This window comes from Nicotiana tabacum, chromosome 22 (genome assembly GCF_000715075.1).
Source record: "Nicotiana tabacum cultivar K326 chromosome 22, ASM71507v2, whole genome shotgun sequence".
Lineage (NCBI taxonomy): Eukaryota > Viridiplantae > Streptophyta > Magnoliopsida > Solanales > Solanaceae > Nicotiana > Nicotiana tabacum.
Genome location: NC_134101.1, coordinates 53,485,348 through 53,557,436, shown reverse-complemented (window position 1 = coordinate 53,557,436; position 72,089 = coordinate 53,485,348). Strand labels below are relative to the sequence as shown.

At 37.6% G+C, this 72,089-nt stretch overlaps 3 protein-coding genes across 4 annotated transcripts; 2 read left to right on the top strand and 1 right to left on the bottom strand.

Moving 5' to 3' along the window:
* The first annotated feature begins 29,054 nt into the window (after positions 1-29,054).
* On the top strand, positions 29,055-29,480 carry LOC107812831 (putative mitochondrial protein AtMg00240). The gene has a single exon (XM_016638001.2). It carries the CDS (start codon positions 29,055-29,057, stop codon positions 29,478-29,480), a length of 426 nt encoding a protein of 141 aa, XP_016493487.2.
* A 2,046-nt stretch (positions 29,481-31,526) lies between these two features.
* On the top strand, positions 31,527-38,731 carry LOC107812833 (lysine--tRNA ligase). 2 transcript variants are annotated; one of them, XR_012704814.1, is made up of 16 exons: positions 31,527-31,880; positions 32,249-32,420; positions 32,488-32,581; positions 33,215-33,300; positions 33,958-34,067; positions 34,136-34,198; positions 34,323-34,448; positions 34,549-34,831; positions 34,942-35,038; positions 35,118-35,274; positions 35,907-36,050; positions 36,142-36,210; positions 36,326-36,469; positions 37,061-37,116; positions 37,581-38,311; positions 38,518-38,731. XR_012704814.1 is itself a non-coding variant. In XM_016638003.2 (16 exons), exons 1-16 carry the CDS (start codon positions 31,713-31,715, stop codon positions 38,553-38,555), a joined length of 1,884 nt encoding a protein of 627 aa, XP_016493489.2. In that variant the 5' UTR covers positions 31,527-31,712; the 3' UTR covers positions 38,556-38,731. The 2 variants fall into 2 exon arrangements, 1 of the variants encoding a protein (XP_016493489.2); XM_016638003.2 differs by having other exon boundaries at positions 38,235-38,311.
* A 1,779-nt stretch (positions 38,732-40,510) lies between these two features.
* Positions 40,511-43,504, bottom strand: LOC107812832 (GDP-L-galactose phosphorylase 1-like). Its single transcript, NM_001325898.1, is given in 7 exon segments — positions 40,511-40,849; positions 40,992-41,240; positions 41,359-41,544; positions 41,633-41,875; positions 42,728-42,787; positions 42,918-43,027; positions 43,381-43,504. Coding segments are annotated over 7 exon segments (1,311 nt in total).
* Between the last annotated feature and the right edge of the window lie 28,585 nt (positions 43,505-72,089).

Here is a 72,089-nt window from a genome sequence, read left to right as displayed (position 1 = left end):
GTATTTCATCCCACGCTTCTCTTGGATTCGTTGATAATTGTATATTGATGTTTGTTGCGCCACGGTTTCTGCTGAATTTGGTTTTGAAATACACAGTTAGTGTTGTGTGGGTATACATCACTGTTGGGACATTACCGATTTGAAATTGATACTACGGCCAGTGAAAATAATTTTTGAGGCCACAACCTGCAGATTGAGCCTCCGGACTGGTCCCGAAATAAAGAGGCGGTGATGATAAATATCGGAAAAGAAAAGACGAAAACGCGGCGAGCCAACAACCTTTGGAAGACGACACCACCGTAGTCGCAACCAAGGCGGTTCCCATTCTCATATCTAGACCGATATAAAAAAAAACATATATGAGCCTCCTTAATATTTTAAAACTATTTTCAAAAACGTTTTTCCAAAAAGTATTCAAATCATTTCTTAAAACATTTTAAAACCACAAATTGTTTCAAAAACATATCGTTTAATTTATTTTATCTTATGTTATTTTAATAATAATTTTATTTCTCTTATCTTGCGAGGTACCATCCTAGAAGTTGCCTTCGGAATACGACACTCGAAGACGAAAGGACAAATTCCCGTCAAACTCCCCGCTTCGTACTTCCCATTTACTGATGTACTCAAATACAAGTATAGTATAACTCAGCTAGAATATCGCTTTACTTATCCTTTATATATTTATTTTCTCAATCGATCTCACCTAGAATATCATGTTTAGATAAAAAAAAATAAGTTTAGCCGTCTATATTCAATTAACAATAACTGACATCAAATACGTAGGCCTTAGACATGTTCTTGCAATTGGTTTGGCTAACTTGATTCGTGTTCACTTAGTTAATCCAACTAGTTAGCTTAACTCGAGTAAATTGAGCTTGTGAATAATTTAATAGTATTTAGTATAAATCTTAGTGTGTTTAATTATTATGAGATTTTCTCTCCACTCTTACCATATCTTATACTAATACACTTGAGTGAATAATTTATTTAGCTATTAATATGATTTAAAGTAATAGTCTAAAGTGAAGTTTTAATCATATAAATAATTTATTTATTTCTACACATATTCTTTCATTGAAAATAGCTCTTTTTTTACTTGTATATCCTTGACAAGTCTCCCTAGACACCATTTATTCAACTAACTCTTTAGGATAAAACCTTGGTCATTCTATTATCACATGTAAGATTTATGTGAATAATTTATTTCCCTTGCTCCCTTATTTGTGATAAATTTCCCTACTTTACTTGATTATTTCTTTCAGGTTAATTGATGACTATTTTTATTCAAAGATAATTTGTTACCTTTCATTATATGCATTCAATTAGGATTAATCTTGTATAGTTAAATCACTTAGCTTCAAATTATAAGTCAAGGTTTTCCTTATACTTTCTTTCGAATCTAATTCTTTCAATCGAACTCCAAAAAGATTTTTATTTATTAATTTGCTTTGTACATTCTATTATACCTATTTTGCCATAAATGAAATAGTCATGCTTCAAATATTCACTCACTATGTGGCAGTTACCTTGGCTACTTTGTGAAAAGAATTCTTTGTGAGGTAGTTAGTCATTTGAAAGGATTAGGCCTTATAGTCATTTGGACTTGGCCCAAAAGTGGTGTTTCAAGACCATGGCTCTAAAGATGGTCTCTAACTGCCTCATTGAATGACCATTTTTTCCTAATACAAATATTTCATTATTATATTGGTATGATAATTTTCTTATGTCATAGATATTTTGATGTATTCTCCTATTTCGTATTCATTCATTATATTAATTATTTATTCATCAAATCAATTATTTTATTGTACTAATTAACTATATAAAACTCTTCAAAGATAATTCTTTCCCACTTTTGGCCAATCACTTTAAAGTGAGTTTTTCTTTTCTTTTACATTTAGCCTATCAGTCAAATTAGTTTACTTTGGATATGAATCAAATTCTTCCAAGTGCATTCTTTAACTACAATTAATTTAGTTAATTTACAAATACTATATTTGCTACTATATTATTTTCTTTACCATTTACCAAGTCATCAAAAAATATAATTTTCACATACTTATTTCACGCCCTTTCTATATAATCTATTATTTTGACACCCATGTTTAGTCACTCTTCATTCGAACTACTTTTACTATATTCAAATTAATCATTCTTTTGACCCTTCCCTCTTTTATTTGATTGAATCCACTTGAACCACATTTGTGGATCTCCAGGGATGCGAAACACCTTCCCCTTGAGATAATTTGAACCCTTACCTAGAATCTCAATGGTTTTGCGGACCATAATTTAGTGGACATTATATAATATAAATACTAGATGGCGACTCTAAACCTTAAATAACCTTGTAAAGTACTATAAGTTCTACATTATTTTTACTTGTTCAAAATAGGGCGCAACAATCTGTGTCAGAGAACATGAACAATCACGAGAAGGCATGAGATGCCTTTGAATAATATTCTGGAGGTAGAGATTTTTGACGTGTGGGGCATAGATTTCATGGAACCATTACCATTGTCGAGAGGAAATAAGTACATCTTGCTAGCGGTGGACAACGTGTCTAAATGGGTGGAGGTTGTCGCATTGCCGACCAATGATGCTAAGGTGGTGGTCGCCTTTGTGAAAAAGAACATATTCTCGAGGTTTAGGACTCTACGTGCCTTGATTAGTGATGAAGGAACAAATTTCTGCAATCGGTTGTTGAATAACCTTCTAGATAAATATGAGGTCTGCCAAAGAGTCACCACTACATATCATTTGCAAACAAGTGGACAAACTGAAGTGTCCAACAGAGAGATAAAGCAAATACTAAATAAAATAGTGAGTGTGAATAGGAAAGGTTGAGTTGCAAAGTTAGATGATGCCTTGTGGGCATATAAAACTGCATGCAAAATGTCAATTGGGCATCTCTGTACAAGCTGGTGTATGGGAAGGCATATCACTTCTCGATCGAACTTGAACATAAGGCGTATTGGGCGATCAAGCAGTTGAATATGGACTTGAAAGTTGAGGACGAGAATAGGCTCTTACAGTTGAATGAGCTAGATGAGTTCAGGCTGCACGCACACTTATGAAAATGCGAAACTTTATAAAGAGAAAACCAAAAGATGGCATGACAGGTGTATCAAGCCCCGTCGCCTTTGAACCATGCCAAAAGGTACTATTGTTCAATTCTAGACTCAAGCTATTTCTTGGAAAGTTAAAATTGACATGGTCATGTTTATTTGAGGTGGTGAAAGTCACCCCATGTGGTGCAATCGAGGTGCATGCTTTAAATAGAGAAAGGAATTTTTTGGTGAACGAGCAAATGGTCAAGCACTATTAGGGAGGTGTCATTGATCGCCAAAAGTCCAAAGTGATACTCACTGATGAGTGATCAAGGCCATGCATCGTATCGTGACTCAAAATCAGGCGCTTGTTGTGAGGCAACCCAATTTTTCTTGCTTTCATAGATTATTTTTTTTTAGTTAGAGTATTATTTTATTTTTCTTTGTAGTCGGAGATCGTAGGTAGATATGGTGTGGAATGTGCAATAGATGTATAAAATATTCGGGGTATTTGGGGATTCATTAAAAAAAAAGTTGAACGAACCAGCGCCCAGGCCAATGCGTCTCGCTGCCTAGCGCGCTGGAACCAGATGAGAATTGCCCAGCCAGCGCTAAGCTAGCGCGATGCGCTGGGCTAGGTACCAAGTAATTTGTATTTTTTTAATTTTCATTTTTACTCTTTAATTAATCCATTGACCCTTTGACCCCGACGTGGATATCCATTTTTACTCTACTAATTACCCATACTCATTACCCAATTCCATTTAAAATAAAATAACCCTACTCCTCTTTTTCTTTTCACCCATCCGCCACTTCTCTTTCTCCCTACTCGTGTCTATCTCTCTCAAATCCTAATTTTCTCTCTTACTCTAATATTCACGCACAATAATATTTCTCTTGGCTTTTTTTTGTGGGGGGGGGGGGTTGTTGTGTTGCACACCCTATTGCCCCAAATTCCCATCCGAACCCCTAATCATATAACTCTCCTTAGTTCATTTTTTTCACTTGAGTTGTGTGGTGGCTAGTGTGTTGTACAAAATACAAAAAATGGTTAGTAAAAATTGGTTGTGATTGTATTGCACGAAGTGATAAAGTACAATTTCCTCCACTTTATTCAAATTTGGGAGGGTAAACATGTTACACAATTGTTCGATTAACTTGAACATACTAGATGCCCACCACATGCTCGATAAAATGCTTCAATGAATAATTTGTGCACTGGTAAAATCTGAGTGGCCGTATTTTTGTATGCGATTTTGGACTAAGTCTGGGGTGTTTTGGGGTGAGTTGAAATCGCCCGAAGCTTGTTTCCCATGATTGTCATGCCATTAGCACCCTACCCACAACCTTTTGTATGAATTGTATATGTTGTATCCTCTTGTTAGAATATGTTAGTGTATTGCATTACTTATAGTAGTTGGGGGTCGTGTGTTTCTAGCTTGCAATAATACTAAGTCTCATTGCCATAGTTAATTATTTGCTTTGTTATGGTATGATATTTGGAATATAATTATGTGGCATGTGGAGGTCTTGAGTACCCATTGCCTTTGTTGTGCAACACTTGTGCGCTTGTTAGACGACTACTGTGAGTCAATTGCATAGAATCTTCAGTTCTAAGTGTAGGGTCATATTAGACTTTCACTTTAACCTTAGGCGGATTTTTTGATTAATTATCATATTCAAGTTGATTGTTTTGTAGGTTACAATGGCTCACGATGGTACTAGCAAGGGAAAAGGTGCAGGGAAGTCCTCTACAACTGCTTCCCCGCATAAAAAGTGCAAGCAAGGTGAGGGGTCATCTAGGCAAGCCAAAGGAAAGCAAGTTGCTGAGGGGTCCGAAAATGCACCCTCGGGACCATGACCCAAGTTAAAATTGATTGCGAGGATGTTGTCTAGTGTTATCACAACTTTGAGCCGTATGGGAGATATGTCTCTGAGATGGGGATCAATGTGACCGCTTTGGACAGGAAATTCCGTGATGTGTTAGCAAGGTTGAAGAGTTTGAAGATGGATAAATTACTTGAGTGTCCTGAACATGCAAGCTTGAGCATGGTAAAGGAGTTGTACGCGAACTGGAACGAGTACAGGTACATATCATGGGTAAGACTTTGCCTAGGTTTCTGAGGTGGCTATTCATCACACTTTTTGTGGCGTGAATTCAAATTCTAAGTGGACAAGGGCCAAGGGTAATACCCCACAATGAGCTTCTCCGGGTTTATTTCAACAAGAATACCAAGGTGTGGCAGAATTTTGTGCAAGCTAGGTTGATGCCAGTGGAACATAACACGGGGGGACACTCGAGCTAGGAGTCGGGGTCGAATCCACTAGGAGATAAGATGGGAGTTAGGGGTATATATTTCAAATGAGTAATTAGATTATCTAAATTGTACTTCCACAACAGTGATTTGTTTTCTATTTCTACTGTTAATAATAATTGCAAGATAAAGAAAATAGACTAGAGATAATTATTTTTAGGATTTTCCAAATGGGTAAAAATCCTAAGGCTATGACCATAACCTAGGTGTTTGCCTAATGGAATAAAAATGTTAGTGCTTGTTTTGTTGATTGGGGTGTATTATAACTCTCAAATTTACATTACCCACTCAATACCACTCGGTCAGAGAATGGTTTTGCCCAATTTAGCTTTCTCAAGACCAAATGGGTATCACCCAAAACAGTTGATAAAAGCTCAAGTCGGGTTATTACTATCTCTAGGTTGAACTCTTTAATTGAGTTCATCAATCTCTCAATTGACCCAATTCCTTGTTAGCTAAGTTATCCTAGACTAGGTCTCTCTTTCTCAAGTAGAGACTAAGTCAAATAGGCATGAACTAATATTTGCAATCATTAATTCTACCATTAAAACACGAACTCAGCTAAATAATCAGCACCCAATCATAAATAAGCACTATATTAGATACCCATAAGGTTTACACACTAGGGTTGGGTCACAACCCTAGTAAAAGTTTAGCTACTCATAATGGGATTTGAAGAAAATAAGGAAGAAAAACTAATTAAATTCATAATGGAAGCTTAAAATTATTAAATCTAATGAAAATATACCAAAGCAAAGTAAAACTTCCTAAAGCAGTAAGAAAGACGGCTACAACAACTTCAGATGTTCAAAACATGACCTAATTTTATGAAACTCGTCTATTTATACAAGGGTGAAAATTTCGAACAAAAATATCCATCGAGAGGTTCTGCGGCAGCACAATTCTATATGCGGTCCGCAAATTTCTTCATCTGGTAGGAAGTAGAGTTCTTCGGGCGTGAAGCAATCTTTTGCGACCGCACATTTTTGGGTTGCGACCGCATGGCAAATCTTCTGCGGTCCGCAATTCACAGAGGCTCCTGGACTTGGTCTTTTTGCATACTCTCTTATCTTCAACTCTCAGCCTAGATTTGCGGCCACACGATTCATGTGCAGTTCGCACTTTGCGCACATTTCTGCTAAATTCTTCCTCTTGGTTTGCGGCCGCAGATGGAATTCTGTCGTCCACAATTTCTTCTACGGACCGCACATTTGTGCTTCTGCGCCCTTTATTATCTTATATTTTGGACTACTTCTTTTTGAGTCGGATTTCATCTCGGGAGGCCAACTTCCAGCATTGCTGCAATTTCGCAAAATTTCATTAGTTTTGGGAACACAATTCAATGTTTTTGGACTAAAACAAAAGCTAAAATGCGCTAATAAGTAGTCAAAATCCCCACTTATCAACTCCCCCCAAAGCCATGTGGGCTCTAAGGCTTATTATCTACTAAAACATAAAAAGAAGTTATTAAATCAACCAAAGAAACTACTAAATCAAAAATAGAACTAATAAAGAAACAAAAATAAAGAAGCTACTAAACAAAAACTACTTAAGATAGAATGAATGTACATAATGAGAGAAAGAGAGAGAATATATACATAATAAGAAAAGAGAGAATAATATCAAGTTATTACAGGTCAATTTGTCTTAGAATGTATCAAATATGATCAATAAACTTCATCCCCCCCCCAAATAAAGATAAGCATTGTCCCCAATGCTTAACAAAATAAGATTAAAAGATGGGAAAGAGTGAAGAAAACTCCTTATGGCTCCTTGGAAATCTCCGTGTCCATAGCAATATCACTGCCCTCAGTCTCATCCAACTGAATCTCATCATCCTCAACTCTAGGTGTGGCTGGGTTGGTGAACATCTGACCCACTGCCTCGGCAGTGTCGGCAGCAAGGTCTGGCTCCTCAGACTATCCAACTCATGCCACTAGTGTTGTTGGTGCTGTAGGATTTGGGCCTGAATGGTGTGGGTCAATCAGCATGTCAAATGGTAAATTTTCGGTTGCAGCAAGCCTGGTCACCTATCTCCGGAGCTTGTTCAATGACTTATTGCTGCCCTGGGACTTTATCATCTTCTTCACTTCTTTTCCCAGCTCTTCAATCACTGACCCGTGCTGCACCAAGGTCTCCATAATGGTGTTCTGGTTCTCTAGGATCTTCTTTAATGTCTCCTCAACTATCGGGGGAAACTGAGGTGCCTGAGCAGTAGATTGTGCTACAACAGTATTGGATAAGTTATACAGCTTTGGATATGCATTCTGAATCCAGTTGTTGAGGCTCGTCAATGTCTGGGAGACTCGTAGCGCAGAAAGTGGGGCAATAGGCATGGGCTTCGGCTTCAAAGCTGAAGTGGAAGTTGTAGCGGGAGCTGCAGAATAGAATGTGGATAATGGCGGATGCATAGCTGTGACACTGGAGGAAGACTCGGCCGAAGTGGATGGAACAACAACAACATCAATATCTACCATAGTTGGCTCATCAGACTGGCCAACAATGGTAGGAGGTTGAACTTTCTTCTTCGGGTTGTTTGCATCCATCAGTGAATTCCAAGTAAAAGGCTTATTCGGCCTTACCTTTGTGTTATAATACCTCGACTATACCCTTACATCTATGAGGTATTCTGTGATAGTGTTGGGATACGGATAGGACGAGTCATCTTTCCGAGCAATCACTGAGATATTGGCCAACATCACGGCCCCCATATTGATAGGATACCCAGCCATATAGAAGCAACCAAAAGTGCCCGAGGAATTGGAAGGTAAGTCTAATTATAGCTCGGGTCCAGTCTGCTGCAGATAAAGGTTTGCCACCCCTTCGTCTCGAAACTCAACATGCTCCTGTAGATAGAAACCCCAGCGGTAATCCATGGTGGTGGTAGACCTGGTGCTTCTAGAATCACTTCTAACCAAGGTCGAGCTGCATCTCCCATCTCAAGCTTCTCCAAATATTCCTTTGGCTCAACATATTCAAAACCCAAGTATGTGTTGAGTGTATACTAATCAAATCTCACTTTGAGGTTATGCACTTTGGCGACCTTTATCCCATTTTTTATATGTACCGCATTGGTGTAGAATTCACGAAAAAGGTACTATTTGTCATCCACGACATTCTGGGTGAACCACATCCACCCCTTGCGTTCCTTGAACTGTCTCAACACTGCTGGGTTGTACTTCTCAAGATCTTTCAACTGAAACTGTCGCTCAAGAGTAAGCGGCCTCACTGGATACCAAGTATGAAAGCTGGTGAAGGTAGCCAAGCTGACAAACCGGTCCTCCCATACCTCTTTCTTCTTTGACCTTTCGAGGCCGATAGTTGTAGCATCTCTCCCTCTGCCATCATCGGGGATATTCTGAATTGATGTATCTTGTGCCCCAGGGACAGGTGTAGTGGATGGCTCAAAAGCCTGACTAGCACTTTTTGAACCCGAGGAAGTGCTATGAGATGAAGGCGACTCGTCCCTGAGTTGACATCTCCCTGATAGCCTTGACTATATAGCCGGCTGCTCTTGAACAGAGACTGAGTTTCCCTCTGATGCTTCCCTAGACGGGACATAAGAGCTTGTCTCAGAGAGATATGCACCTCTACTTCTGTCGGTTGTAGCTTTCTTTGTTATTATCCTTTGTTGGCCGAGGGGTAAGACACTCTTGCCTCGACCCCTAGAAGGTTCACCCATCCCTTTGAAAGTGTCACCTCTACCTCTAGATCGAACCATTATCTGTATCAAGCAGAAGTGATTTTTAGTTGCAATTCAATGTTCAGTCAAACAAGGAGATATGAAAGTATACACCAAGAACACAATGGGGGTCACAGTTTAATCATGCTTGTAGGATAAAGATCTACGGTCCGCACAATTTTTTTGCGGCCGCAGATGAGGCCTTATTGACCGCAAAATTTTGTCTTGCGTCCGCAAAAGGTGAAGTGCGGTCCGCATAATTTCACTTGCAGCCACAACTCAAAAGTCCAAAATATGCCAACTCTATGATGATAGAGAGTTGGTTGTTATGCGGCCGTAACATGATTTTCTGCGATCCACACAATTAGACATGCGGTCGCACATTTGAGTCACAATTTTGTAGACTCTCTGATGATAGTAAAAGGGTTGTTCTATGGCTGCAATGGGAATTCTATGGTCCGCACATTTTACCTTGCGGCCGCAGACCCATTCCTCACTAATGTTTCCCTAGATCAACTTCTGTGGACCACACAATTTCAGGTGCGGCCGCAGAATTCGAAAGAACTACAAACGGTTCAGTATGTCTATCTAGGTTTTGAAATTTGTGGGTGCAAATTTTGGCATAGTAACAGCACAAAGGCATGAAAATTAATTGACTCAGTCCCCATAGAGCATGTACCAGTTAACCCACTACAGATAAACCCCTACATGAATGCACAACTGAATTTTATTGACAAATGACCTAAAATGACTAAAAATCTACAAATTAAAAGAAAATAAATTAACAAGAAATTGAAGTATACCAGATGAATGAGTGTGAGGAATGACTGATCAAAGATGTTGTATGTGTGTACAGAGAGATTCACCAAGAAACTTCAAGAGATTACTGTGTTTGTGCTCAAAGAGGGAAAAATGTAACAGTTGCCCTTGGCCCTCTATTTATACTACTTGGTTTTCTAAGTGGAGGAGGGGCGAGTGCGGCTGCACAATTTCATGTGCGGCTGCATAATTTCATGTGTGGTCCGCACTCTGTTACTTGGTGAGCTTAAGTCGGTATCTTATCTATGGTCCACAAAATTTTGTGTGTGACCCCAAATTCCATGTTGCGGTCGCAGATTTACTTTTGCGGCCGCAAATTGACCTTTTCTCTGACAGACTAAGATTCAGAGAGTTGACATTTTCCACCTCCCATTTGTGCGGTCTGCAATGCACTTTTGCTGCAGTAACTGTAAATGTGTGGTCCGCACAATTCAACTGCGGTCCGCAATTCTTGCAACACATAGCCAGATTTCTGTTCACAATTCTTGTAAGTCACACTCATCCCCGTAGCACACTTCAAATCAAGTAAGTACGAAAATAACACCTAACTACAAAAGAAGAAAAGAAACATGGGTTGTCTCCCAAGAAGCGCCTGATTTAACGTCGCGGCACGACACAGAATACCATTAGTTGAAATGAATGACTGCCACGATGTGGTTATCTCCAACTTTCCCTAAATAGTGTTTCACCCAGTGACCATTGACTCGGAATACTTCATTGGTTTTGTTCTTCAAGTCCAATGCACCAAAAGGTATCACAACCACAAATTCAAAAGGACCGCTCCATTTAGACTTTAGCTTCCCGGAAAACATACTCAACCTTGAGTTGAACAACAATACAAGATCGCCCACCTTGAACTGTTTGTTCCAAATGTATTTGTCATGAAGATATTTCATCTTTTCTTTGTACAAGGACGAACTTGCATCAACATGGTACTGGAACTCATCCAATTCATTCAAATGTGCAACCCTCAAGTTAGCGGCTATATCCCAATCAAGATTCAACTTCTTTAGAGCCCACATGGCTTTGTGCTCAAACTGATATGGCGACATTTCGATAGGTGTTTTGTAAGACATCTGATAAGCCCATAATGCATCATCAAGCTTCTTGGACCAATCCGTCTGGTTAGCATTCACTGTTTTGGACAAAATACTCTTTATCTCCCGGTTGGAGACTTCCACTTAACCGCAAGCTTGTGGATGATAGGGAGTCGTGACTTTATGAGTAACATCATACTTGCTAAGTAAAGTGTTGAAAGCCTTGTTGCAAAAATGAGGCACGTTGACATTCATCACATCTTTTCACTAGCTCACTAGCATCCTTGTAAATAATGGGCCAATAGAAACTGCACCTTAACACTCTGGATGTTGTTCTTGCTCCACCATGATGACCACTATATGGCGAAGAATGACAAGCCCAAAGAATTTCACCTTTCTTTTCTTTCGGTACACATTTTCTAATCACCCCATCCGTACAAATTCGGAAAATGTATGGTTCATCCCAATAATAATATTGACAATCCCGTTTGAGTTTCTTCCTTTGGTTTGAAGAGAACTCATCCAGGATGATTCCACACGCAAGGAAATTTGCTAGATCCACGAACTATGACACCTCTTTCATTGAAATAGCCAAGAGTTACTCATCGGGGAAGAAGTCATTGATTTTAGGCCATTATGTGACCTCCCTTCCTCCTCCTCCAAACGAGACAAGTGGTCCGCCACTTGGTTTTCACTCCCTTTTTTTTATCTTGGATGTCAATATCAAACTTTTGCAATAAAAGCACCCATCTCATCAAACGAGCTTTGGAATATTTCTTGTTCATAAGATAACGAAGTGTCGCATGATCCGTGTGAACAATGACCTTTGCACCCATCCAGTACGGGCAGAACTTCTCAATTGCAAACACAATGGCAAAGAACTCTTTATCCGTAACAGTGTAGTTGACTTGGGCACTATTCATGGTCTTACTAGCATAGTAGACCGGGTGAAAAATCTTGTTGATGCGTTGCCCCCAAACAACCCCAACCGTTACGTCACTTTCATCACACATGAGTTCAAAAGGCATACTCTAATTTGGAGCGGTGATGATGGGAGTAGTTGTCAACTTAAACTTTAACAATTCAAAAGCTCGCATGCAATCATAATAGAAGTTGAACTTAGCATGCTTATCAATAAGCTTTCACAACGAGTTCACCGCCTTAGAAAAATCTTTGATGAAATGCCGGTAAAACCTCGCGTGGCCTAAGAAACTCTGCACACCCTTCACCGAAGATGGAGGTGGAAGTTTAGAAATCATCTCAGTCTTTGCCTTGTCAACTTCAATTCCATTCTTTGAGATTTTATGGCCAAGTACAATGCTTTCCTCAACCATGAAATAACACTTCTCCCAATTGAGCACCAAATTTGTTTCTTCACATCTTGCCAAAACTTTATCTAAATTTGCAAGATAATCATCAAAAGAATCTCAACCACCGAGAGGTCATCCATGAAAACTACAAGGTAGTCCTCCACCATGTCCATGAAGATAGCCATCATACACCTTTCAAAAGTCATAGGTACATTGCATAAACCAAATGGCATCCGCTTGAATGCGAAAGTACTATAGGGACATGTAAAGGTTGTTTTCTCTTGATCCTCGAGAGCAATAAGAATTTGGTTGTACCCCGAATACCCATCAAGAAAGCAATATAAAGCACGACCGGCCAATCTATCAAGCATTTGATCTAAGATGGGAAGTGGAAAATGATCTTTCCTTGTGACTTTGTTGAGCTTGCGATAGTCTATACACACTCTCCAACCGGTCACCGTTCTTGTAGGAATCAACTCATTCTTGTTATTTGTGACCACCATCATACCCCGTTCTTCAGGATACATTGAACCGGAGAAGTACACGAACTATAGGAAATAGGGTACACAACCCCGACATCCAACTACTTGATAATATCCTTTTTAGCAACTTCATGCATAGCCTCATTGAGTCTCCTTTGATCTTCAATAGATGGTTTGGCGCCTTCCTCCAAGTTGATCTTATACATGCCAAATGTGGGGCTTATCCCCCGAATATCGCCAATGTCCACCCAATATCCTTCTTACTCTTTTTAGCACCGTCAATGAAGAATCTACCTGCATGTTAGTCAAACAAGAGGAGAGAATAACTGGTAAAGTAGAACAAGGGCCAAGAAATTCATACCGAAGATGTGGAGGCAATGGCTTCAACTCCAAGGTAGGCGGCTCTTCAATGGAAGGCTTTGTAGGAAGATTTTTCATATTTTCAAGATCCAAAGATAATTTCCGGGGTGCATAATTGTACGAACCCATTCCTTGCAAAGAGTTCACACATTCCATGAAGCCATCCATCTCGTCATCATCAAAGTTGAGCAAGACGGCCTCCAACATATCACTAACATTGATCATAGCACTTGTGTCATCAACAATAACATCGGTCACCAAGTCCACAAAAGAGCACACCTCATTGCTATTTGGTTGACGTATGGACTTACACACATGGAACACCATTTTTTATCACCAACCCGGAAAGTGAGTTCTCCGGCTTCAACATCACAAGAGCCTTACTTTTAGCAAGAAAAGGCCTTCCAAGAATAATCGGCACCTCATAATCAATTTCACAATCTAGAATGACAAAATATTCCAGAAGAAAGAATTTATCAACATGACCCAAGACATCGTCAATCACTCCCAAAGGTCTCTTCATAGTTCGATCGGCCATTTGCAATCTCATAGAGGTGGGTCTTGGTTGCCCAATTCCCAAGGTCTTGAAAACCGAATAGGGCATCAAATTGATGCTTGCCCCAAGATCACAAAGTGCTTTGGAAAACTTGGCACTTCCAATTGTACAAGGAATCGTGAAAGCACCGAGATTCTCTAACTTAGGAGCCATTGAATGCACAAATGCACTCACTTGATGAGTGACTTTGATAGTTTCAAAATTCATTAACCATTTCTTTGTCACGAGATCCTTCATAAACTTTGCATATCTGGGGATTTGTTCCAAAGCTTCAACAAATGGCACATTGATTGAGAAACTCTTCATCATTTGAATGAAATATTTGAATTGATTCTTGCCATTTTGCTTGGTAAGTCTTTGAGTGTATGGAGGCGGAGGCTTAGGCAATTGTGCCTTAGCATGTTGTACTACCGGCTCTGGTATGTTAATAATGTTATCCTTATACATGTTCACCTTCTCTTGAGTCTCTTCCACACCATCATCAATATCGATCCGAGCTTTATCATTTGATTATACCACATTGTTCAGGACCTCTTCTTCTTGCACCACTTGCTCATCATCCACAAGTTGTTTTTGACTTGAGGTGGGTACATTCCCACATCTTCCACTTCTTGTAGTAAAGGCCATGGCATGCCCGTGTTGTTTCCACCCTTTGGGTTTACTACCATGTCACTTGGTAGTGCCCCCTTAGGACGAGAATTTAGAGCTTGAGAGATTTTTCCCATTTGAACTTCTAAGTTGCGGATCAATGTGTTGTGGGAGGCAAGTTGGGCATCCGAATCGGCATTCTTTTCCATAATTTGCTTGAACATGTTTTCAGTACACCCCATCTCATTATTTAAAGAACTTGGACCATGGGAAGGATAAGGAGGCGGGTTGCCCGGTTGTTGATACATCGAGGGCCTTTAGAAAAACCCGACCCCGATTAACTTGATTATTGTTCCATCCGCTTTGATTGTTACCCCCCAATTTTCTTGATTGTTGTTGTTATGCCAATTCCCTTGATTGTTGCCACCACTCCAATTACCTTGATTGTTAGAATTTCAATTGCCTTGATTTGTTAGAATTTCAATTGCCTTGATTGTTATGAGGTCGCCATTGTTGTTGGTTCGAGCCTTGGAAGTTGTTTCGTTACCCTTGAAAGTTGTTCATATATTGCACCTCCTCTTCTTGTTCATTGTAAGAATCATCTTGATTAAAACCACTATCCTCTTGCACATAATTCTCCACTCGATGTTGGACTTGCGGACCCTTGGTCCTTCTTTTGTTCACTATCATGTTCACTCCCTTCATGGCATTGACTTGCTTAGGATTTTGCACTTGTTGAAGTTGAGCCTTTGCTAATTCATTCATGGTGGTAGTCAATTTGGCAATGGCTTGCCCATGGTCATGCAACTCTTTGTGAAGGTGGATCACTTTCGGATCACCTTGTGGAACATTAGCCCGGGATTGATATATCGATGATGTTTCCACCATTTTATCTAATATATCACATGCCTCTGCATAAGGCGTAGTCATGAAGTTCCCATCAGCAAGTTGATTCACTACATATTGGTTGGTTGTGTTAATCCCACGATATAAAGTTTGTTGAATCATATTCTCCATCATATCGTTGTTGGGACATTCCTTAACCATTTTTCTATACCGTTCACATATCTCATGTAGTGGTTCATTTGGCTCTTGCTTGAATGCCAAAATCTCACCTCGAAGTGTAGTCATGTGCCCCAGAGAGAAGAACTTAGAAATAAACTTTTCCGCCAACTCATCCCTAGTGTGAATGGATTGGTTTGGAAAATGTTCCAACAAATCTAAATCTTTTCCCCATAGAGAGGAGGGAAAAAGCCTTAGCCTCAATGCATCCTTGGAGACATTTGTTTGTTTGCTCCCCCAACAAGTGTCCACAAACCCCTTCAAATGTTTGTATGCATTTTGACTTGAAGCACCGGTGAAGAAACTTCATTGCTCTAGAAAAGTGAGCATCACATTGGTGATTTGAAAGTTGCACACCCTAATACGGGGAGGGACTGTTGCACCAGCATACCCTTCATTAGGTAACACCCGGTGTGAAGCCACTCGTGGTAGAGGTGGGGGTGGAATGGGGACATTGTCATGAGGCACACAACCTCTTATATTGGCTTAAGGTTCAAGAGAAACCTCATCAACTTGCTCATGCTCGACGTCCACATCCCCCAAAGCAATATTTCCGAGCTCATTGTTTGATATGGTTGTACCTACGATTTCTCAAACAAGTTAGTAACACAGAAGGAAAAGAAGATATTCCAAAAACACACCCAAATATATAGCTAACACAGTTTTTAACTCCCCAACAACGACGCCAAAAATTGATCACGTCCAAAGCACACCTCAATAGAGATATGAAACGGTCGTATGCAGTAATAAATACCCTACTAGGAGTCGGGGTCGAATCCACTATGAGCTAAGATGGGAGTTAGGGGGTATATATTTCAAATGAGCAATTAGATTATCTAAATTGCACTTCCATAATAGGGATTTGTTTTCTATTTCTACTATTAATAATCATTGCAAGATAAAGAAAATAGACTAGAGATAATTGTTTTTAGGTTTTTCCAAATGGGTAAAAGGCTTAGGGCTATGAACATAACCTAGGTGTTTGCCTAATGGGATAAAAAAGTTAATGCGTGTTTTGTTGATTGGGGTATATTATAGCTCTCAACTCTACATTACCCACCCAATACCTCTCAGTTAGGGAGTGGTTTTGCCTAATTTAGCTTTCTCAAGACCAAATGGGTATCAACCAAAACAGTTGATAAGAGCTCAAGTCGGGTTATTACTATCTCTAGGTTGAACCCTTTAATTGGGTTCATCAATCTCTTAATTGACCCAATTCATTGTTAGCTAAGTTATCCTAGACTAGGTCCCTCTTTCTCAAGTAGAGACTAAGTCAAATATGTATGAACTAATGTTTGCAACCATTAATTCTACAATTAAAGCATGAACTCATCTAAATAATCAACACCCAATCATAAACAAGTACTAAATTAGATACCCATAAGGTTTACACACTAGGGTTGGGTCACAACTCTAGTAAAAGTCTAGCTACTCATAATGGAATTTGAAGAAAGTAAGGAAGAAAAACTAATTAAACTCATAATGGAAGCTTAAAATGATTAAATCTAATATAAATACACAAAGCAAAGTAAGACTTCCTAAAGTAGTAATAAAAACGGCTACAACAACTTCAGATATTCAAAACTTGACCTAATTTTGTGAAACTCGTCTATTTATACAAGGGTGAAAATCTCAGACAAAAATACCCCTCGGGAGGTTCTGCGGCCGCACAATTCCATGTGCGGTCCGTAGATTTCTTCATCTAGCATGAAGTGGAGTTCTGCGGCCGCACAATTCTGAACTGCGGTCGTGAAGCAATCTTCTGTGGCCGCACATTTCTAGGTTACGGCCGCAAGGCAAATCTTTTGTGGTCCGCACAATTTGGATTGTGGCTGGAAGGCAACTCTTCTATGGCCGCACAATTCTTGTGTGGTCCGCAATTCACAAAGGCTCCTGGACTTGGTCTTTTTGCATACTATCTGATCTTTCACTCTTAGTCCAGCTTTGCAGCCGCACAATTCATAAGCGATCCGCACTTTGCGCACATTTCTACTAAATTCTTCCTCTTGGTTTGCGACCGCAAATGGAATTCTGCAGTCCACAATTTCTTTTGCGACCGCGTAATTCCTTCTACGGACCGCACATTTGTGTGTTTGCGCCCTTTATTGCCTTGTGCTTCGGACTACTCCTTTTTTAGTCGGATTTCATCTCGGGAGACCAACTTCCAATTCCTGCAATTTCACACAATTTTATTAGTTTTGGAAACGCAATTCAATGTTTTTTGACGAAAACAAAAGCTAAAAGGCGCTAATAAGTAGTCAAAATCCTCAATTATCATCCAGCGGCTCGGAATGAGCATGAGGAAAACTTTAACAGATATATCTATGGGTCGATGAATTTGATGATGAGCCGAATTTGAGTGACTGATAAGAAGTGGACGCAGTTGCGCACTGAGTTGTTTGGTGCTTCGAAAGAGATGTTCGGGATTGCGTCTGGTAGTCTCATTCACCCATTTGAAGATGACAACACAAACAAAGGATCATAATGAGGGTGATGTTGATACTGAGGTCACGGGCCCGATGGCTTTGGTACCGCTTGGTGCAGATGATAATGAGCCCGGAGCTTCAGCTGGTGGGCATTCCGATGATGTTGGTTCAAAGTATGACCCGGATGGGTCAGATTAGCATGGAGTTTTTCTTCTCACCCAACCTTTTTTTATTTCTTATATGCATCGAGGATTATGCATGACATAAGTGTGGGGTGGGAAATTACTTTCTGTGTAGTGTAATTATATAAACTTTGTCATCATTATTATTTTTTGGGTTAACTCGTAGTTAGTAGTACTTTGGCCTAGAGTAGTAGATAATTATTGAATGTAAAAAAATGAAAAGGAAAAAAAAAATCAGAAAAGCTCAGACTTTTCCTGACGGTGGATCTCTTGAACAACTTTCTTGAGCGATGAAGGTCCGATTAAAACACTAAAAAGATTTTATTTTATTTTTATTAGGATAGTTAGGGAATAATTTTCTTGGTTTTGTTTTGGGCACTAGTTCTTTTCCAAGGGGTGTAGCTTGAACTGTGTATTTCTGTTTATCTTCTTAGGAGTAGGATGGGAAGAAAACTGAGTTGCTTTAGATACATGTTGACTTGTTTGGTGCTAGTACATTTAGGTTATGGCATGCACTCTATCTTCCTGTTGTATTTGATTTGAATTGTGATGCCTAAGTGAAATGAATAGCCTATTCTGTGATGCCTTTTCTCAGTTGCGTGACTCGTATGTCATTTAGTGCATTATTGCTTAAAATTCTCAATTGGTGTGCTTGCGCTTGACTTGAGAGTTGAACAAACCCGTCTTGATTAAGTCATGTGCAATGTGTGTGTGATGATATTCTTGCTATCTTATTGTCACGACCCAAAATTTCACCCATCGTGATGGGGCCTATCTCGATACTAGGCAAGCCGTTAATGTCACTAAACCACAATTTCTTTTAAGTTTGGGAATATAATATTTAAATACAATACAAAATCTCCCAAATACAAATACGAACACTCCCCAAAACCTGGTGTCACTGAGTACATGAGCATCTAATATGAATACAAATCTGGGAAAGTATCGTCTACAATAGTCTAAGATCAAAAATTATAGTAATACAGAGATAGGGCAGGAGAGACAAGGTTTGCGAAATACGACAACTACCTCTGAATCTCCGAAGAATCAGCTGTACGGGAGAATCAACACCCGCTATGTCCGAGAATACCTGGATCTGTACACGAAGTGCAGGGTGTAGTATAAGTACAGCCAACTCAGCAAGTAACAATAATAAGTAAGGAACTGAGGATAGTAACGAGCTACACAGTTATGGTTCATTTCCAGTAATCCCAGCGAAGAACAGACATGCTATCAAATCTAGCAGTTTAATGTCAAATCAATTTTTATACAGTTCCTATTCATGTAATCCGTATATCAACAATCTTTCAGAGATTTCACAACAATGACAGATAGCAACTAAATGCAACAACAAATGGAATTAAAGTACAACCTCTCAGAATAACAATCACTCACTAGGCTCCCAACCCTCATCACTCAATGGGCTCCCAGCCCTCACTCAATGGGTACCCGCGCTCACTGGGGGTGTACAGACTCATGAGGGGCTCCTACAGCCCAAGCGCTATAAGCACGGACAACTCACGTGCCATAATATAAATATCTGGTTCTGCACAGCCAACTCACGTGTTGCACGACCAACTCACGTGCAATAATAATATAAGGATCCGCACGGCCAATTCACGTGCAATAATAATATCTGGATCCGCACGGCCAACTCACGTGCTATAATTATATCTGGATCCGCATGGCCAACTCACGTGCAATAGTATAATATATAGATCTGCACGGCCAACTCACGTGCAATAATATAATATATATAAAGCCAACATGGCCTGCTACGGCGTGTAGCCCGATCCCAAAAAATATCCTCACAATCAGTCCCTCGGCCTCACTCAGTCATAAACCTCTCAAGACACTCGGGCATTTTAGTAAAATAGGGCATTCGGCCCAAAACATTTATATGCATCAAAATTAGAGTCACAAAAACTGAGTTATGCGGTAAACAAGTATAAATATGACTGAGTATTTTCAATCGAAAACAATGAGAGAATAGTAAGAAAAAGCCCCTAAGGGTCCAAACAACACTGGCGCAAGGCCCAAACATGGCATTCAGCCCAATTTACAGAAATTATTTCTAAAATATATAAGTATCATATAATTTCCATAAAATATTCAACTTTATAGTTGCTACGGGACGGACCAAGTCACAATCCCCTCGGTGCACGCCCACACGCCCGTCACCTAGCATGTGCGTCACCTCCAAAAATAATCACATGATACCAAAATCCGGGGTTTCACACCCTCAGGACCAGATTTAAAACTGTTACTTACCTCAACCCGTAAAATTCTTATTCCAAAATTTCCTTTCCTCGTGAATTGGTCTCCAACGACTCGAATCTGGTCATACGTAATTCGATTCAATCAATACCAATTATTGTAATTAATTCCATAAGGAAATACTAATTTTTCCAATAAAATCCGAAATTAACTCAAAAATCGCCCGTGGGTCCCACATCTCGGAACCCGACAAAAGTTACAAAATATGAACACCCATCCAACCACGAGTCCAACCATATAAATTTTACCAAATTCCGACATCAACTCGACCCTCAAACCTTCAATTAAAGTCTTTGAAGATTTCTACCATTTTCAACCCAATCTATATCCATTTGGACTCAACAATCTTTCCATAATCCTTATTGATATGTATAAATGATATTATTACACCCAAGAATCATACTCTTAATCATCCATCTTTATCCAAACTCGAAATTGAAGACTAGGGGTAAGTACTTGAGCTTCTTCCTCTCTCTAGAACACTCCCCCTTCTCTCTAAAAATATCAGATTTTTTTGCTCCAAAATGAGCTTCAAGGCTTATTTATCGAAGTTGGGTCGGGTTATAACAATAAAAGAATGGATACTCCAAACATCCCGGACCAGGCTACAGACATGGCCTTGCGAGCTCTGTAGCGAGCTACATGATAGCCTTTGGGTATTTGATCATAACTTCTTGTAGGAATGTCCGAATGACGAACAGTTTGAAGCGTTGGAAAGTAGACTCGAAGATCTTTCATTTGATAGGTAGATCATCACATAAATCCATATATATATAGAGAGAGATATATTATCGTTCAAAGTTGGGTCTTGCGCGAACTCACTTGAAACTTTAGTCTTGTGAAATTTCCAACTTCCAAACTTCTCGATACCCATCCGAAATCATTCCGAGCCCCTCGGGACCTCAACCAATAATTCAAATAAGTCATATATCAACATACAAACTTAGTTGAACCTTCGAATCACTCAAAACAACATCCAAACGCCAAATCATCCTCAGATTCAAGCCTAAGAACTTCTAAATTTCCAAATTCGACACCTGATGCCGAAACTAACCAAACCACGTCCGAATGACCTCAAATTTTGCACACACATCACAAATGACACTACGAACCTACTCCAACTTCCATAATTCCATTCCGACCCCGATATCAAATTTGTTTTCCACTATCGACCGAAATCGCCAAATTTTCAATTTTGCCAATTCAAGCCTAATTCTACCACGGACCTCCAAATCATATTCCGGACACGCTCCTAAGTTCAAAATCACCATATGGAGCTATTGGAATTGTCAAAACTCCGTTCCTAGGTCGTTTACACATAAGTCGACATCCAGTCAACTGTTTTAACTTAAGCTTCCAACATAAAATTCATTCTTCCAAGCTAACTCCGAAGTACCTTAAAACCAAACCGATAATTTACACAAGTCATAATACCTCGTAGGAAGTTATTCAATACTTAAAATAGTTGAAAGGAGCATAAATGCTTAAAATGACCGGTCGGGTCGTTACACTTATGTAGTCTAAAACTTGCCCTATTTGTTAATCGAAGCAAAATCATTAAGTTGTACTAGTCTAGGAGATGACGTAGACAATTCTTTGCTTGATCATGGATGTATTTGTCACTTCCAAATAATTTTTTTCTGTTGTTAACCCCTTTGAGCCCGTAGACCATTCCCTTGGCACCCACATTACAAGTTGTATCTCTATTTTTGTTCTTAACTTATGCTTGTTGAACCTTTACCTCCGAAGGCACATAATCACTAAAAGAAGTGAGGTGAGATATTGGGAAGTAGCTTTTGAGTGGAACCATGAAAGGGCCCACAAGGTGCACTAAAGTTATAAAAAGGCCACTAGCCGATGAACCTTAATGTAAGGAGTGTGTGGAGAAGAAAAAAGAAAAAATTACAAGGAAGAAATATGAATAATGTGAATACTAAAAAAAAACTCTTATTCTTCCTAATTCATGCTAGTGGGGATATAAAAGTGCTTAAATGAAAAAGGGTTATATGTGTATGGTTTGTGGCAAAGTGAATTGGTTGAGAAGAATGTGGACTTAAATGTTGAGTGTAGTGTATTAAAGTACTTAGGAGGGTTAGGCACTAATATCCAAAATTATCCTACTCGTCCCTTAGCCTACATTACAACCCGAAAAGACCTAATTGATCATAGAATTGGCTAGCTTAGATTAACAGAGATATACACTACGAGCAAGCCTATGATACGACCATAGGATGCACATGAACGTCTTTGTGAGAGTGAGTGATTTTTCTTCAATTGTGTGATGTCCTTAAACTATGTTCAAAGTTATACTTGAATGTGTGGACTACTTTTATATTCACTCTCTTGTTTGTTGGTGAGGACACATAGTCTCATGACAGATTGGTAATATTGTTAAATTCTCTCGTTGGGTGATTGCGCGAGTTGATGGTGCTTAGTAGTAACTAGTCGGCTCTTGAGGCAAGGTGGTTATGGTAGGTTGTTTGAATTGGTTGAATTGAAACTCATATACTTTGACATATTGAAAACGGGAAGAATGTGAATTTCGTGCGCTTATGCTTAATTGTCGGTATCTACCATAGTCAAGGATAAAGTGTATGGTTGAAAATGAATTGTTCCTCCATAGTTGATGTGTAAGTTGTTGGGGTGTAGTTGAGAGGTACATTGCTCGAGAGCGAGCAAGAGTCTAAGTGTGGAATGTTGATATTTGTCTTAAAGCATATGTTATGCATACCGCCTCGCATTTTACTCATATTTCATGACTTTCATATTTGTAATATAATGATTTATGCTAATTCATAGTTTTTTTATGTGTAGGAGTCACCCGGAAGCAATGTGAGACGAAAGTGCACGATTTGGAGCAAAAAGGCCTCCAAATATTTTGACATAACTCAACGTAGGGCTAGCGCGACGCGTTGTCCTATACGCTGGGTGGCGGGAAAGCCTCTTATTTCGCTCAGGACAAAGTTTTTCGTCCCTACACGCCCCCAACTCATATAAAAAGAAGTATAAACCGATTTTGGAGAGGGAGACTCCACTTTGAGATGAAAACATAAGCACGGAACACTCGGGAGCAATGATTCTCAAATTTTCTTCAACTTTCTTAGTATTTTCAAAAATTCAACACTTGTGAAATTGTTTACCATTATCATGAATGGTTAAGACCCATTAGTTTTGGATTATGATTTAGCCATGAATATTTTTGTTCGATGTTGACTTTTTCTTGATTATAATTCGCTAATACATGGTTGTTTCTTCATTTCTGTGTTTAATTGCTTAACTGTTTGGTTAGTAGTTGAGTTCTATTTACTATTTATGCTATGCTTGGGAAAGTTACGTCTAGATTAGAGAAGAACTAAAGAGAGAATTATCTTCTCTGATATGGGAGGCGAATTTGTGGCTAGGATACGAGTATACCTAATCACCATGCTAAATTTAATATGGGGATCTTAATGCGTTCTTGATAGATTGATTCCATAGGAATATAGATGTTAATCTATTTTGAATAGGCGAGTAGTAATTCAGGAGAATGCTACGAGAGCAATTTCTCGATTAATTAGCAAGCATAAGCGAATTGCATGAAAATGAGAGTTAATTAGAACACAATAGGACTGGTGAATCGATCACAACCCTGGAATATTTATCTCTACTACTACTACTACATTACCAACAATCATTTTCTTCTTGCTAAACTAGTTAATTATTATAATTTATGCTTAGTTATAATCACACCATTCAACTTTGATTAACTCGACTGAATAACAATTTGAGTGAAATTAGTTGGTAGTTAAACACAAGTCATTGTGGATTCGACACTCTACTTATTATTATATTACTTGTTGACCACGTATACTTGCACGTGCACTTGGGGAACCAACAATCTCCCTTTTTAATTCTTTATAACCTCTTATATTTGATTCCTTATTTGACCTTCCACATTTTTGTAATAAGACTTGATGTAGGTTTCGTTTTGCATGAATATCCCGAAATACTCCATCCATGGAGACCCTTGAGAGATAAGTTGCTTACTGATGACAGGATCACCAAAATAGAGATTATTATCACCTCTAGGTGTTGTTGCAGAACATCTGGGTATGAATCCATTGATCACTTGTTTTGTAGTTGTAATTTTACTAAAACATTATAGAGGATAACTTATGGTCCTTTTGGTATTCAATTCATGAATGTTCATTATACACAAGTCTTCATTTACCGATTGAGATACAAGTCTCACAATCTAGTTGATAACCTTATTACCAAGTGCCTCACTACTATCATCACTTGGGAGGTATGGAGGTCAAGATGTGGTGTCAAGTGCGGCACTGAGAGATCAAATATTAAAAGATCAATTTCGATGATAGCTTTTAATCTGTCCCAGTTAGTTGCCTTAGCCAGGGTGAGATTTCTAATTCCTTATCATACACCATTTAAGAAAAAAACTATTTATACTATTTGACTAAAACTCATCCCCCTTTTGTTAAATTACATCTGATGAAAGTTACAAGAATGATAATTATGGAGGAGGTGGCGTAGTTAGTGTTAACCCAGACGTGTCTCAGGCCCAAGCTGATAAAGGAAAGCAGCATGCCCATTAAGAGAGGCGGCCCAATTTACTTGTATTCTTTGTATCTTAGGCTGTAGATATTTTTCTATCTTGCAATTCAATTAACACATGTATATACATGCCCACATGAACAACTAATAAGGCAACAACAACAACAACAACCCAGTAAAATCCCATTAATGGGGTCTGGGGAGGGTAGTGTGTACGCAGACCTTACCCCTACCCCGAAAGAGTAGAGAGGCTGTTTCCGAGAGACCCTCGGCTCAAAAAAAACAAAGACAAAAGGACAAAAAGGGAGACAATATTAGTATCATAACAATACTCATAGGATAAATAGCAACACCATGAACAACTAATAAGGCAGATCAGTCAAAATAGAATGGACCGACTCATTCTCTCATCTTCGTCTCTCTCTTCTTCTCTCTTTTATATAGGGTTCCTTTCTCTTTGAATCATCCATAACTCGAACACAATTCAAGCTAACATGGTATCAGAGGAGGAATCTCGATTCCTCTCGTTATAAGCTTTACTCTAATGGTATTTTTCTTTAAAAACACTGTCAATTTCGGTACTTGTTCGATGCTCCTGCCGGTCTTTGATTTTGCCTGAAAATTTAGTGTGAACCTTCGTTTATCTCTAGTATTTGGCTATTTTTGTACTCCATACTATGGGTAGCCTCACGGACAATGATGTACCTTCATCTACCATCAACGGTTTTGCTCCATTTACCCTAGACCCTTCTCACCCTTTCTATATCCACCCATTTGACAATCTTGGCAGTCAATTAGTATCTGTGTCGTTCAGTGGGTGTGGGTTTGATCTTTGACGTAGTAATATGCTCACTTGTCTCCCCGAAATCACCTTATTTTCCATATTGGGAACGGTGTAATGATATGGTCAAAGCCTGGATAACAAATTTTGTATATAGGGAAATAGCCACTAGTGTTATGTGCTTGAAGACTGCCAAGGAAGTCTGGAAGGACATCAATGAAAGATTTGGTCACTCGAATGGCTCTAAGTACATTAAAATCCAGAGGGAAATTAACTCAACCACTCAAGGTTCATCTGATATAGCTTCCTACTTCACAAAAATGAGGAGTTTATGGGATGAATTAAACTCCTCTTATGTAAGGCTTGTTTGTTCTTGTGGGGCCCTGCCTAAATTCATTGAAGATCAACAGTTATTTCAGTACCTTAATGGTCTAAATGATTCTTATTCCACAGTCAAAAGTGTTATTATGTTGATGAACCCCTTTCCACCCATCAGTAAAGCCTACTCACTCTTGCAACAAGATGAAAGCCAAAGGGAAGCCCAATCTCCTGCACCAAATTTCTCTAGTGGTACAACCTCCTTCCTAGTTTCTCCTGCATCCTCCAGCACTAATAGGAACTTCACTCAGAAATTCAATTTTGAGACAAGGAAGGGTACTACATCTTTTACTTGCAAGTACTGCAAGAAACCTGATCATAGTGTGGATACGTGCTACAAACTCTATGGATTTCCACCAAATTTCAAATTTTGCCAGAAATAAGAAGTCTGCCTTATGTGCTCAAGCTGAGAATTCAATAGTTGTCCCTGCAAACTCCTTTCCACAAACTTCTAACTCCTCAGCACATGGGTTCACCAAAGAACAATACCAACATCTTTTGACCTTGTTTCAACAAGCTCAAATGTTTGCTGGTCATACTTCTGAAGCTACAAATGTGGACAACTCTTCTTTTGCTCACTTTGTAGGTTTGTTTAGCAGATATGATGTAGCTTCTATTGATTCTCATACATGTGCATCATCACAATTAGGTGTAAATCCTTGGATCCTAGATACATGTGCAACTAATCATATGACACCACATAAACACCTTTTATTCAATGTGCAACCTTTGTTTAAACCTTTTCTGGTAACTCTACCTAATGGATATAAAGTTAAAGTTATATCAACTGGATCATTGCATCTTAGACATGATATAATTTTACTGAATGTCCTCAGTGTACCATCCTTTCACTTTAACTTGATATTTGTCCACCAACTTATATCTCAACTGGATTGTTCAGAACTTTTTACCAAATTATTTTGTTCTTTACAGGTCCCTTCTCTAAAGAGGCCACTGGAAATTGGTAAAGCTGCAGGTAGGCTCTGCTACCTCCATCCAGATGCAAACCTGTATCCTACTTCATCTACTTCTATGTCTCATTGTTCTCCTTGTAATACTTTACCTGTTTCTAAGTCTGATGCTAGTATTCCTGCTTGTAATCAATCTTCTATACTTGTTTCATTACCAGTATCTTCTGATAAGTCCAATCAACTTACTCATCTTGTTGTCAATGTTTCAACTTGTAATATACCATATTCTATCAATAAAATGGACTTATTTTATCATTAAAGACTGGGACACATGCATTTTAATAAAATGAGATATGTATCATATTTGTCTAATAGAGTATCATCTAAACACTCTTTTATATGTCCTATATGTCCAATGGTCAGACAATAGAGATTACCTTTCTTTGACAGTGTTATATATTCTTCTGCCCCTTTTCAGTTAATTCACATTGATATTTGGGGTCCATACAACACTACAACATATAATGGTTTTAGATATTTTCTAACATTAGTTGATGATCATATAAGAGTCACTTGGACTTATCTTTTATCTTGTAAGATCGATGCCCTATCTATTCTTAAAGCTTTTGTCAACATGATTAGGGTACATTTTCAGTCATTTGTCTAAGCTTTTAGATATGATAATGCCTTTGAATTTGGTAGTAGTTATAAGGCCATTATGTTCTTCTCTAGCCAAGGGATCTTACATCAAACTACAATCCCTCACACTCCTCAACATAATGGAGTTGTAGAAAGAAAACACAAGCATTTGTTGGAAGTTTCTAGGGCACTCATGTTCCAATCTAATCTTCCCCTCAAATATTGGGGAGATTGTGTATTGATTGCAACCTACCTCATAAACATAATGCCCTCAACTATACTTCAGAATATTTTTCCTTATGAGAAACTTCATCACACTACTCCAACTTATGACCATCTGAAATCTTTTGGTTACTTATGTTTTGCTACTTCCCCTAAGATTGGTAGAGATAAGTTTCAATCCAGGTCTATCACTTCTGTTTTTCTGGGGTACCCCTGTGGTAAAAAAGGGCTACAAACTCCCCAACCTTGACAATCATGCCATATTTTTCTCAAGGGATGTAGTGTTTCATGAGCATGTTTTTTCCTTATAAATCCACTTCTCCTTCTATGTTTCCTTCTCCCAAAGAATTTATGGATTCTATCACTCCACCAACTACTTATGTTCCCACCTCTAATTATCTTAACACTTCTTTTCCTAACACTTCTACTCCTCTTAATGCTCCCAATTCTAACACTCCTCCTCCTCCTACCGCTTCTCCTTCTAACATCTTACCTTCTGATTCTAATACTTCTGTTTCTACTTCTCCAATTGCTCCTACAAATCCCTCTCCTCCTCCTTTGAGGAAATCTACCAGAACTGTATAACAACCCACTTATCTTAAGGATTACCTTTGCTCTTCTACTCAATTCCCTTATTCTCTTTTACCTTCTTCCAAGGTTTCTTCTAGTGATATCCATGTGCATGGGCCTTAGTTCTACCAGCAGACAGCTTCATATCCTGCATGGTAAGAGGCAATGCTAAAGGAATTTCAGGCATTTGAGGCAAATCAGACCTGGGATATTGTACCTCTCCCACCTCACAAGAAGGATATCCCTTGTACGTGGCACACATAAGATCAAACAAAGAGATGATGGCTCTATTGAGAGGTATAAAGCCAGGTTAATGATTAGAGGGGACACATAAAAGGAGGGCATTGACTTAACTGAGACCTTCTATCCTGTTATCAAGCTCACCACCATCAAGTGTTTGCTCACCCTTGTTGTTAAGTGGGGATGGACTGTTTTCCAACTTGATGTGAACAATACTTTCCTCCATGATGATTTTCATGAGGAGGTTTATATGAAGGTTCCTCCTGGTCTTGAAGTGTGTGCTTCTCCTGATTCTGGCCCTTTGGTTTGCAGACTCAAGAAGTCTCTTTATGGCCTTAGGCAGGCCTCCAGACAGCGGTTTTCAAAACTGCCTGAAACTCTACATTCAAAAGGTTACATTGCTAGTATGAATGACTACTCCCTATTCACTAAGTCTTCTTCAGGCACTCAAGTAGTATTGTCTATGTATGTTGATGATATCTTACTAGCTGGTAATGATATTGTGGAGATGGCGTCCTTAAAGTCCCTTTTAGATGCATAGTTTAAAATTAAGGACTTGGGGATAGTCCACTACTTCCTGGGTTTGGAGATCTTCCTACATTCTCAAGGATATATCATGTGCCAACACAAGTTCACCACTGATCTTCTATCTGAATTTAATTGCCAACACTTCTCCCCTGTGATGACTCCTTTGGATCCCTCTGTCAAGCTTGTATTAGATATGTGTGCTCATGTTTCTGACCCTAGCTTGTATAGAAGATTAATTGGGAAGCTCAATTTCCTCCAATACACCAGGCCTGATATTTCATTCTCAATGCAATATTCAAGTCAATTTCTTCAAAAGCCACAAGTGCCTCACATGCTAGCTGCTATACATGTGCTCGGATATCTGATGAATGACCCTGCCCAGGGTATCCTCATCTCCAATTCTTCTGATTTCTCTTTGCAAGCCTATTCTGATTTTGATTGGGCAGCTTGCTCCATCTCTCGCAAGTCAGTGACTGGATATTACATTACCCTTGGTGGCAGCCTTGTTTATTGAAAGAGCAAGAAATAACCCACTATATCTCTGTCTTCAGCAGAAGCTGAGTATAGGGCTTTTCACAAAGTTACAGCTGAAGTCACTTGATTAACTAGGCTCCTGGGTGGTCTTGGTCTGCCTATATCCAGCCCTGTTCCCATATTTTATGACAGTCAGGCAACTCCCTACATTGCTATAAATCCAGTCTTACATGAATGCACGAAGCACATTGAAATTGATTGTCATTATATGCGCACTTGTCTAAACTCTGGGTTGATTTCTTTGCAGTTTGTCTCCGGCGCATAACAATTGGCTGATACTATGACTAAGGCTCTTTCTGGTCCTCTACATCATGGGATTCTCTGCAAGCTTGATGTATTCTCACCCTTCAGGTGTGTGTGTGTGTTAACCCAGATGTGTCTCCGACCCAAGCTGATAAAGGAAAGCAGCAGACCCATTAAGAGAGGCAACCCAATTTACTTGTATTCTTTGTATCTTAGGTTGTCAATATTTTTTTTATCTTTCAATTCAACTAACACGTATATACAGACCCACACAAACAATTATTAAGGCAGATTGGTCAAAATAGAATGGACCGACTCATTCTCTCATCTTCGTCTCTCTCTTCTTCTCTCTTTCATCTAGGGTTCCTATCTCTTTGAATCTTCCATAGCTTGTACAAAATTCAAGCTAACATTTAGAGACAACAAAAGCTACCTAATTGCAACCTACTCACTGCATTGGGAGTGAGTACTAGTAACTAGGAGAAGCAGTAGCCCTTTGATATGGGATCTCATGGTGTCTCGATAGTGAATTTCAACACATAGAGCACATAATGACTCCAAGCTACTAGGAGACAACATTAATGGTTATAATCATATCCAATGGAAAATCAAGAATGAAGTGCGGAAGCTGAAGAGTATGTTGAACCAAAGTGGCTCTATCTTGAAACATTGCTACAAGGAAACAAATCAAGTAATAGACAAGTTAGTAGCTTTGAGCTTAAATTCAACGAACAACAAAATTTACACTAGTTTTGCAGATTTACCTACTCAAGTATAAGGGACTAATAAGAGTTGATTGACGAAATATAGAGAATCTTCTATACTATCTTAAAAGCATGAAATCTCAACAAATAATTAAGTCCTTGAATTAATAAATTAGCAAAAAAAAATCAATTCAATAATTTTCAAAATCATTATGTAAGCATCAGTCGTGAAAGAAATAAGAAAATAGAGCAAAATCCATTAATAATATAGTATTAAAAATTAGATTGCTAAACATGTTAAGTTGAAGCATTAATTAAGGGTGTGACATAAGATAAAATGTATTCAAAAGAAGTGTCGTTATCATTTTTCTTTCTTTGTATATTCATTCCAATAAATGACAATTCCCTATATTTTTTAATATAGTATTATATATTTTTGTAATTCAACATTAGTTAGTTAAAACTTTTATTGTTATTTATTAGTAATTTTCTATGAGAAAGAAAGATGGGAGTTCTACCTCATCACTCACAAATTTCTAAAATACCAAAAGATTCAAATTGTTCAAGTTGCTTTGTTATCTTTGAATAATTGTGGTAAAGGTATCTTTTGTGTTATTTGCTTATAGTATTTGGTAACAAAGAGAACAATAATTTTCATAAGATATTTCACGCCTCATAAATCATAATAAGAGCATATAAAAACTTATGTGGAGAATTTCTTTATTTAGTGAGATTAACCTTCGTTATTTTAGGAACTTACATTTTTTTTCTCTAATACTTGTTCAATAACAAAAAACACATTATTTAATAATATTTACGTAATTTTTAAAATTTATATATTGATTGACACACGGTACCTCAAGACTAGTAGACTTAAACATAAAAATCATTGTAGATACACCAACGTCCCTTCCAAATAAGACTTCTATAAAGAATTATATAGCGTTTAAAATTTTATCTCGAAACGGTTTCCTGAATTGTAAATTTTTACCGTTAATTTTTGTACGTTGTTACCCGAGACCGTTAATTTTTGTCGTCAACATATTTTATTAGTGTAAGAATAATTTAATTTTTAATTTATTAAAAAGACGTGCTGCTCAAGTACCAATCGTTTAAACCCTAGCCTCCATAAAACCATATCCCCATTTAACGTACTCTGTTTCGGCTCAACACTCTCTTTATTCACAGTTACCCTATACTTCAGCACACAATTCGTCTGCTCCGGCGCCGTCAACTAGGGTTTTATTCTTCTCGTCGGAGTCAAAATGGAGAACCCAGAAAACAAGGCGAAATCTGAAAACAAGGGGAAGTCTGAAAAGAAGGGGAAGTCTGAAAACAAGGGGAAATCTGAAAACAAGGGGAAATCTGAAAACAAGCCAAGCACTCAGTCTCAAAAGCATGCTGCAGCCGGTGATGAGGACATGGATCCAACGGTGACTCCATTTCCCCTTTTCTATTAACTTTTTGGTTTTTGGTTATGCAGTATTTTATTTTCAGAAAAAAATGTTTTAGATTTTTTTTTGGGATAAAAATAGGTAATGTTTGTTAGTTTATAAGAATGATAAGGATACAGGGATTTTTTCGTGATATTTTTCCAGTATTAAAAGTGGACAATAGTGTTTGAAGTGTTAGATTGTTAAAGAGTAAGAGGTGGGATATTTGTCAAGTTTTTTCTTTTGGGATATTTTCATAATTTAAAGTGAGCAAAACAGTTTAAAAAATGACATTTCCGAGAAAATTATTTCCCAATAAAGCACATCCCAGATTCTTGAAATTAATTTATTGTGGGTTTGGTTTGCAGCAATACTTTGAAAATAGGCTGAAAGCACTCGAGGCTGAGAAGGCAACAGGGGAGAATCCTTACCCACACAAATTCGAAGTCGAATTGGAATTGTTGTCTATCCCTGATTATGTGAAGAAATATGGAGTTTTAGAAAGTGGAGCTCATTCCGCTGATGAAGTGTCGTTGGCTGGTAAATATTACAGCAATTTGCTTATTTAAAAAAAAGCCTGCATCTATAATTGTGTTTTTTTGTGCAGGAAGGATAATGAATAAACGTGCCTCTTCTGCAAAGCTGCTTTTCTATGATTTACATGGTGGAGGTGCCAAAGTTCAAGTTATGGCAAGTGCAAGGTGGTTATATTACTCTTATCATTTTACTGTTTTCTGGGTTTAATTTATGCCAGGAATAGGTGAATGGGCTTCCATTGTGCTCAGTTCTACATACAATATATTTCAGATGAATACTTTCTTCTTCATCATCATTAAAGGACTTCGTGGTACACTATTGTATGCTGTCTATTGGTCAGTCAGTATTATGGGGAGATATTCCTCCTTCTTTATATAAATCTCCTTTAATCATCCTAGAAAAATTACAGCATCTGTTGTCTACTCATAACTTCGGGGCATCATAATTGTTCTTTATATTTCTTTGAATCTATAACACGAACGCTGTAAATGGCCAAGACACCCTAGTAGGTGCCTTTTGGGAGTAGTAGTCTGCTGGAGCCAAAGGGAGGTATTTAATCTTTGTTATCCTTTTCTTTTTGTACCATAGGTTATAGCTCTAGGAAATGCATAAACCAAAATTTTGTAAATGTGATTATAACATGTTTGAAACTTCATGGCTGAAATCAGTGGCATCAGCAACAGTTTCAGTGCATTGTTGTGAAATTTTGGTCTCAAGACCCTTGTGTTTGTTGAATTGCTTAAGTGATCAAGTTACTTTTTATCGCTGAGAAGTATTATGTCTTGATGTATGTGCAGGGATTCTGAATTGGAGGACGACGACTTTATTAAATTTCATTCTGGTGTGAAACGTGGAGATATTGTCGGAATCACTGGGTGTCCAGGTTTGGGATTCTTTAGATCTTCTTAGTTTATGGCAGATGTTCTCTGTGATAGTTTTGGTCTTGGTGTTAGAAAAACAAGTTTCGTTGGAAGAGAAAAGTTGATCTCAATATCACTCCTTCACGTGCTTAAGCACCATAGATCAATGTAGGGGAAAGGTACTGAAAACAAAAGGTGTTAACTTCTCCTTCACGTGCTTAAGCACCATAGATCAATGTAGGGGAAAGGTACTGAAAACAAAAGGTGTTAACTTATCATGCAATCGCTGAATCTTAGAAAAGTCATTATGGTGGCATCCTGTATTGCTTTACTCTGACTCCACGGCTGTACTTCAGTCATAGGCCAACAATAACTAGAATAACTTAGTTGTACACAGTTTCTTCTTTTAAGAACTCAAAGGACTATTAAAAAGCTATAAATGGATATCATTTCAGCATTAATGTTAAATATAAAACATTTTCTTGCGTTTACGTGCGTTTAGGATTCTGGGTTGCTATAGTTTCTCACTTCGAATACTATTGTCTGCACCACAATTGCTAGGTGAATATCTTTCTTGACATGGTGTAGTTTATGCAAAGATCCCATGCTGCAGAAGATGATAATACTGATGTTTTGTTTTGGTAACATATCCTTCTAATTCTTCTTACCTCATTCATCAGGAAAGAGTAAAAGGGGAGAGCTGAGTATTTTTCCCAAATCATTCAAAGTGTTATCTCATTGTCTTCATATGATGCCACGGCAGAAAGGTGCCCAGACGGATACAACTAAGGTCAGCTAAGTATTTTTTGCATTGTGTCTAAGACCAGTTTAATTGAACGATATCTGATTGTACTGCAGAAAATTGAAGCATGGGTCCCGGGAAGTGGCCGAAATCCAGATACATATGTTTTGAAAGATCAGGTATCTTATGCCTCTTATTTTCTTCATAAAGTTTCTTTTGTCAATTGCCTTGCTTTCTTCCTATTTCCTTTTAAAAGATTTTATGCCTCTGATGTGTTGTGGTTCATTTATTCTTTACGTCCAGGAAACACGATATAGACAGCGTTATTTGGATTTGATGCTGAACTTAGAGATTCGGTACATATTTAAGACCCGAGCAAAGATCATAACTTATATTCGAAGCTTTCTTGATAATCGTGACTTCTTAGAGGTCAGTGTTTATGAAGTTGTTTTACTTTGCCTTTTTTCATTTGAGATTATGAGCTTAGCTTGAATAAAATTAGTTAAAATACAAATCCTATTTGTAACAGGTAGAGACCCCCATGATGAACATGATTGCTGGTGGAGCAGCTGCACGCCCATTTGTGACCCACCACAATGATTTGAATATGAGGCTTTTCATGCGTATTGCTCCTGAACTATATCTTAAAGAGCTGGTTGTTGGTGGATTGGATCGTGTCTATGAGATTGGGAAACAATTCAGAAATGAGGGAATTGACTTGACACACAATCCTGAATTCACCACTTGCGAGTTTTATATGGCATATGCGGATTACAATGACTTGATGGATCTAACTGAAAAAATGCTTAGTGGTCAGTACCAAAAATCTGGGATCCAAATATTGCAGTGGAAGCCTATGTATATTTAGTCTTTCGTTTTATTTATTCTGTTATAGTTTATTTTACTAACTATACATGAACAGGGATGGTGAAGGAACTTACAGGTGGCTATATAATCAAGTATCATGCAAAGGGGCTGGAGAACGACCCCATTGAGATTGACTTCACTCCTCCCTTCAGGTTTGGAAGTCTTCTGTTATGTCGTGTTCTGCTTTCTGTTTTCAATGCACCAAGATGCTTATGCTGTTTGCTTTTGCAGACGGATTGATATGGTAGAGGAATTGGAGAAGGCCGCAAACTTGAATATACCCAAGGATCTCTCAAGTACTGAAGCTAACAAATATCTCATAGATGCTTGTGCAAAGCTTGAGATCAAATGTCCTCCACCTCAAACAACAGCTAGATTACTTGATAAAGTATTTATTTCCTTATCTTTTCTGGTAGCCAATTCTTACAGATGTAATCTAGAAACTTGTCTTATAATACGTCTAGTGCAATAGTGTGGAACCTTTTTCAGTTTCGGGGCTTTGTCTTCAGATGAATAAAGGAAAGGGGTTCTAATGGACGAGGACATCCACTTCTGTTCTCTCTATCATATGTTAGAAGAAATAAATAGAGATGAAAAGGATTGCTAGCATTTTAGTGCTATCTTAGTGTAATATCCTGCAATATCTGTGGCATTTATCCTGTAATATGCGTTATTGGCAATAGAGATTTTCGTGAATTGTTAAATATGATATCCCTAGTTGGAGCCTCATTGTTAAATTGGTTGTGAATCAATTTGCTGTATGTCTACTTTTTTGCATGTAACTTTGAGTAATATGTGAATCATTTTGCTGTATGTTTGCCTTTTTTCATATCATCTCCAGAAATGTTTAAAGTTATTTCCTGTTGTACATTTATTGGTGATACTTCAGAAAACATGTATTTATGAGAGTCAGTGTTCCCATTCTTTTGACACTATTGCTGCTATTTATTACCAGTTTTTTCACCTAAGAAGCTTTATAGCATTGCTAATAATTCTCCTTCATCTTTTTTGTAAATTCAGCTTGTAGGGCACTTTCTGGAGGAGACATGTGTTAACCCTACTTTTATCATCAACCATCCCGAGATAATGAGTCCTTTGGCAAAGTGGCACAGATCTAAACCAGGCCTGACAGAACGTTTTGAATTGTTCATTAACAAGCATGAAGTATGTATTCTGTCAAGTTTTTCAAACTGTTTTTAGCACTCCCAATACAAACTGTAATGTGCTTCTTCTTCTCTGTTAAATAACTTGACAGCTTTGCAATGCATACACTGAATTGAATGACCCTGTTGTCCAACGCCAGCGTTTTGCTGATCAACTCAAGGTATCCGTGGGAAGTGTGCATCCTGATTTGGTTGTGGTGTTTGTGTTGTGTTCATCTTGTTGTGTCTTTCTATTATGCGCCACTACTTATTTTAGCATGATTAATGTCAATTCAGGACCGACAATCAGGTGACGATGAAGCTATGGCACTGGATGAGAACTTTTGTACAGCTCTTGAATATGGATTACCTCCTACTGGTGGTTGGGGATTGGGTATTGACCGACTTGCGATGTTGTTAACAGATTCACAAAACATCAAGGTTTGTGCCTTCACTTGTTTTCTTTGTTAGTAAGAAATGACCACTTAGTTCCAATCTATCTCGGAATGTTAGAGTATTCACTTTGGCTGAGGGAATGGGCTGTTGTTTCCTATTAGGTCTTAGACAATCCTCGCCTCACGAGACTGAGTTAAGCCCAATGTATATTTTCTTTGACATGGTATCAGAGCCAGACTCTAGGCATCTGGGGAGGTTACAATATCTGACATTGTTTTAGAAAATGGATTGACTCGTTATACAATTTCAGACAATTCTCACCTCATGATCTAGGTTTTGGGTTTTAGTTAGAATGCACATGCATTTTATTTTTACTAGGATGAAATGGCCATTCAGTTCCCAATTAATTCCTTTGATGTTCTGTTTAACTTCCATTTCTGAATGGATGGAGAGGAGGGCGTTCGGAGAAGAGGCCACTAGGGTAGGGTTGGTCATTTACCAGCTTAGTGTTGTCTTTGCATTTTCACTCACTCTCCTTTTATTGTCACTTCGTTTTGAGAAAGCTAGTGTTTCCTATCATTTAAATTAGATACTGAAATCTTTTTTTTCTTTCCCTTGTTATAATTTGTTCAACAGGAAGTTCTACTCTTTCCAGCCATGAAACCACAGGATGAGCCACCTTCCAAGGAAAGGTAAATATTTCCTCCATTCTGTCCTTTGAATGATATTTGCTGGCATTAGTGTGATATTAAACCTAGTAAACTGATAGATCAATTAAATATCTTTCGTCTTGGTAGGTAGAGTTACTTCCCATGTGGAATTGTCGAGGCGCATGAAAGCTGCGCTGGACAACAATATCATAGAATAGTAAATAATATCCATGTTAACGAATATTGACCAAGCAGTGGCTTTGGGTGACCTACTTTTTGAGGAATCTTTTCAAAAACAATTCACGAAGTTGTTCTTGGGTGGTGCTAAATCGTGGTCTCTGCTTAGCTGTAGGAAACAAGAAAAATTTGCTTATAAATTTCTGTTATGAACTTATGCTTGAGCAAGGGTTGGCTGCCAGTGAAACAAATATAAAAGTTCTCATAGATAAATGTTTTTCATTACATTATGTTTGTGAAGTTGAATCTTTATTTGTTGGAATTGTCAGACTAGCACAACAAAAGCAGCTTGATGATATATCCTTAAAAGAGCGAGTTACATGATATTGCATTGTTAAGTGGCAAGGGATTTGTGGGGGAATTCTTACGTCTTTTATAAATTGGACAATGGCTTGAACTGTGGTTTGATGCTTGCTTGGCATGAAATGGGAGCTTTGAAAGTAAAGCTATAAGCACCTCTTCTTTTTCCTGATAATCGAGAAAAGCCGGAGGAGGGCCCGCGGCAAATGGTTCAGAACTCAGTGGATAATGGGCCTGCCCCTTTATCCATATCAAAATATCAAGCTTTTGTCTGCGGCAAGGTTCAAGCTGCCAAAATCTTTATTTCCCTGTATTATAGTGGAGAAATAGGTGGTGTTCTGAAGGGGTTACGTTTTCAAGATTAGTCTAAGTTAACTTGCTGTATACTTTGTAGTCTTGGTGGAAAGTAATTACGGTTTTAACAGGTTTTTTAAAGTCTGTGTTGCGCCTTTGTGGAAAAGAATATAATGTCATCATTCGACTGTCTGAAAAGAGATATCTACTGCAAGAATGAAATGTTCCATAAGGAGGCTTATTGCATTTTTAAGACAGATCTCATGTGCTTTTCCATTCAACTATTTATTACATTCACACTTTATTGAGTTTTCTTTTCTCCATCCCAGCAATAAAAAGCCTCAGGAGGAATCTGCCAAGCCTCACGACGGACAAGCAAAACCTCAGGGTGGGCCTACAACACAAGGTAGATAAATCTGGTACACTGGTAGATATGCCTGCCTTTTTTTTTTCCTTCAACCGTCAAGGCTGGGGAAGCCTGTGAGCATTTTCAGTTTTGCCTCTGCATGTAGATATGACTTGCTTTTCATGTTCTCACTTCAGCTTTTGGCATGCATAAGTGTGTGTCTTCTGGAGAGAACTACCTACTAACGTGCTCATGCATTGGTACAGATGTGGAAAAGCAGGTCTCGCAGCTCACAGTGAAGTGAAGATCATAAATATTTGACGTTGAGTTCCTGCTGCTCCTGGAGTACTTTTTGCAGTCTTTTTGACGCTTTGATTTATGGTAATTGTCAATTGTATGGCAAATGCTAGCCTTAATTTGTTAGTATTGGAAACTTTGGTCATATACCAACGGGCAATGGAGATGATTATATTCATCAAATCCTTTTAGATGTCTCCATGCTTTCTATTATTATATATTAACACACAACACTCACACAAGACTCAGAAAGTGAAGCTATCCTGTTTTTGTTCTTAATTCTGTTAATGTTTTTGAAGTTTATAACCATAATGATATGGATAAAACATCAAAGTTTCTAGAAAGAGTTGTAATAGGTAATAAGATACCAAGAAAAAAATTTAAAACTCATCCAGGTCTTTTGATGTGGTCGCTATTCGTAATTTCTTTTGGCTCTCGGTTTGGAGTCTTGTAATAGTGCTCTAACTCATAGGTTTGATCATAGATTTTTTTTATAGGTTGTTAATTCTTCAACTTCAGACCAAATCCAAGTCAACTTGTTTCAAACCTTCCAAGTAACTTCAGACAAGTGGTCTTAGGTTTGGTCATGGATTTTTGTATAGGTGGTTCACTTTTCATTAGCCCATTGGTCTAAAATTTGCTCTGGCAATGGTGTGATAGTGCTCTAGCAATGAAGATTTTGATTTAGGTGCTCTTTCTTTACATGTGGAACCTTAACATGTTTACAAATGAGTCGTAATTTGGCAAAATAGGATAGTATTACATAAGAATAATTGCTCAACAAAATGATTAAAAAAAGTGACAAAGCTTTATCCTGGAAAAGCTTTGTAAAGGAAATTGAATGATTATATGGTCAGGTTGGCGCCTGCAGTTTTTGTTTTGTATTCTCCCTATAACCATGTAATTATATTAACTCCTAATTCTCTGAGATGGACCATGATTGTTATCAGCAGAAAACTTGAGTTCATCAACCTCATTAAACAGCAAACACATTGGAGCACCCAAGATCATAGTTTAACAGCAAATGGAGCTAGAATGGACCACGGGGCCTAGGGTCAAATCACAAGAGGCACTAACAGTTAGATGATTTCTTCTCGTTTGTCCAAGCCTCACTCGAAATACTACCATTTGAGCTGTGGTAGGGGAAGATTGTAGGTATCCTATGGATTAATCAATCTGTGCCGAATTTGGTTTAGATACTACCATTTTAGAAAAATAAAAAAATGTAGAATACGTTAAAAATTCTTTTCTGAGTTAGATTTGACCTGGAAGGTTTAGTTTTGTATGTGTCTGATCTACATTTGGTAAAATGAATGATAAATGGTAAGAAATGGGACTGGATAAGCAAAAGATGGTGTACAATGCTAAGTTCAGAGGTGGTGGATTTATGTTCCGCTTGAAACAAAAAGGGACTGAAATGTGTCTCATTTCAAAGTTCAGGGGTTCTCTGGACAGGATGAGGTTGATTAATTAAAAAAATCTAATTCCATAAAATGCGATTAGTATTAAAGCATAATTTCCTTGGCGATTTTCGCTAAGATAATCTCAAATTCATCAGAAAGCATACATAGGAAAGTGCTAATAAGAGTGATAATTGTACTTCCTGCTCAAATACAAAATCAATCAAGTGGAAGCAAGTATACACCAAAAGCAGAAAGCTTGACAATAAATAGGGAAACTCTAACTTCCATTAGCAAATATATATTGTCTTAAATAACAGACAGCAAACATAATACCCAAGGTCAATTCACACAAGACACTGACCAACTCCACATTACATGAAGCAATAATAGACAAAGGTTCAATTCACAGAGGAACCAACCAACTTCATCAATACATAGAACATGGCTAGCCTTATTTAGGGATATTTCACAAGGGCAGCCATAGATAGAAATTCCCTCAATGTTCATATAGTTGAAATAGTAACAACAGGACAAACACCACAGCTGGACCATGAAAACCCTAGACGGGAACCATGGTAGCATGGGTGTTGAGAGCATCAATTTCCTCCATAGGCTGAGGTGCGACATCCGGCTTCTCAGGAGAACCTTCAGTAACATTCTTATTCTCTTCAACACTGCAATCAATGGCTTCAAAGATGAGAGCCGTCACTTCTTGGAACCTCGCTTCAGAAAGGGAGACCTCAGCGAGAAGCCTCCAGGCATTTGCCTCGGTTGCACCCTCGTAATCCTCCTTCCTCTTCAAGACCATGTGTCCACTAATCTCCCAAACTGCAGGATTGACTTGAGTGTCAAGCAGTTCAGAACTAACCTCCCCTAGAGCCTGTTTCTCTGCATAGCACTGTTTCAATCCACCAAAATACATAGATGTTAGAACGACGATTGGTAAAAGCCCGGGAAAGAATAAAACAAACAACCAAGTAGTTAGCAATGTTAATAGGTCTCAAATGAGTCAATGTGGTTAGAAGAGTTGGGCGTTATACCTGTGGGAGAAGGAATATCCTTTTTGCCGAATCAGCGATTAGAACATTGTAGGGTATGTTATTCTCTTGCAGGCAAACGCAGGAACCAGAGACAACATTTGCCAAATCCTCCAAAGTATTTCCACCCTCAAAGACAAGTCCTCGAACTGGATAATTCAGCATCTCAGATATCTTCACCCCAGCATCAGCAAAAGTAATCTTCCGAGTGGGGGCCTTCTCAATGGGGAATGGCACAGCCAAGTAATAAGCCTGTATAGAGCAACAACAATGAAGTTGAATTCCTCTTCTTTATCAAGCCCAAAGTGGAAACAAATGGAAGTGAAAATTCTAAAACCATGTCATTATAGAAAGCGTTGTAGACAAGAACCTGAAAGTGAAGATGGTTGATGGTGGCAAATGCACCCAAGCTGTTATAACCCAATCGGAAGTATGGGTTAGCTGCTTCGGCAGCCATGTGCAGTGCAAGCAATAAGCTGTCCCTGTCGATCCTCTGGGGAAGGCATTCAAGGACCTTAGGGATCAAAAGCACGTGTCCGTACTCAATGGGACTGACCTGTTTGCATTAAACACCAATATACTCATTAATCAGATATTCCACTTACCAAAAAGGGTTCCAGTACAAAAACTAGCAAAGAACATACATTAATGGCAACGACACTTGGAGATTTCTCAGCATCAATGGGCGCATTTGGAAAGAATTGGACTTCATTGTCCTCGCTTGCTTCAAACTGAAAGAGCAACTCCTCCTGACCAACTTTAGTGAAGTTGAACTTGCTTCCATCAAAAGGCTGCAGCACCTTATCAACGCGGAACTCAGTTGGCCTCTTCTTGAGGTGCCTTCCTTCATTCAATTGAGCAATGAAACCATGTTCTCCAGGAATCACCTATACCAATTTATTTTCAATTAAATTTAGGCAGATTCACATAAAAAGTATCCTCACATCACATTAATCAAAACCAGCAAGACTCTGAAGTAAAAACATGATAAGAGCTATGTACTACTATATCACAGCACATACTTCCATGCACCTATACAAAAAGCCAGTCTAGTTTTCATTCACTTCATTCTGGGTTTTGAAAATTCAAGAGCATATCATTTGTATCAACACTTTACCGCAACATGTTAAGTAAGACATAAATGACTACTTCTTCCTTAACCTTATACATATAGGGGTCGTTTGGTACGCGGGATAAGATGGGATAAGTTGTGAGATTAAATTTATACTTCGTTTGGTTAGTATAGGATAAATTTATACCATCAATCAAACATGGTATAAATTTAAGCCCAGACTTCATACTGGATATCCCAATCTTATCCCACCTTATCCCATCAACCTAAGGATTATTTTATACCATTTCCCAGGTGGGATAAATTAGTCCATGTACCAAACGACCCGGGATATACATATAGTCTATAAACCCGAGAATTGTTGGAACAAAAAGGTATTATGCATTTGCAGCTCATAATATCATTGACCATGTTTAACCGTTAACCTTCAAAAGACATGATACAACCTTTCCAGAACTACATGATTTTCTACCATATTAAAGTTTCCCTTTCCACTCCTGTCATTATCTATAGAATAATTTAAAAAAATATATATATTTCAAAATCAAGTCTATCTAACTGGAAACTACTAAAGTAAAACGTGTAGGCATCAACTAAAATTGAAAAACAACTTATCAGTTACACAGTAAGCAAAAGACAAAATGGTAAAAGGGAAAAGAGTAAAGACCTTGGTTTCGCAAGCAGTGACATCATAGCGAAAGAGACCTTTCTGCTGACGATCCTCCCACTACATATAATCAAAAATTGACATCAAGTTCAGAGCTAAAATCAAAATATTCATCTAAAATTTGATATTTAAAATAATAAAAGAAAAACTACATAAAATACTAAGTAACCAATTAAAAGTTCAGACTTACTTCCCCAAGAAGGAGGGATTCCAAGAAGTCAACAGGAGGTTCCTTGGTTTCATCGGCAACAGACTTGCCCTTTTTCAAATTCTTGGAAGCATACAGCGGCAGCTTTGACCCTTTTCACAATCCAAATAACAAAATCAATATTCTGCTAAATCAGCTACAGATTAAACCCAATTACAAATAGCCTCAATTATCTGTTCCAAAATGTTTGGCACTTTTTGCTTCCCTAGATTCACACTAAGTAAAACTTTAACCAACACTAAAACAGTAAAATTTTCACCATTTGAGTAGTTAAAAATTTAACTTTACAGTAATCTACTCTGATTTAACTGAAAAGTTAATCAATTTGACTATATTACTCCATTTAAACTCATCTCAGGCTAATATTATGCAAAATAATTTTTTTATTTTTTTAAAAAAGAACGGAAAAGAGCAAATTAAGACAGACAGTTAAAAAAAAAGTTACCTGGAAGGCAGCAGTTTCGGAGGCAATTGCGGCCACAGCCAGCACCACGAGCAAGAGTTTCTTCAGCCTCTTCTTTTTGGAAGTTGGAAACAAGTGTAGGAACCCTCTTAATCTTGAGCATCATGTTTGGTTTTTTTGCTTCGATTTTTCAAGGTAAAAATACTAGGTACAAGAACAACCTTAATAATTGCTAATGTGCAAAACAATTAGTAATTTACTGGAAGGAATTATCTATGTAAGGTATATAAATAACTAAATCTAGCAGGTAGAAGAAATGAGAGAACCACCGCCGGCAAGGAAGAGGAGGTCGGAAGGACTACCGCCTTCAGAGGGCAAAGCGCCACGTCCGCCGTGCGGCGCAGGATTGGTGGCAGTTACACAACCCTTACGTCGTACTGAACGAACATGTAAGAATGGTCGGCGGTTTGCTTTGTGTATAGCCGTGATGTCTACAACTTGTTTACCTGGGCTTTACCCTCTCTCTAAACTATCAACCAAAGAGAAAAGATTCTTCTAACTTGATTTCAAAGAGATGGATTGGTTTCTTCTATGGAGGAATGGAATTGGTAATTGCTGTGTGATGATGACAAGGAAAAAGGGGAAGGGAGATATGTGTATTTATATAAAAATAAGGATTAGGTAATTGTGGTTGTGGGTTTGCCAATGGGGTACGGAGAAGAGGGTCCAAGTGCTACTGTGTGGACCAAAATATAATTGGAGGCGTGGACCCAAAGGCTCAGTCGGGGTTTGGGAAGTAGGCGACAACGTATTACCGTCATGTATTGTGTTAGTAAGATCTGTGAATAAAGTATGGAAAATAAAATGTTTGTCACTTGATTACAAGTATAATAACCACAACAACAAAACTAGTATTTTTTTTTACGGAATAGTGCGTATGCATATCTTAACTTTATATAGTAAATGTAGAGATACTATTTCCAATAGACCATCGATTCAGAAAAGGTGAGAAGAAAAAGAGCAAGAAGACGAAGAGGGAGAAGGAGAAGGAGAAGGAGAAGGAGAAGAAAAAGAGGGAAACAAATAAGTAGAGTACCAAATAGTAACAACATGGAAATACGATAATTGAAGCGAATTAAATAACATAAAGTAATATAGATCTAAAAATATACAGGGACATGAGTGCTACTAGTACTACTAGTGAAAAAAAGGAAAGACTTTCAACTATTTACTAACCTTCTACCCTAATTTTCGATATCCACACCCTTTTATCAAGGGTCATGTCGGTGAAGCAGCGTCATATCCTGTCTAATCACCTCTCCCTAGTACTTTTTTGGCCTACCTCGACCGCTTCTCAAACCTGCCATGGCCAACCTCTCACACCTCCTAACATGAGCACTTAACATGTCCGAGCCATCCCAACCTCGGCCCCCCATCTTGTCTTCCACAGAGGTCACTCTCATTTTGTCCCGAATAACTTCATTCTTAATCTTATCTCTTCTGGCAAACCCAATCATCCATCTAAACATCCCCATCTCTGCTACTTTCATCTTCCACACATGGGAGTTTTGACTGGTCAACACTCAGCCTCATACAGCATAGTTGGCCGAACCACCACTTTGTAAAATTTACCCTTAATTCTTGGCGGCACATTCTTATCACTTAGAACACCGGATGTCAGCCTCCATTTCATCCATCTCCCTCTAATACGATGCGTGACATCCTCATCGATCTCCCAATTACCTTCGATAATAGACTCGAGATACTGGAAACTACCTCTCTTGGGGATAACTTAAGTATCAAGCTTCACATCCACGCCTGCTTCATGAATCCCGTCAATGAATTTGCACTCCAGGTATTCTGTTTTGGTCCTGCTCAACTTGAAACCTTTAGATTCCAAGGTCTGTTTCCAAACCCTCAATCGTGTGTTAACCTCGCCTCGCGTCTCGTCGATCAACACTATATCATCGATAAATAACATGCACCATGGCACCTCCACTTGGATGTGCCGCGCCAGCACGTCCATCGCCAGGGCAAATAAAAATGGGCTAAGGATCGATCCTTGGTGTAGCCCCATCACAACTAGGAAGTGTTTCGAGTCACTTCCCACAGTCTTCACCCTAGCCTTAGCACTATTATACATATCCTTAATCACCCTAGTGTACGCTACCAGAACGTCGCTAACCTCCAAACACCTCCATAGAACCTCCCTCAAAACTTTGTCGTAAGCCTTTTCAAGGTCAATGAATACCATATACAAGTCATTCTTCCTTTCTCTATATTGCTCCGCTAATCTCCTCACCAAATGAATAGTTTTCGTAGTCGAACGTCCCGACATGAATTCGTAATATTTTTATTTACTAGATTGATGGTCTATTTGGAGGTTGCTGTGAATATGATTCAAAAATTACTCGCACCCGCTTAAATTATCTTTCTAATACTGCTATCGTGGGATTTTAAAAACAACGTTTTATGGCACATGTATTTAAGATCTTTATGTTCTTTCATAAATAAGTTCTTGGAATTCCCATAGTCGTGTTTCATCTTCCAAAGCTAATTTTCACAATTTTCGTGAACTTGACTTTTTCAGTTTTTATGTGATATTTAGATAATTTTTTGGATGCAACTTTGCCAATTAATGCAATTGTTTGAAAACTGTTACAAAGTTATTTATTTGTTGGTGTCAACGGACTGGTTCGGTCGGTTATTTTATGAAATTTGTACTATAGTAATTTTTCGGTTATTTTATTATGTATAACCAAAATTAGACTCTTCGAAATCGTCTCAATCATGTTGGCTTCTCTTCGGTATTGGTACGGTTCGGTTAATTTTCGGTATTTTTTTAAATGTCATATAAAAGTCATTAGTAAAAGTAGAATGCAATAATATACGTACTTTTATAGGACTTAGCAAAACTCTCTAGGTATTTTTACTGTTCAAAGTGTGATGAATTAAGAAAATATAAAAGATAGTCAGAGTATAGATCCATCAACTATTTTATAGAATTGTAAAAGAAACTAAGCAAACATATAAAAAAAATATAAATCACACGAGTGGAAAGATATTAACCAAGTTGAGACTTAAGAATAAAGTCTATAGAAGATTAAATATTCAAAAAGATAAATCTAAATCATACGAAAGAAAATATATTCAATACATTATAGTTTACTACTCATTATCACTAGAATACTTTGTGGCTTGCTAGTGAATATGCTGGATAATTTAATTTCAGTAGGAGTAGCTTAATAGGTTTGGAATTAGAATTTTGAGTTTAGTTACTTGTTGGCTCGTAACCATTTTTATAATTCCAATACCGAAGGAAAAATTTAATGCTTTATTATTTTTAAACTTAATATATAAATATATTTTTCATAAGTAAATTTATTCGGTACGGTTCGGTATTTCTTCGGTTTATTTTCATAAAATAAAAACTTACCCTAATTATCGATACGATTATAGATTTATCTAAAACTTACGATTTTATTAAAAGAAACTTAAAAATCAATTCGGTACGACACGATTAGTCAGATTTAATCAGTTTTTAAATATTTATTGACAATCTTAGTGCTAGCCCGGTCATCTAACCCTTTTTAGTTTATATGTCATTATGTATTTGTTGATGAAAAAAAGTTGTAATGTATTGTGGCTAATTTCGATTTTCCCAAATTTCATGTGGGTAAGGAGCATTAGGCAATTGTGGTTGTGGTTTGTTGATGGGTAGAGTTGGAGGACTAGTGGTCCTGTGTATTTGCACTCAAGTATGGCGAGATGCAAAGAGCAATATTGTCACATTATATTATGCGGTCCCTGTTTACTTTGAATACTTTACTGTAAATTAGTTATAAATTCCACATAATTGATAGCTTCAAATGAGCAATAATATATTTTTATGCAAAAAAAAAAATAAAATAGTCCGGTGCACAAGAAATCTCGTGTTCATACAGGGTTCGAGGAAGAGTCGCACCCCAAGAGGTGTGATGTAGGCCGTCTATCACAATGTAAGCATTAGTGATTGCTTCCATGACTCGAACCAATGACCTATAAATCACACGGAGACAACTTCACCGTTGCTCCAATGCTCTCCTTTTTTCTCTGTAAAATAAGCAAAATAAATAATTTTGGTTCGGAAAAAATATGACTACTTTCTCCAAAACCATTTAACTTATTGGTTACCATCTAAGATGTGAGAGTCTTGTAACATATTTAATAAATAAAGCTTATATTTTTCTAGATAATTGGAAGACCAAATATAACATCTCTAAGTAACGTAAAAGTACAATGAGCTCAATAATACAAACTTAAATATTAGATTGGGAGTTCGATATTTTAAACGTTGACCTAAAATCAAAGACACTTCAAAGAACAAGTGTGAAATAGGGTGTGTTATAGAAATTTATATCAAATTGCCACTATTATCCTTAGCCCCACGGTGGGCGCCAAACTGTTTACTCTCAAAATCAGATAACAATTAAGTTTGTAAGTGATTTTAAGGATACGCGGATTAATTTGATACAAAACGATAAATTGGGTTAGAATGAACAAATAGAAATACAGTAAATTCAAACCACGTGAGGAGGAGGATTCCAGCTTTATTGAAATATTCACTCTCGATTCGGGCTCACGGTGGGCGATATTGATGAATGAAAGAAAAAGCTTAGAATAACAGTGAAAATAATAATATATTGCCTTGGAATACGTGTTATTATGTGTTTAATGAATTATCAGATCCCCTTTATATAGTAGGGAAATCCTACTCTAAGTACAACTCTATAAAAGGTAAACAATCTTCTATTTAATTGATTGCCGGTTCTACATCGATACGTGCCGAGATCGATACGTGCCGAGATCCACGCCATGATATTCGACCGGTCACGGATATTACATCCTTATGTTGGTCGTGCTTGATTGCCCGACAATGTTCTCCGAAGTCTCTCAGTGTTTGGATCGATCTCGAATCATGACCCCGATATTCTCGAGCGCAGACAATCGGCCCCCGGATTCTGACTCGATGAGACCCTTGCTTCGATTCCGATCCTTCGCAATCATATTTCGAGCTCGTTTTACCCTGTTGGAGGCCAGAGTGTATCATGAGCTCGATTTTTACCCGTATACAAACTCATTATCGGCAAGATTATTTTCCTGCTCTACTTTTCCGCTTTAATAATTTTTTATAAGGCATGACAAAATATTCTTTGATATACTATAGATATGCAACCAATGACATATACATGCAGCCATAATATAATATTCATTCTCTTTATTTCGCTCAAACCTTCCTTAGAAATAATATTTATCCAACAGCACGCCCTTATTTCATTCTATATATATATATATATATATATATATATATATATATATATATATATACTGTTTGATTTTACGGACAAAATATCTTCGAAAATAATGTTCGAGAAGAAGATTTATTGAGTTTCTATATAGTCTTAACTTTATAGATTTTGTTTATTAGACTTTAATTAATCAGAATTTGAGATTAGATCATCTACCCTCTTTTGTATTCTTTAAGTAAAAGGTAATTCTGTTATACAAATATTTTGGTAGGTGTTAAAGAAAGGCGTGGAATCTTTTTTCTTAATTTATTCCTCAGTCTCCTACTTCATTCAGCTTCATGTAATTAATAATAATTTTTCATGTTCTTGCTTGTCTTAAAATTTTGAAAGCATAATGGTGGTGTCTTCTTTTAAAATACTTTTTAAATATATTCTAAGAAACCTTTAAATTGGTTTGGTCATAAATCATTACCAAAGCTAACCTAATTCACACAGATTATTGTTTGAATGGAACATATTCCAGTAACATTTTCAAAATGATTTCTTTCCAAACAAATCAACGCCAAATCAAAACGTCACTAGGTAAAAAAAAAGTTACAAAAAGTTACCCTCTGTTGGATAAACTTTATAAAAATATTGATAAACAATAAACAATTAAACAACTAATTATTGCAATAAAGTGACAATTTTCAAATAAAATAAAAGATTTTTTTTTTCCAACAACGAATAAAAAATTCACCCGACATTGAAGATAAGGTTTTCGCACGAACACGTGCTGGATCTTAATGTTCATCGATGGGCTAACTCCAAATTAATATAATTCTAATAATTATTTTATATGTGCAGGGAATCAAATCTTTTTCTATTGATCGTGCCCTCTACCTACTCCGTGAAATTTCAATTAAGACCAAAAATATTAAATAATACGTTATACTAAAACATATCAAATTCTAACAACTGCTTAATATGTGACTTATTCAATTTTTTTAGCGTAACGATGAGAGTGATAATTGTTATTCCCGGTCAATATTGCTGTATTTGTAAATATTAATTTTGCAAAATATAAGTTAACGTAATGAAACAATAATAATAAATTCGAGCCCACTGAATTCACAGTATTTCCTTAAGGAATTTAATCCCCTCCTAGTACCCAAGGTAATGGATTATTTCCTCCCAGGATAGAACGAATAACACACTGGTGTAGCGGTACTTCAAACCCCAGTGTTTCGGCGAACACAAAGTTCGGTAGCAAATCACACTTACAGTTGCTTTGTTTGAAGTTAAAAAACAATGCAGAACGAAGGAGTATATACTCAGAAAAACGTATGGAAGTTCTGAGAGGAAGGAGTGCAATGTATAGCCAATTTGTTGAGCGAATTGTATGTTGAGTTGAGTATTTCTTCAACATTTGCTGCTCATATATATATAGCAGCCAAGAAGGAGTGCAAGACCAAACGTCCACCCTTCATGGTGGATCAAGCATTACATATTTGTGGAGCAAGCACTTCATATTTGTGGAGCAAGCACTTCATGGCCGAAGCCGAAGCCGAAGCCGAAGCCGTAGCCGTAGCCGAAGCCGAGCCGAGCGAGCGACGACGACGACGGCGCGAGGCTTGCTTTCTTCTTAACTCTTTAAGAGCTACAAGAAGAGCAATTATATATATACCCACCAAAAATGTCTTCTACTTCCAATATGGGACAATGTCTCATTGTTAAGAGGGGGAAACTTAAAATTTTACTCAAAATTTTATTTTTCCTCCATTTCCCATTCACCCTCATTTTAAGAATATTACATCTTAAAAAATAAAACCTCAACAATCCCCCACATGAATGGGGAATGGCTATATCACGGAAGTATGCATGAAAAAACTGTGTGATTTACAAGCAAGGATTAATTGCATCTGGATAAGTAGGTTTCCCTTTGAACTTTCCGTAGTAAACTTATGTCGGATATACTCGGTCAATCGGTAGATTTGATATCTTTGAACCGTCGATCTTTGGTGTATAACTAGACAACCATAAGTCACACAATCAACCCTTAACCGTCTTTGGTTCTCATTGTTGTGTTCGTTTCAGCCATGAACACCGCCTGGTTTCATAAGTGCGTAGAGAACTGGCCTTACAAAGTTCTCCTTGAAGCGGCTCACACTTCACACTTAAATAGGTGATTCCTAAACGTGTCATCCTGTAGATACACTATTTGATATACCCCGTATCAAATTTAGAAATTATTAAAAAGCCTTAATGCTTTATCCTTGGTACTGAACATTGTCTCATCACGAGAATGGACTAAAATTTTATTTGACAATGTTGAACCGTCATTAATGACTTTGTTTGATCTCTTTGAACCTAGATCTTGGGATCTCCAGTCTTCTAGGTAGAGTTACCGCCACAATGACTTATTCTCGGCCATAGCCCCATTCCCCTTGATGATTTCTCAACTACCTCTCTAGTTAGGCCTTTTGTAAGTGGATCCGACACATTATCACTTGACTTTACATAGTCAATTGTGATAATTCCTCTAGAGAGTAATTGCCTAACGGTTTTATGTCTTCGTCGTATATGATGAGATTTACCGTTATACATGACGCTCCCAGCCCTTCCAATTGCCGCTTGACTATCACAATGTATGCATATTGGTGCCAACGGTTTGGGCCAAAATGGAATGTCTTCCAAGAAATTCCGGAGCCATTCAGCTTCTTCACCGGCTTTATCTAAGGCTATGAATTCAGCCTCCATTGTAGAGCGGGCAATACATGTTTGTTTGGACGACTTCCAAGATACCGCTCCTCCACCAATAGTGAATACATATCCACTCGTGGACTTAGAATCAGTTGAACCGGTGATCCAATTTGCATCACAGTATCCCTCAATCACCGCAGGGAAATTACTGTAGTGCAATTCAAAGTTCTGGGTATGTTCTAAATATCCCAAAACTCGTTTCATTGCCATCCAATGAGATTGGCCTGGATTGCTCGTATATCGACTCAGTTTACTTATAGCACAAGCTATGTCTGGTCGTGTACAATTCATGATATACATTAAGCATCCCAATACACGAGCATAATCCAATTGTGATATGCTTTGGCCTTTGTTCTTTGCTAATGCAAGATTCACGTCAATTGGAGTCTTTGCAACTTTAAAGCCCAAGTGCTTGAATTTTTCAAGTACTGTCTTAATATAATGAGATTGTGACAATGCCAGACCTTGAGGAGTCTTATTGATCTTAATTCCCAGAATTAAATCAGCAACTCCCAAGTCTTTCATATCAAACTTGCTATTGAGCATACGCTTAGTAGCATTTATGTTGGCAATGTCATTACTCATTATCAACATATCATCCACATATAGGCAAACAATGACTATGTGATTTGGAACATTTTTAATGTACACGCATTTATCACATTCATTTATCTTAAAACCATTTGACAACATTGTTTGGTCAAATTTCGCATGCCATTGTTTGGGTGCTTGTTTTAGTCCGTAAAGAGACTTAACAAGTCTACATACCTTCTTTTCTTTACCTGGAACCACAAACCCTTCAGGTTGTTCCATGTAAATTTCTTCCTCCAACTCTCCATTTAAGAAGGCCGTCTTAACATCCATTTGATGAATTTCAAGACCATACACTGCAGCTAATGCTACTAACATCCGTATGGACGTAATTCTTGTAACTGGAGAGTATGTATCAAAGTAGTCTAGACCTTCTCGTTGTCTATACCCTTTGACTACGAGCCTTGCCTTGAATTTATCAATAGTGCCATCATCTTTGATTTTTCTCTTAAAAATCCATTTAGAACCCAAAGGTTTATTTCCATGAGGAAGATCAACCAATTCCCATGTATGGTTGTTCAATATGGATTCTATTTCACTATTGACTGCCTCTTTCCAAAACAATGATTCTGAAGAAGTCATAGCTTCTTTAAATGTTTGAGGCTCATTCTCCAATAAGAAAGTCACAAAATCTGGTCCAAATGAAGTAGACGTTCTTTGACGTTTACTACGTCTTGGATTCTCCTGATTACATGTACTTTCTTTTGTTTCTTCCCGAGGTCGTTTAGATCCTTCACCAAACGACTCACATTCCTTTTTATACGGATATATATTTTCAAAAAACTCAGCATTATCTGATTCTATAACCGTATTATTATGAATGTCGGGATTTTCTGATTTATGAACCAGAAATCGATATGCTTTACTATTTGTCGCATATCCTATGAAAACACAATCAACGGTTTTCGGTCCTATCTTTACCCTTTTGGGTTTAGAAACTTGCACTTTTGCCAAACACCCCCACACTTTAAAATAATTCAAGTTGGGCTTCCTTCCTTTCCATTGTTCATAAGGAATGGATTGTGTTTTGCTATGGGGCACTCGATTTAATATTCGATTAGCCGTAAGAATGGCTTCCCCCACAAGTTCTGTGGCAAACCAGAACTTATCAACAACGCATTCATCATCTCCTTTAATGTGCGATTCTTTCTTTCCGCAATCCCATTAGATTGGGGCGTGTAAGGGGCTGTTGTTTGATGAATAATTTCATATTCTAAACATATTTCTTCAAAAGGAGATTCATATTCACCACCCCTATCACTTCTTATCATTTTTACTTTCTTGTTAAGTTGCGTTTCAACTTCATTTTTGTATTGCCTGAATGCGTCTATTGCTTCATCTTTACTATTCAGTAAGTAAACATAGCAATATCGAGTACCATCGTCAATAAAAGTTATGAAATACTTCTTTCCACCGCGAGATGGTATTGACTTCATGTCACAAATATCTGTGTGAATTAAGTCTAAAGGATTTGAATTCCTTTCAACTGACTTATAAGGATGTTTAACATACTTACATTCCACACATATTTGACATTTTGATTTTTCGCATTCAAACTTGGGCAGTACTTCCAAGTTAATCATTTTCCGCAAGGTTTTATAATTGACATGACCCAAACGTACATGCCATAAATCATTTGACTCAAGTAAGTAAGAAGAAGCTGAAATATTATTATTATTTTCAACAACCATTACATTTAGATTGAAAAGGCCCTCGGTGAGGTAACCTTTTCCCACAAATATTCCATTCTTACTAATTACAACCTTGTTGGATACAAAAACGCACTTAAAACCGTGCTTAACAAGAAGTCCAGTAGAGACTAAATTCTTTCTCATTTCGGGAACATGAAGGACATTGTTCAAAGTCATGACCTTGCCAGAAGTCATTTTTAGAAATACCTTCCCATATCCTTCAACTTTTGCTGTTGAAGCATTTCCCATATAAACTGTCTCTCCGGGTTCAGCAAGAGCATAGGTAGCAAAAGCCTCTCTAACTGCACAAACATGGCGAGTGGCTCCTGAATCAAACCACCACAGTTTAGGATTTTCCACCAAGTTACATTCAGAGAGCATGGCACACAAGTTATCAACATCATCATGGTTTACTACCATGTTTGCTTGACCCCTTTTCTTGTCTTTCTTCGGAGCACGACACTCCGTAGATTTGTGTCCGGTTTTCCCACAGTTGTAGCAGTTTCCACTGAACCGCTTCTTGCTTGGGTTGTATTTCGAACCAGAAGCCTTCTTCCTCTTTTTGTTAGCTTCAACAATATTTGCTCTCATTATTGTTGAATTTCCACGGCCTCTCCTTTCAGCAGCTTTATTGTCCTCTTCGATTCTCAACCGAACAATGAGATCTTCAAGGGACATTTTCTTTCGTTTGTGTTTCAAATAATTTTTGAAGTCCTTCCACAACAGAGGCAACATCTCAATCATTGCTGCTACTTGGAATGCTTCGTTGATTACAAGACCTTCAGCAAGTAGATCATGAATAATCACTTGCAATTCCTGGACTTGAGTAATAACAGACTTGCTATCTATCATTTTGTAATCCAGAAATTTTGCGGCAACGAATTTCTTCATCCCGGCATCTTCAGTCTTATATTTCTTTTCAAGCGCATTCCACAATTCTTTGGATGTCTCCATGCTACTGTATACATTATACAGATTATCATCCAGTCCGCTAAGAATATAATTCTTGCATAAAAATTCAGAATGCTTCCACGCTTCAATCACGAGAAAGCGTTCATTATCTGGAGTTTTATCCGGCAGATCAGGAACATCTTCCTTGATGAACTTCTGTAGACATAACGTAGTTAAGTAGAAGAACATCTTCTGCTGCCAGCGTTTGAAATCAATCCCGGAAAATTTTCCGGGTTTTTCTGCCGGTGCCAACGCCGGTGTTCGGCTTGTCGTTGCGTTGGCAGTCGCCATCGGAACAGCTTGGTTTTCGTTTTCAGTCATCATCTTTTCTGTAAAAGAATGACACAAACAAACGTTTAATACACGTTTTCAAACTGGAGTAAAAATCACGTAGATTTTAATATCCAACAAACCGCCACGAAGGCTTAACTCTCCAAAACGGGAGTACACAAACCACAAAGGTTTTAGTTTGCAGAATAATAAGAATAACACAAGTACAGAAATAAATATTAAATTCCTTAAGATTGTTATTCCCGGTCAATATTGCTGTATTTGTAAATATTAATTCTGCAAAATATAAGTTAACGTAATGAAACAATAATAATAAATTCGAGCCCACTGAATTCACAGTGTTTCCTTAAGGAATTTAATCCCCTCCTAGTACCCAAGGTAATGGATTATTTCCTCCCAGGATAGAACGAATAACACACTGGTGTAGCGGTACTTCAAACCCCAGTGTTTCGGCGAACACAAAGTTCGGTAGCAAATCACACTTACAGTTGCTTTGTTTGAAGTTAAAAAATAATGCAGAACGAAGGAGTATATACTCAGAAAAACGTATGGAAGTTCTGAGAGGAAGGAGTGCAATGTATAGCCAATTTGTTGAGCGAATTGTATGTTGAGTTGAGTATTTCTTCAACATTTGCTGCTCATATATATATAGCAGCCAAGAAGGAGTGCAAGACCAAACGTCCACCCTTCATGGTGGATCAAGCATTACATATTTGTGGAGCAAGCACTTCATATTTGTGGAGCAAGCACTTCATGGTGGGAAGACCATTATCCGGCTGCCAAATTATCAATACACGGATTGGAAAATATCCGTTTACAAATAGGGATAATCTTACGTTAATATTTACTATTAACAAATAAATTTGGTCCAAAAAATTAATCAATCAATCGATCATTTGACCAAATCCAAATCCAAATCCGAAGCCGAAGCCGAAGCCGAAGCCGTAGCCGTAGCCGTAGCCGAAGCCGAGCCGAGCGAGCGACGACGACGGCGGCGCGAGGCTTGCTTTCTTCTTAACTCTTTAAGAGCTACAAGAAGAGCAATTATATATATACCCACCAAAAATGTCTTCTACTTCCAATATGGGACAATGTCTCATTGTTAAGAGGGGGAAACTTAAAATTTTACTCAAAATTTTATTTTCCCTCCATTTCCCATTCACCCTCATTTTAAGAATATTACATCTTAAAAAATAAAACCTCAACAATCCCCCACATGAATGGGGAATGGCTATATCACGGAAGTATGCATGAAAAAACTGTGTGATTTACAAGCAAGGATTAATTGCATCTGGATAAGTAGGTTTCCCTTTGAACTTTCCGTAGTAAACTTATGTCGGATATACTCGGTCAATCGGTAGATTTGATATCTTTGAACCGTCGATCTTTGGTGTATACCTAGACAACCATAAGTCACACAATCAACCCTTAACCGTCTTTGGTTCTCATTGTTGTGTTCGTTTCAGCCATGAACACCGCCTGGTTTCATAAGTGCGTAGAGAACTGGCCTTACAAAGTTCTCCTTGAAGCGGCTCACACTTCACACTTAAATAGGTGATTCCTAAACGTGTCATCCTGTAGATACACTATTTGATATACCCCGTATCAAATTTAGAAATCATTAAAAAGCCTTAATGCTTTATCCTTGGTACTGAACATTGTCTCATCACGAGAATGGACTAAAATTTTATTTGACAATGTTGAACCGTCATTAATGACTTTGTTTGATCTCTTTGAACCTAGATCTTGGGATCTCCAGTCTTCTAGGTAGAGTTACCGCCACAATGACTTGTTCTCGGCCATAGCCCCATTCCCCTTGATGATTTCTCAACTACCTCTCTAGTTAGGCCTTTTGTAAGTGGATCCGACACATTATCACTTGACTTTACATAGTCAATTGTGATAATTCCTCTAGAGAGTAATTGCCTAACGGTTTTATGTCTTCGTCGTATATGACGAGATTTACCGTTATACATGACGCTCCCAGCCCTTCCAATTGCCGCTTGACTATCACAATGTATGCATATTGGTGCCAACGGTTTGGGCCAAAATGGAATGTCTTCCAAGAAATTCCGGAGCCATTCAGCTTCTTCACCGGCTTTATCTAAGGCTATGAATTCAGCCTCCATTGTAGAGCGGGCAATACATGTTTGTTTGGACGACTTCCAAGATACCGCTCCTCCACCAATAGTGAATACATATCCACTCGTGGACTTAGAATCAGTTGAACCGGTGATCCAATTTGCATCACAGTATCCCTCAATCACCGCAGGGAAATTACTGTAGTGCAATTCAAAGTTCTGGGTATGTTCTAAATATCCCAAAACTCGTTTCATTGCCATCCAATGAGATTGGCCTGGATTGCTCGTATATCGACTCAGTTTACTTATAGCACAAGCTATGTCTGGTCGTGTACAATTCATGATATACATTAAGCATCCCAATACACGAGCATAATCCAATTGTGATATGCTTTGGCCTTTGTTCTTTGCTAATGCAAGATTCACGTCAATTGGAGTCTTTGCAACTTTAAAGCCCAAGTGCTTGAATTTTTCAAGTACTGTCTTAATATAATGAGATTGTGACAATGCCAGACCTTGAGGAGTCTTATTGATCTTAATTCCCAGAATTAAATCAGCAACTCCCAAGTCTTTCATATCAAACTTGCTATTGAGCATACGCTTAGTAACATTTATGTTGGCAATGTCATTACTCATTATCAACATATCATCCACATATAGGCAAACAATGACTATGTGATTTGGAACATTTTAAATGTACACGCATTTATCACATTCATTTATCTTAAAACCATTTGACAACATTGTTTGGTCAAATTTCGCATGCCATTGTTTGGGTGCTTGTTTTAGTCCGTAAAGAGACTTAACATGTCTACATACCTTCTTTTCTTTACCTGGAACCACAAACCCTTCAGGTTGTTCCATGTAAATTTCTTCCTCCAACTCTCCATTTAAGAAGGCCGTCTTAACATCCATTTGATGAATTTCAAGACCATACACTGCAGCTAATGCTACTAACATCCGTATGGACGTAATTCTTGTAACTGGAGAGTATGTATCAAAGTAGTCTAGACCTTCTCGTTGTCTATACCCTTTGACTACGAGCCTTGCCTTGAATTTATCAATAGTGCCATCATCTTTGATTTTTCTCTTAAAAATCCATTTAGAACCCAAAGGTTTATTTCCAGGAGGAAGATCAACCAATTCCCATGTATGGTTGTTCAATATGGATTCTATTTCACTATTGACTGCCTCTTTCCAAAACAATGATTCTGAAGAAGTCATAGCTTCTTTAAATGTTTGAGGCTCATTCTCCAATAAGAAAGTCACAAAATCTGGTCCAAATGAAGTAGACGTTCTTTGACGTTTACTACGTCTTGGATTCTCCTGATTACATGTACTTTCTTTTGTTTCTTCCCGAGGTCGTTTAGATCCTTCACCAAACGACTCACATTCCTTTTTATACGGATATATATTTTCAAAAAACTCAGCATTATCTGATTCTATAACCGTATTATTATGAATGTCGGGATTTTCTGATTTATGAACCAGAAATCGATATGCTTTACTATTTGTCGCATATCCTATGAAAACACAATCAACGGTTTTCGGTCCTATCTTTACCCTTTTGGGTTTAGGAACTTGCACTTTTGCCAAACACCCCCACACTTTAAAATAATTCAAGTTGGGCTTCCTTCCTTTCCATTGTTCATAAGGAATGGATTGTGTTTTGCTATGGGGCACTCGATTTAATATTCGATTAGCCGTAAGAATGGCTTCCCCCACAAGTTCTGTGGCAAACCAGAACTTATCAACAACGCATTCATCATCTCCTTTAATGTGCGATTCTTTCTTTCCGCAATCCCATTAGATTGGGGCGTGTAAGGGCTGTTGTTTGATGAATAATTCCATATTCTAAACATATTTCTTCAAAAGGAGATTCATATTCACCACCCCTATCACTTCTTATCATTTTTACTTTCTTGTTAAGTTGCGTTTCAACTTCATTTTTGTATTGCCTGAATGCGTCTATTGCTTCATCTTTACTATTCAGTAAGTAAACATAGCTATATCGAGTACCATCGTCAATAAAAGTTATGAAATACTTCTTTCCACCGCGAGATGGTATTGACTTCATGTCACAAATATCTGTGTGAATTAAGTCTAAAGGATTTGAATTCCTTTCAACTGACTTATAAGGATGTTTAACATACTTACATTCCACACATATTTGACATTTTGATTTTTCGCATTCAAACTTGGGCAGTACTTCCAAGTTAATCATTTTTCGCAAGGTTTTATAATTGACATGACCCAAACGTACATGCCATAAATCATTTGACTCAAGTAAGTAAGAAGAAGCTGAAATATTATTATTATTTTCAACAACCATTACATTTAGATTGAAAAGGCCCTCGGTGAGGTAACCTTTTCCCACAAATATTCCATTCTTACTAATTACAACCTTGTTGGATACAAAAACGCACTTAAAACCGTGCTTAACAAGAAGTCCAGTAGAGACTAAATTCTTTCTCATTTCGGGAACATGAAGGACATTGTTCAAAGTCATGACCTTGCCAGAAGTCATTTTTAGAAATACCTTCCCATATCCTTCAACTTTTGCTGTTGAAGCATTTCCCATATAAACTGTCTCTCCGGGTTCAGCAAGAGCATAGGTAGCAAAAGCCTCTCTAACTGCACAAACATGGCGAGTGGCTCCTGAATCAAACCACCACAGTTTAGGATTTTTCACCAAGTTACATTCAGAGAGCATGGCACACAAGTTATCAACATCATCATGGTTTACTACCATGTTTGCTTGACCCCTTTTCTTGTCTTTCTTCGGAGCACGACACTCCGTAGATTTGTGTCCGGTTTTCCCACAGTTGTAGCAGTTTCCACTGAACCGCTTCTTGCTTGGGTTGTATTTCGAACCAGAAGCCTTCTTCCTCTTTTTGTTAGCTTCAACAATATTTGCTCCCATTATTGTTGAATTTCCACGGCCTCTCCTTTCAGCAGCTTTATTGTCCTCTTCGATTCTCAACCGAACAATGAGATCTTCAAGGGACATTTCCTTTCGTTTGTGTTTCAAATAATTTTTGAAGTCCTTCCACAACGGAGGCAACTTCTCAATCATTGCTGCTACTTGGAATGCTTCGTTGATTACAAGACCTTCAGCAAGTAGATCATGAATAATCACTTGCAATTCCTGGACTTGAGTAATAACAGACTTGCTATCTATCATTTTGTAATCCAGAAATTTTGCGGCAACGAATTTCTTCATCCCGGCATCTTCAGTCTTATATTTCTTTTCAAGCGCATTCCACAATTCTTTGGATGTCTCCATGCTACTGTATACATTATACAGATTATCATCCAGTCCGCTAAGAATATAATTCTTGCATAAAAAATCAGAATGCTTCCACGCTTCAATCACGAGAAAGCGTTCATTATCTGGAGTTTTATCCGGCAGATCAGGAACATCTTCCTTGATGAACTTCTGTAGACATAACGTAGTTAAGTAGAAGAACATCTTCTGCTGCCAGCGTTTGAAATCAATCCCGGAAAATTTTCCGGGTTTTTCTGCCGGTGCCAACGCCGGTGTTCGGCTTGTCGTTGCGTTGACAGTCGCCATCGGAACAGCTTGGTTTTCGTTTTCAGTCATCATCTTTTCTGTAAAAGAATGACACAAACAAACGTTTAATACACGTTTTCAAACTGGAGTAAAAATCACGTAGATTTTAATATCCAACAAACTGCCACGAAGGCTTAACTCTCCAAAACGGGAGTACACAAACCACAAAGGTTTTAGTTTGCAGAATAATAAGAATAACACAAGTACAAAAATAAATATTAAATTCCTTAAGATTGTTATTCCCGGTCAATATTGCTGTATTTGTAAATATTAATTCTGCAAAATATAAGTTAACGTAATAAAACAATAATAATAAATTCGAGCCCACTGAATTCACAGTGTTTCCTTAAGGAATTTAATCCCCTCCTAGTACCCAAGGTAATGGATTATTTCCTCCCAGGATAGAACGAATAACACACTGGTGTAGCGGTACTTCAAACCCCAGTGTTTCGGCGAACACAAAGTTCGGTAGCAAATCACACTTACAGTTGCTTTGTTTGAAGTTAAAAAACAATGCAGAACGAAGGAGTATATACTCAGAAAAATGTATGGAAGTTCTGAGAGGAAGGAGTGCAATGTATAGCCAATTTGTTGAGCGAATTGTATGTTGAGTTGAGTATTTCTTCAACATTTGCTGCTCATATATATATAGCAGCCAAGAAGAAGTGCAAGACCAAACGTCCACCCTTCATGGTGGATCAAGCATTACATATTTGTGGAGCAAGCACTTCATATTTGTGGAGCAAGCACTTCATGGTGGGAAGACCATTATCCGGCTGCCAAATTATCAATACACGGATTGGAAAATATCCGTTTACAAATACGGATAATCTTACGTTAATATTTACTATTAACAAATAAATTTGGTCCAAAAAATTAATCAATCAATCGATCATTTGACCAAATCCAAATCCAAATCCGAAGCCGAAGCCGAAGCCGAAGCCGTAGCCGAAGCCGAGCCGAGCGAGCGACGACGACGACGGCGCGAGGCTTGCTTTCTTCTTAACTCTTTAAGAGCTACAAGAAGAGCAATTATATATATACCCACCAAAAATGTCTTCTACTTCCAATATGGGACAATGTCTCATTGTTAAGAGGGGGAAACTTAAAATTTTACTCAAAATTTCATTTTTCCTCTATTTCCCATTCACCCTCATTTTAAGAATATTACATCTTAAAAAATAAAACCTCAACAATCCCCCACATGAATGGGGAATGGCTATATCACGGAAGTATGCATGAAAAAACTGTGTGATTTACAAGCAAGGATTAATTGCATCTGGATAAGTAGGTTTCCCTTTGAACTTTCCGTAGTAAACTTATGTCGGATATACTCGGTCAATCGGTAGATTTGATATCTTTGAACCGTCGATCTTTGGTGTATATCTAGACAACCATAAGTCACACAATCAACCCTTAACCGTCTTTGGTTCTCATTGTTGTGTTCGTTTCAGCCATGAACACCGCCTGGTTTCATAAGTGCGTAGAGAACTGGCCTTACAAAGTTCTCCTTGAAGCGGCTCACACTTCACACTTAAATAGGTGATTCCTAAACGTGTCATCCTGTAGATACACTATTTGATATACCCCGTATCAAATTTAGAAATCATTAAAAAGCCTTAATGCTTTATCCTTGGTACTGAACATTGTCTCATCACGAGAATGGACTAAAATTTTATTTGACAATGTTGAACCGTCATTAATGACTTTGTTTGATCTCTTTGAACCTAGATCTTGGGATCTCCAGTCTTCTAGGTAGAGTTACCGCCACAATGACTTGTTCTCGGCCATAGCCCCATTCCCCTTGATGATTTCTCAACTACCTCTCTAGTTAGGCCTTTTGTAAGTGGATCCGACACATTATCACTTGACTTTACATAGTCAATTGTGATAATTCCTCTAGAGAGTAATTGCCTAACGGTTTTATGTCTTCGTCGTATATGACGAGATTTACCGTTATACATGACGCTCCCAGCCCTTCCAATTGCCGCTTGACTATCACAATGTATGCATATTGGTGCCAACGGTTTGGGCCAAAATGGAATGTCTTCCAAGAAATTTCGGAGCCATTCAGCTTCTTCACCGGCTTTATCTAAGGCTATGAATTCAGCCTCCATTGTAGAGCGGGCAATACATGTTTGTTTGGACGACTTCCAAGATACCGCTCCTCCACCAATAGTGAATACATATCCACTCGTGGACTTAGAATCAGTTGAACCGGTGATCCAATTTGCATCACAGTATCCCTCAATCACCGCAGGGAAATTACTGTAGTGCAATTCAAAGTTCTGGGTATGTTCTAAATATCCCAAAACTCATTTCATTGCCATCCAATGAGATTGGCCTGGATTGCTCGTATATCGACTCAGTTTACTTATAGCACAAGCTATGTCTGGTCGTGTACAATTCATGATATACATTAAGCATCCCAATACACGAGCATAATCCAATTGTGATATGCTTTGGCCTTTGTTCTTTGCTAATGCAAGATTCACGTCAATTAGAGTCTTTGCAACTTTAAAGCCCAAGTGCTTGAATTTTTCAAGTACTGTCTTAATATAATGAGATTGTGACAATGCCAGACCTTGAGGAGTCTTATTGATCTTAATTCCCAGAATTAAATCAGCAACTCCCAAGTCTTTCATATCAAACTTGCTATTGAGCATACGCTTAGTAGCATTTATGTTGGCAATGTCATTACTCATTATCAACATATCATCCACATATAGGCAAACAATGACTATGTGATTTGGAACATTTTTAATGTACACGCATTTATCACATTCATTTATCTTAAAACCATTTGACAACATTGTTTGGTCAAATTTCGCATGCCATTGTTTGGGTGCTTGTTTTAGTCCGTAAGGAGACTTAACAAGTCTACATACCTTCTTTTCTTTACCTGGAACCACAAACCCTTCAGGTTGTTCCATGTAAATTTCTTCCTCCAACTCTCCATTTAAGAAGGCCGTCTTAACATCCATTTGATGAATTTCAAGACCATACACTGCAGCTAATGCTACTAACATCCGTATGGACGTAATTCTTGTAACTGGAGAGTATGTATCAAAGTAGTCTAGACCTTCTCGTTGTCTATACTCTTTGACTACGAGCCTTGCCTTGAATTTATCAATAGTGCCATCATCTTTGATTTTTCTCTTAAAAATCCATTTAGAACCCAAAGGTTTATTTCCAGGAGGAAGATCAACCAATTCCCATGTATGGTTGTTCAATATGGATTCTATTTCACTATTGACTGCCTCTTTCCAAAACAATGATTCTGAAGAAGTCATAGCTTCTTTAAATGTTTGAGGCTCATTCTCCAATAAGAAAGTCACAAAATCTGGTCCAAATGAAGTAGACGTTCTTTGACGTTTACTACGTCTTGGATTCTCCTGATTACATGTACTTTCTTTTGTTTCTTCCCGAGGTCGTTTAGATCCTTCACCAAACGACTCACATTCCTTTTTATACGGATATATATTTTCAAAAAACTCAGCATTATCTGATTCTATAACCGTATTATTATGAATGTCGGGATTTTCTGATTTATGAACCAGAAATCGATATGCTTTACTATTTGTCGCATATCTTATGAAAACACAATCAACGGTTTTCGGTCCTATCTTTACCCTTTTGGGTTTAGGAACTTGCACTTTTGCCAAACACCCCCACACTTTAAAATAATTCAAGTTGGGCTTCCTTCCTTTCCATTGTTCATAAGGAATGGATTGTGTTTTGCTATGGGGCAATCGATTTAATATTCGATTAGCCGTAAGAATGGCTTCCCCCCACAAGTTCTGTGGCAAACCAGAACTTATCAACAACGCATTCATCATCTCCTTTAATGTACGATTCTTTCTTTCCGCAATCCCATTAGATTGGGGCGAGTAAGGGGCTGTTGTTTGATGAATAATTCCATATTCTAAACATATTTCTTCAAAAGGAGATTCATATTCACCACCCCTATCACTTCTTATCATTTTTACTTTCTTGTTAAGTTGCATTTCAACTTCATTTTTGTATTGCCTGAATGCGTCTATTGCTTCATCTTTACTATTCAGTAAGTAAACATAGCTATATCGAGTACCATCGTCAATAAAAGTTATGAAATACTTCTTTCCACCGCGAGATGGTATTGACTTCATGTCACAAATATCTGTGTGAATTAAGTCTAAAGGATTTGAATTCCTTTCAACTGACTTATAAGGATGTTTAACATACTTACATTCCACACATATTTGACATTTTGATTTTTCGCATTCAAACTTGGGCAGTACTTCCAAGTTAATCATTTTCCGCAAGGTTTTATAATTGACATGACCCAAACGTACATGCCATAAATCATTTGACTCAAGTAAGTAAGAAGAAGCTGAAATATTATTATTATTTTCAACAACCATTACATTTAGATTGAAAAGGCCCTCGGTGAGGTAACCTTTTCCCACAAATATTCCATTCTTACTAATTACAACCTTGTTGGATACAAAAACGCACTTAAAACCGTGCTTAACAAGAAGTCCAGTAGAGACTAAATTCTTTCTCATTTCGGGAACATGAAGGACATTGTTCAAAGTCATGACCTTGCCAGAAGTCATTTTTAGAAATACCTTCCCATATCCTTCAACTTTTGCTGTTGAAGCATTTCCCATATAAACTGTCTCTCCGGGTTCAGCAAGAGCATAGGTAGCAAAAGCCTCTCTAACTGCACAAACATGGCGAGTGGCTCCTGAATCAAACCACCACAGTTTAGGATTTTCCACCAAGTTACATTCACAGAGCATGGCACACAAGTTATCAACATCATCATGGTTTACTACCATGTTTGCTTGACCCCTTTTCTTGTCTTTCTTCGGAGCACGACACTCCGTAGATTTGTGTCCGGTTTTTCCACAGTTGTAGCAGTTTCCACTGAACCGCTTCTTGCTTGGGTTGTATTTCGAACCAGAAGCCTTCTTCCTCTTTTTGTTAGCTTCAACAATATTTGCTCCCATTATTGTTGAATTTCCACGGCCTCTCCTTTCAGCAGCTTTATTGTCCTCTTCGATTCTCAACCGAACAATGAGATCTTCAAGGGACATTTCCTTTCGTTTGTGTTTCAAATAATTTTTGAAGTCCTTCCACAACGGAGGCAACTTCTCAATCATTGCTGCTACTTGGAATGCTTCGTTGATTACAAGACCTTCAGCAAGTAGATCATGAATAATCACTTGCAATTCCTGGACTTGAGTAATAACAGACTTGCTATCTATCATTTTGTAATCCAGAAATTTTGCGGCAACGAATTTCTTCATCCCGGCATCTTCAGTCTTATATTTCTTTTCAAGCGCATTCCATAATTCTTTGGATGTCTCCATGCTACTGTATACATTATACAGATTATCATCCAGTCCGCTAAGAATATAATTCTTGCATAAAAAATCAGAATGCTTCCACGCTTCAATCACGAGAAAGCGTTCATTATCTGGAGTTTTATCCGGCAGATCAGGAACATCTTCCTTGATGAACTTCTGTAGACATAACGTAGTTAAGTAGAAGAACATCTTCTGCTGCCAGCGTTTGAAATCAATCCCGGAAAATTTTTCGGGTTTTTCTGCCGGTGCCAACGCCGGTGTTCGGCTTGTCGTTGCGTTGACAGTCGCCATCGGAACAGCTTGGTTTTCGTTTTCAGTCATCATCTTTTCTGTAAAAGAATGACACAAACAAACGTTTAATACACGTTTTCAAACTGGAGTAAAAATCACGTAGATTTTAATATCCAACAAACTGCCACGAAGGCTTAACTCTCCAAAACGGGAGTACACAAACCACAAAGGTTTTAGTTTGCAGAATAATAAGAATAACACAAGTACAGAAATAAATATTAAATTCCTTAAGATTGTTATTCCCGGTCAATATTGCTGTATTTGTAAATATTAATTCTGCAAAATATAAGTTAACGTAATGAAACAATAATAATAAATTCGAGCCCACTGAATTCACAGTATTTCCTTAAGGAATTTAATCCCCTCCTAGTACCCAAGGTAATGGATTATTTCCTCCCAGGATAGAACGAATAACACACTGGTGTAGCGGTACTTCAAACCCCAGTGTTTCGGCGAACACAAAGTTCGGTAGCAAATCACACTTACAGTTGCTTTGTTTGAAGTTAAAAAACAATGCAGAACGAAGGAGTATATACTCAGAAAAATGTATGGAAGTTCTGAGAGGAAGGAGTGCAATGTATAGCCAATTTGTTGAGCGAATTGTATGTTGAGTTGAGTATTTCTTCAACATTTGCTGCTCATATATATATAGCAGCCAAGAAGAAGTGCAAGACCAAACGTCCACCCTTCATGGTGGATCAAGCATTACATATTTGTGGAGCAAGCACTTCATATTTGTGGAGCAAGCACTTCATGGTGGGAAGACCATTATCCGGCTGCCAAATTATCAATACACGGATTGGAAAATATCCGTTTACAAATACGGATAATCTTACGTTAATATTTACTATTAACAAATAAATTTGGTCCAAAAAATTAATCAATCAATCGATCATTTGACCAAATCCAAATCCAAATCCGAAGCCGAAGCCGAAGCCGAAGCCGTAGCCGAAGCCGAGCCGAGCGAGCGACGACGACGACGGCGCGAGGCTTGCTTTCTTCTTAACTCTTTAAGAGCTACAAGAAGAGCAATTATATATATACCCACCAAAAATGTCTTCTACTTCCAATATGGGACAATGTCTCATTGTTAAGAGGGGGAAACTTAAAATTTTACTCAAAATTTCATTTTTCCTCTATTTCCCATTCACCCTCATTTTAAGAATATTACATCTTAAAAAATAAAACCTCAACAATCCCCCACATGAATGGGGAATGGCTATATCACGGAAGTATGCATGAAAAAACTGTGTGATTTACAAGCAAGGATTAATTGCATCTGGATAAGTAGGTTTCCCTTTGAACTTTCCGTAGTAAACTTATGTCGGATATACTCGGTCAATCGGTAGATTTGATATCTTTGAACCGTCGATCTTTGGTGTATATCTAGACAACCATAAGTCACACAATCAACCCTTAACCGTCTTTGGTTCTCATTGTTGTGTTCGTTTCAGCCATGAACACCGCCTGGTTTCATAAGTGCGTAGAGAACTGGCCTTACAAAGTTCTCCTTGAAGCGGCTCACACTTCACACTTAAATAGGTGATTCCTAAACGTGTCATCCTGTAGATACACTATTTGATATACCCCGTATCAAATTTAGAAATCATTAAAAAGCCTTAATGCTTTATCCTTGGTACTGAACATTGTCTCATCACGAGAATGGACTAAAATTTTATTTGACAATGTTGAACCGTCATTAATGACTTTGTTTGATCTCTTTGAACCTAGATCTTGGGATCTCCAGTCTTCTAGGTAGAGTTACCGCCACAATGACTTGTTCTAGGCCATAGCCCCATTCCCCTTGATGATTTCTCAACTACCTCTCTAGTTAGGCCTTTTGTAAGTGGATCCGACACATTATCACTTGACTTTACATAGTCAATTGTGATAATTCCTCTAGAGAGTAATTGCCTAACGGTTTTATGTCTTCGTCGTATATGACGAGATTTACCGTTATACATGACGCTCCCAGCCCTTCCAATTGCCGCTTGACTATCACAATGTATGCATATTGGTGCCAACGGTTTGGGCCAAAATGGAATGTCTTCCAAGAAATTCCGGAGCCATTCAGCTTCTTCACCGGCTTTATCTAAGGCTATGAATTCAGCCTCCATTGTAGAGCGGGCAATACATGTTTGTTTGGACGACTTCCAAGATACCGCTCCTCCACCAATAGTGAATACATATCCACTCGTGGACTTAGAATCAGTTGAACCGGTGATCCAATTTGCATCACAGTATCCCTCAATCACCGCAGGGAAATTACTGTAGTGCAATTCAAAGTTCTGGGTATGTTCTAAATATCCCAAAACTCGTTTCATTGCCATCCAATGAGATTGGCCTGGATTGCTCGTATATCGACTCAGTTTACTTATAGCACAAGCTATGTCTGGTCGTGTACAATTCATGATATACATTAAGCATCCCAATACACGAGCATAATCCAATTGTGATATGCTTTGGCCTTTGTTCTTTGCTAATGCAAGATTCACGTCAATTGGAGTCTTTGCAACTTTAAAGCCCAAGTGCTTGAATTTTTCAAGTACTGCCTTAATATAATGAGATTGTGACAATGCCAGACCTTGAGGAGTCTTATTGATCTTAATTCCCAGAATTAAATCAGCAACTCCCAAGTCTTTCATATCAAACTTGCTATTGAGCATACGCTTAGTAGCATTTATGTTGGCAATGTCATTACTCATTATCAACATATCATCCACATATAGGCAAACAATGACTATGTGATTTGGAACATTTTTAATGTACACGCATTTATCACATTCATTTATCTTAAAACCATTTGACAACATTGTTTGGTCAAATTTCGCATGCCATTGTTTGGGTGCTTGTTTTAGTCCGTAAAGAGACTTAACAAGTCTACATACCTTCTTTTCTTTACCTGGAACCACAAACCCTTCAGGTTGTTCCATGTAAATTTCTTCCTCCAACTCTCCATTTAAGAAGGCCGTCTTAACATCCATTTGATGAATTTCAAGACCATACACTGCAGCTAATGCTACTAACATCCGTATGGACGTAATTCTTGTAATTGGAGAGTATGTATCAAAGTAGTCTAGACCTTCTCGTTGTCTATACCCTTTGACTACGAGCCTTGCCTTGAATTTATCAATAGTGCCATCATCTTTGATTTTTCTCTTAAAAATCCATTTAGAACCCAAAGGTTTATTTCCAGGAGGAAGATCAACCAATTCCCATGTATGGTTGTTCAATATGGATTCTATTTCACTATTGACTGCCTCTTTCCAAAACAATGATTCTGAAGAAGTCATAGCTTCTTTAAATGTTTGAGGCTCATTCTCCAATAAGAAAGTCACAAAATCTGGTCCAAATGAAGTAGACGTTCTTTGACGTTTACTACGTCTTGGATTCTCCTGATTACATGTACTTTCTTTTGTTTCTTCCCGAGGTCGTTTAGATCCTTCACCAAACGACTCACATTCCTTTTTATACGGATATATATTTTCAAAAAACTCAGCATTATCTGATTCTATAACCGTATTATTATGAATGTCGGGATTTTCTGATTTATGAACCAGAAATCGATATGCTTTACTATTTGTCGCATATCCTATGAAAACACAATCAACGGTTTTCGGTCCTATCTTTACCCTTTTGGGTTTAGGAACTTGCACTTTTGCCAAACACCCCCACACTTTAAAATAATTCAAGTTGGGCTTCCTTCCTTTCCATTGTTCATAAGGAATGGATTGTGTTTTGCTATGGGGCACTCGATTTAATATTCGATTAGCCGTAAGAATGGCTTCCCCCCACAAGTTCTATGGCAAACCAGAACTTATCAACAACGCATTCATCATCTCCTTTAATGTGCGATTCTTTCTTTCCGCAATCCCATTAGATTGGGGCGTGTAAGGGGCTGTTGTTTGATGAATAATTCCATATTCTAAACATATTTCTTCAAAAGGAGATTCATATTCACCACCCCTATCACTTCTTATCATTTTTACTTTCTTGTTAAGTTGCGTTTCAACTTCATTTTTGTATTGCCTGAATGCGTCTATTGCTTCATCTTTACTATTCAGTAAGTAAACATAGCTATCAAAAACATCCCTACCATAAAAAAAGAAGATTGCTTTCTAAACTACTTTTTGATGTCACGTGCCAAAACACATACTTGGTGTAAAAACGGATTCAAGATTTAAATTTAATAACTTTAATTTTTTTAAAGTTTTTGGCGCTGAACTCATTGTACTGTTAAAATTATAGGTTCAAATCTAATACTTGTTGAGATTTTAGTAGATTTTTACGTATAAATTAATACTACGTGTCGAAAATTATAGATTCAGTTGAACCCGTAGCCGAAAGACTACATCCACCCCGATTTTTGTAAAATAAAAAACTATATTACTCTCAAATATGGAGTAATAATACAAGCTTGATTAACATAACAATTGAAGTAAATGGTGTACCGGTTAATAGTTCGGTAAATTTGTAAATATTTACAAGGGAATAGATTAAAAGTACATATTTCAACTAAATTCAAGATCAAATGTGCTTAGCCAGATATCATAAGAACCAAAATCAAAATTTATTGATATTTGAATGACTAAAATATGAATTCCCTAGTTAACATTGTAAAGAGAAGGTTCTCTATTCAACACGTTGTTTAGAAAGTTAAGATAAGGTGTATATAAAGAGCACAACCTCTATAAAAACATTTGTATCTTAACTTCTAAAAATGATTTTTTTTGTCCTGAGGTGCTAATCTTGTTTTTAAGAAAAGATAGGAAAAAACATAAGACGGCCATGATTTATTTAGGTACATAACGCAATTTAGCCCATTTGAAAAAAGTATTCCTTTATGAGATTAATAAAGAATTCAATTAGGATGATTTGGTTACTCGTTTTATTATTAGACCAAGAAACTTAAAACCTCGTACTAAAAATACAATGTTTGTAGTCACTAAACAAAAAGTGGAATTAATACAACCAACTTGCTTTAAATTGGTTCCTGTATAATATAACAAGTAATTTCCTGTACGTAGAGGAAGATTTTATCGCTTTAATAATTCATTAATTTACTGCGTTGCTTATAAAGTCGTTTTAAACCGATCACAAAATCTAGAATTATTGAACATGATTATCATGTGTAACTTATTATGTGGGGCACTCCCACCAATAATTGTGGTGGGTGGGTAGTATACTCTTCCATTTCTAATAAATATAACGACAAATATCCAAATATACCCCTATACTTTTGAAAATGGTCTAAGAATATCTCTCGTTATACTATTGGGTTATCTATACCTTGCAGTCATACTTTGAGTTCAAATATACTCCTCATTTAAACGGAGGGACACGTGTCATCGTCCTGTTGACCAATTCTAAATATCTCATTACTAATTAAAAATACCCATTATTTGGTACCCGAAAAGTAATTTTCTAAAGCAATTTTTTTGTAAAAACTGAAAAAAATGAAAATAATTTTTTTCCAGTTTTTACAAAAAAATCAAAATTATTTTTTTCCAGTTTTTAGAAAAATATTGCTTTAAAAAAAACTGAAAAATAATTTCTAAAGTAATTATTTTTGTAAAAACTAAAAAAAAACTGAAAAATAATTTTCTAAAGCAATGTTTTTGTAAAAACTGAAAAAACAATTTTTTTTTCCAGTTTTTAGTTAAAAAAAAAATCAAGTTTTTTCTAGTTTTTAATTGCTTTAGAAAATTATTTTTCAGTTTTTACATAAATATTGTTTTAGAAAATATTTTTCAGTTTTTTAAAGTAGTTTTTTTGTAAAAACTTTAAAAAAAAATATTTTCATTTTTTCAGTTTTTAGCAAAAAGAAATTCAGTTTTTACAAAAAAAAATTATTTTAGAAAATTATTTTTCGGGTATCAAATACTGGGTCTTTTTAA

Bases quoted from the DNA above. Each gene is read 5' to 3' on its own strand.
- LOC107812831 (XM_016638001.2), top strand. From the start codon at position 29,055: ATGTGCCAACACAAGTTCACCACTGATCTTCTATCTGAATTTAATTGC.
- LOC107812833 (XM_016638003.2), top strand. From the start codon at position 31,713: ATGGAGAACCCAGAAAACAAGGCGAAATCTGAAAACAAGGGGAAGTCT. The intron at 32,582-33,214 runs GTGGTTATATTA...ATGTATGTGCAG, and splicing joins CAAGTTATGGCAAGTGCAAG to GGATTCTGAATTGGAGGACG. The intron at 36,051-36,141 runs GTATGTATTCTG...ATAACTTGACAG, and splicing joins TGTTCATTAACAAGCATGAA to CTTTGCAATGCATACACTGA.